Raw genomic sequence first — 60,948 nt, 5'->3', positions numbered from 1 at the left:
CAAGAAACCGATGGTCACTCTGAAAGAGCTCCAGAGTTCCTCTGTGGAGATGGGAGAACCTTCCAGAAGGACAACCATCTCTGCAGCACTCCACCAATCAGGCCTTTATGGTAGAGTGGCCAAACGAGACCACTCCTCAGTAAAAAAGCATATGACAGCCCGATTGGAGTTTACCAAAGGGCACCTAAAGGACTCTCAGACCATGAGAAACAAGATTCTCTGTTTGATGAAACCAAGATTGAATGCTTTGGCCTGAATGCCAAGCGTCACATCTGGAGGAAACCTTGCACCATCCCTACGGTGAATCATTGTGGTGGAAGCATCATGCTGCGGGGATGTTTTTCCGCGGCAGGGACTTGATGAAAACCTGCTCCAGAGCGCTCAGGACCTCAGACTGGGGCAAAGGTTTGCCTTCCAACAGGGCAACAACCCTAAGCACACAGCCAAGACAACACAGGAGTATCTTTGTGACACGTGTCTGAATGTCCTTCAGTGGCCCAGCCAGAGCCTGGACTTGAACCCATTCAAACATCTCTGAAAGACCTGAAAATAGCTGTGCAGCGACGCTCCCCATCCAACTTGACAGAGCTTGAGAGGATCTACAGAGAAGAATGGGAGAAACTCCCCAAATACAGTTGTGCCAAGCTTGTAGCGTCATACCCAAGAAAACTCGAGGTTGTAATCGCTGTCAAAGGTGCTTCAACAAAGTACTGAGCAAAGGGTCTGAATGCTTATGTAAATGTGATATTTCAGTTTAAATTTTTTAATACATTTGCAAAATGTCTAAAAAACTGTTTTTGCTTTGTCATTATGGGGTATTGTGTGTAGATTGATGAAGGGGGGGGGGGGAACAATGTAATCAATTTTATAATAAGGCTGTATTGTACATTTGTTTAATAGAAAAAGTTAAGGGGTCTGAATACTTTCAAAATGCACTGTATTGTATTAAATTCTGAGTTTCCATCCCGATATTACACTTTATATACATCACAGAAGTCTGAAATATAACAAAACATAGAAACACCGGATTTTCAGGGATAAAAAAAAAGAAACGTTTATTAATTATGAAAATATTAACATTCCACACCGCCACTAGGTCATTTGACTGCAGGAAATGTACACTCTTTGCCCCAGCTCCACTGCTCAGAGTACCTGCAACAGTGGATGGGTTAGGCCGGGTCAGGTGCCTCATCCCCTCCCTCTCTCTTGCTGAGTGTTATTGGTGATTACTGTTGATTCTGTTACTCCCACAACTTCTCCCCCTTTAGTGGTGAAATTCTGTATATAATGCAGCCTCAACGGAGGCAGGCACAGTGCCTGACGAGTCAGAAGTTTATTGAAGAAACAGAATGAGGAAACTGGGTTTGGCCATGCTAGTTCTGCTGCTGCTGACATCAGTGCAAGATATTGTACACTTGAAGAGTCCAGTTAATAGAGTGGCATCACTCACAATACAAAAACTCAACATTCATTTCATTGTACAGTTTGACACAGAGGTTCAGGGCTGGACGTGTGGCTAGTGAGGGACTTGCCTCAAATATTGCTATGCCCAGGAGTACATGGTTGGTTACCATGGCTGCCCACGCAGATTACGGTACTATAGTATGCAAACCTGTATCATGATACAAACCTGTATCAAGCATATTTCTAAAATACTTTCAAAAACGGTGTTTGATTTAGGAGTTTGCACTTTTGGGACTACTCCATTGGTTCAATTGTACCAGTTGAGCCAAATCAAGCACACCTCAAGTATTTCACAAATATTATTCCAGGTCTGGAATAATGCCGGAAAATGGATAAAGAATCATATTAAAGGATTGAAAAATCAAGTATAGCATGTGACTCAAACCACTCACTATTACTGTGCAGATGCTGTGCTTTGTGATTCTAACCTGACATGATCCATGACTGCAGGAGATCAACATCAACAATCTGGAGCCAATCTGTGACCTTTTCAAACCCCAAAAATATGCTACCTTTTTTTGGTTAACAGAATGCATTTGGGAACTAGAACTATTAACCTGTACTTTACCCACTATGAAGATCCCATTTCATATAGAAATAGTGCATTAATGCTTCCTAACAAGGGACTAGTCTCTGTTGAGGCAAGCACACATTCACTATGAACATATAATGATTCTCTGCCTAGTATTGGCTTTAATTGGATTATAGAAGTCAAAGCAGCTCTAGTTGTATGGTTGTCACGCCATGCCGGGCATTGTGGAGTTCCAGGACAATAACAATTTACTTACCCAGATTCTGTGTGTTAGCCCTATGCGTACGATTAAAATAACTTTCAAGTTTGTTATTCATAGATATTACTCGTGTGAAGAAAATGCTTGAAGCTTTTTCCTTGTGAACTCTTATACTTGTGACAATACATTTGATTAATGGTATTTAGTTCATCACCTGACTGTATTAGTTTCAATAAAATACTGTTTCCTGTTCATACAATTTGTTTCGTAGTGTGAATGTAAGACAATTTCATTGTAATCGAATACTCCAAGTTGCAGTGGTGTGGAAATACAAACGCATGACGCAGCTGTTGAGCATGAATTGTCAAGGAAAACACTGCTGCCACACTTGTCGGGCTCTATGTGCTTTTGAACTTGGTAGTGTAACAGTACAGTAACACTGCATTATTTTCGTGAAAAGAGTGAGCACAACATTGAGTAGCTTTCTCACAATATTGAGTAGCTTTTTTTATAAATATAAACACAGAATATATTGGTTTTCCGATCTTCAGTGCAAAAAATACGCAGCTGGGTGTTATGCTGAGAATAAGACAATTATTCAAAGCCAGGCAGTTATGAATCAGAAAAAGGGGGTCTAGTCAGACCTGGTTTTAAATAGTATTTGAAATCATTTCACATACTTTAGCTGGCTTCATTGAGCTTGTCTGTTGCAATGGACCCAATTTAAATCTCCCAAAAGTGCAAACACCGCCAACCTGGCATTCCAGGCAGGTTAAAGCAAACGCTCAAAGCATTATAAATATTTTGAATAGTATTTGAACCCAGGTATGGAGGCCTGAATAAAGAATGAACATAATTGGCTCCTGTTCTACATGGCCTGAATGAAAAACAACACATTCTGGTATGGGAGAGGTTAAAGGAATTTGTGGATTGCCATTAGTAAATATAGGAGTTGTGGGAGTTAACGGAATCAACAATAATATAGCTGCCCGCTGCATTGTCTGGGTTATCTCTCCATATCTCAGCTATTCAGTCAGCACAGCGTGACACTACTACACTGGAGTAAACCTCCACAAATCTGTTTACATGGGTCTTGTCTCTGACATCACAGCTATTTCTGAAATGAAAACATTACTAGCTGTCAAATCCTTGCGCCCTCCGTCCTTGTTTTCCTCAAATCCTCTCAAAGCTCATTGGAGGAGGAGGTCCGAGGGAGGAACATCGGTTCCTATCCTCCAATGCGCTGTATAAGGAATTGAGGAAATGAGTATGGAGGAAGCAAGGATTTGACAGCTAGTAATGTTTTCAGACACAGCCCACAATAACATCTCAGGAAAATCCCCCTGTGATATTTTTTAGGGTGCATGACCGTACAGAACTCTTAATACTGTACCAATTTAGAGAGATGATGTAATGATTATCCTTCGATTATGTAACATATAAATAAGCAGCAGCCACTTGTATTCAAATCAAATCAAGCTTTATTTATATAGCAAATTTCAGACATTAATCAAATAAAATAAAATGTTATTTGTCACATGCGCCAAATACAACCTTACAGTGAAATGCTTACTTTACAAGCCCTTAACCATCAATGCAGTTTTAGAAAAAAAAATCAAAAATAATAATAATTAAAGAGCAGCAGTAAAATAACAATAGCAAGGCTATATACAGGGGGCACCGGTACAGAGTCAATGTGCGGGGGCACCAGTTAGGTGACGTAATAGAGGTACTAAACTCAGCAAAAAAAGAAACGTCCTCTCACTGTCAACTGCATTTATTTTCAGCAAACTTAACATGTGTAAATATTTGTATGAACATAACAAGATTCAACAACTGAGACATAAACTGAACAAGTTCCACAGACATGTGACTAACAGAAATTGAATAATGTGTCCCTGAACAAAGGGGGGGTCAAAATCAAAAGTAACAGTCAATATCTGGTGTGGCCACCAGCTGCATTAAGTACTGCAGTGCATCTCCTCCTCATGGACTGCACCAGATTTGCCAGTTCTTGCTGTGAGATGTTACCCCACTCTTCCACCAAGGCACCTGCAAGTTCCCGGACACTTCTGGGGGGAATGGCCCTAGCCATCACCCTCCGATCCAACAGGTCCCAGACGTGCTCAATGGGATTGAGATCCGAGATCCGCTGGCCATGGCAGAACACTGACATTCCTGTCTTGCAGGAAATCATGCACAGAACGAGCAGTATGGCTGGTGGCATTGTCATGCTGGAGAGTCATGTCAGGATGAGCCTGCAGGAAGGGTACCACATGAGGGAGGAGGATGTCTTCCCTGCAACGCACAACGTTGAGATTGCCTGCAATGACAACAAGCTCAGTCCGATGATGCTGTGACACACTGCCCCAGACCATGACGGACCCTCCAACTCCAAATCGATTCTGCTCCAGAGTACAGGCCTCGGTGTAACGTTCAAACCTTCGATGATAAACGTGAATCCGACCATCACCCCTGGTGAGACAAAACCGTGACCGTCGGTGAAGAGCACTTTTTGCCAGTCCTGTCTGGTCCAGTGACGGTGGGTTTGTGCCCATAGGCGATGTTGTTGCCGGTGATGTTTGGTGAGGACCTGCCTTACAACAGGCCTACAAGCCTCTCTCAGCCTATTGCGGACAGTCTGAGCACTAATGGAGGGATTGTGTGTTCCTGGTGTAACTCGGGCAGTTGTTGTTGCCAACTGTGATGTTCGGATGTACCGATCCTGTGCAGGTGTTGTTACACGTGGTCTGCCACTGCGAGGACGATCAGCTGTCCGTCCTGTCTCCCCGTAGCGTCTCACAGTACGGACATTGCAATTTATTGCCCTGGCCACATCTGCAGTCCTCATGCCTCCGTGCAGCATGCCTAAGGCATGTTCACGCAGATGAGCAGGGACCCTGGGCACCTTTCTTTTGGTGTTTTTCAGAGTCAGTAGAAAGGCCTCTTTAATGTCCTAAGTTGTCATAACTGTGAACTTAATTGCCTACCGTCTGTAAGCTGTTAGTGTCTTAACGACCGTTCCACAGGTGCATGTTCATTAATTCCTTATGGTTCATTGAACAAGCATGGGAAACAGTGTTTAAACCCTTTACAATGAAGATCTGTGAAGTTATTTGGATTTTTACGAATTATCTTTGAAAGACAGGGTCCTGAAAAAGGAATGTTTGTTTTTTTGCTGAGTTTATAGACAACACAATGCGCTTCACAGGAAGAACCAAATAAACAATTAAAATAAAAACTGAAACATTTTCTACACAATCAACATAAGAGTATAAAAAACTGAAACACTAAAAAAGCACCCTAAGGAAAAGCAAAGCTAAAAAGTTGTTTTTTAAGATCCCTTTTAAATATGTCCACAGTTTCGGCCCCCCTCAGGTTCTATGGCAGGCTATTCCAGAGGCAGGGGGCATAGTAACTAAAAGCTGCCTCTCCATGCCTCTTGGTCCTAGGCTTTGGGATAGTTAAAAGGCCAGTGCCAGAGGACCTGAGGGACCTACTGGGTACATAACTTAAAAGCATGTCTGACATGTATTGGGGTGCTCAATAGTAGATTGTTTTTTGACAACCAATAGAAGAATCTTAAAATGAATTACAAAACTCACAGGCAGCCAATGCAGAGACTTTAAAACCGGTGTAATGTGTGCTCTCCGTCTGGTCTTGGTCAGTACCCGATGGCTTTCTTGAGTAGGCAACACAGAAGAGCATTACAGTAGTCAAGCCTGCTTGTAATAAATGCATGGATGAGTCTCTCTGTATCCGGTAAAAAAGCTATTTTGGTCACATTCCTAATGTGGGATTCTAAATTTAGTTCAGAATCTAAACTTACACCCAGGTTTTTTACCTAGTGTTTTATCTTTATTGCCCGCGATTTTAAATGTGCGGCCATATTATCGCTCTGTACTTTGGCTCCAATAATAAGTACCTCGGTCTTGTCTTGATTTAGCTAGAGGAAGTTGTGAGCCGTCCAAGTATTTCAATTACTAATACAGACTAATCATTTATCTAAAATCATTTGGTGACACAGACATTTAAAGTTGTGTTTTGTCTGCGTAGCAGTGAAAATCAATGTTGGGCTTTCTGATAACGCTGCCAAGGGGTAACATGTACGGAACAAAAATATAAACGCAACATGTAAAGTATAGGACCCATGTTTCATGAGCTGTAATTAGAGATCCCAGAAATGTTAAATATGCACAATAAGCACATTTCTTTCAAATTTTGTGCACAAATTTGTTTACATCCCTGTTAGTGAGCATTTCTCCTTTACCAAGATAATCAATCCACCTGACAGGTGTGGCATATCAAGAAGCTGATTAAACGGCATGATCATTACACAGGTGCACCTTGTGCTGGGGACACTAAAAGGCCACTCTACTTTTCCCACATTTTGTTGTGTTACAGCCGGAATGGTATGGGCAGGCATAAGACAACAAACACAATTGCATTTTATCAATGGAAATTTGAATGCACAGAGATACCGTGACGAGATCCTTAGGCTCATTGTCGTGCCAGTAATCTGCCACCTTCACCTCATGTTTCAGCATGAAACATCCCCATGTTGCAAGGATCTGTACACAATTCCTGGAAGCTGAAAATATTCCACTTCTTCCATGGCCTGCATAATCACCATTCATGTCACCCATTGAGCAGGTTTGGGATGCTCTAGATCGACATGTACGACAGCGTGTTCCAGTTCCCACCAATACCCAGCAACTTCGCACAGCCATTGAAGAGGAGTGGGACAACTTTCCACAGGCCACAATCAACAGCCTGATCAACTCTATGCGAAGGACGTGTTACGCTGCATGAGGCAAATTTTTGTCACACCTTGTGCTGGGTACTTTCCTCTATCATGCGGTCTGTGTGTATCTAACCTAACAAGTTAATTGCCTTGCCACATTTTTTTGCAGTATTACTTAATTGCCTTGCTGCAAACAGGATGCATGTTTTGGAATATAATTTTTTCAGTACAGGCTTCATTCTTTTCACTCAGTCAATTAGATTAGTATTGTGGAGGAGTAACTACAATGTTGTTGATCCATCCTCAGTTTTCTCCTATCACAACCATTAAACTCTGTAACTGTTTTAAAGTCACAATTAGCTTCATGGTGAAATCCGTGAGCGGTGTCCTTCGTGCAGGAGTTAGGAAGGACACCTGTATCTTTGTAGTGACTGGGTGTATTGATACACCATTCAGAGTAAATAATAACTTCACCATGCTCAAAGGGATATTCAATGTTTGTTTTTCTACCGATCTACCAATAGGTGCCATTCTTTGTGAAGCATTGGAAAACCTCCCTGGTCTTTGTGGTTGAAATGAACTGCTCGACAGAGGGACCTTAGAGGTAGTCATTCAGAAATCATGTTAAACACGATTATTGCACACAGTGAGTCCATACAACTTATGTGACTTGTTAAGCAAATGTTTACTCCTGAACTTATTTAGGCTTGTTATATATAAACAAAGGGTTTGAATACTTACTGACTCTCAAAACAGTTCAGCTTTTATTAATTTGTAAACATTTCTAAAAACATAATTCCACTTCGACATTGTGGGGTATTGTGTGTAAGCCAGTGATACAACTGAATGTAATCAATGTTAAATTCAGACTGTAACAACAAAATGTGGAAGTAAATGGGTGTGAATACTTTCTGAAGGCACTGTATGTCATGTGAATTACTCGTGAGTGAAATCATTGTCAAACCCGCAAGAGATAGGCCTACTGTTGCATGTAGGTCAAGGTCATTTATGGGTTGATCACATAGAAATAAAACATTCTTTCAACAACTCCAAAGAAACTTCCTGTCTGTGGCACAGGAACCACTGACTTCCTGCCTTTTTATCAAGACACCTGCTGGTAACTCATAACTGGTTAAAACAGCTCATTAGGTCTCCTAAATATCTGTCGACTAGGTGGGACTCGACTTAAGGCTTCATGCATAGCTTTCATTTTTACCCATAAGAGTAAATCATCTCTACTCTCAGCACTTACAAGCAATTTTCTACTCTGCGACAAGCCCAGATCAGCACTCCTATTCATTGAAACACAGAACAAAAAAAGTAGACAATGTAAAAATGCCTTCTAACTTTATTTGAAACTTAAATGAACAGGTACGTACAATAAGGTTGCTAAAGCCAAAAACCTACAGACAAAAATGGCAAAGTCGCTGTAGCACTCACTTTTTAAAGTCATACTACAGAGAAATTAACTATCCAGGAATATCATCCAACCATCACAATATAAATTAAGTCTCTAAAATGGTCATGCACTCGAGTGAGGATAACTAATCAATATAATTTTCAATCCGTTGACAAAAACATGTACATCAAAACAATTAACCCTGCTTTAAAGCGGAGAGCCGCAAAAGGTGAAACAGCGCTACTGGTCACCCCCAGGCCTTTGATTGTTTTTCAAAAGGAGATGAGCATCCAGCAACATAATGAAAAATGTAATTGCAGTACACACTCTGCTGTGCTATCACACATGCAGTGATGTGCAATATCCGGAGAAAAAAAAATACATTGTTCGAAGTAATGTCTTTGTTGTAATATCGCAAAAGGACGTGGCAGTTCCACCTAAACGGATTCCAACAAACCATGTACTGAAGAGAGGCATGGTGGCGACACTACGAAATGTATGGATACAGTCCCTCCAGATCGTTTCTTTTGCCCTTTAAAGCCTTATGGTAACAAAATCCATTAAAAAAAATACATGCATGTAGAATTGCAAAGCTTTTAAAAGGACAGTAGTTGAATAAGGCTTTCGGGACAATTTAACAATTTCCAACAAAAATGATCCGGTCATTCACTGCACGCATTACGTAAGGCTTTGTCCTAAAGCATAAAATGTGAGGAAGAAAAGTCAAAGAAGACCAATCTCTTAATTTTTAACAGCCATTCAAGTGGGAAGATGCCATTTTTTTGCACCACTCAAGTTTTGTTAAGTTGTCCTAAGGGTCCTCAAAGCAATGTCTAGATGAAACTTGTATCAAGGTAAACATAGGGGGGGGAGATTTTTTATGACATCCCTCAAATTTATTGGACAATTATTACAATACACAACAAATGCTGGCGTGCAGACTTTTATAACAACCAATAACTAATCCAAATGCACCCAGGATTGTACAATACCAGTGTGCTCTACTGCAGTTCATGCCAGTGTGGTGCAGCATTGTAAAGGTCTGATCATTATTATTTTGTCTTCTTTTCAGTGGCCAAACTATTATGGAGTTTCGACACACACTTTTCAAACTGGTCCATGACCAGCGTTCCGTTCCCGTCAAAGAAAGCCCCCACAGACTTTGTGATCTCTTGCTCCCGTGTGTGTTTGGACTTTCCATCTGTGAAGGACACTCTTAGTGTGTACTGGTCATCAAACCTGCAGAGAGTAGAAGTCACATCACCACACACTGTTAACACTTGAAAGTTAAAACAAGCAAACAAATTTGCTAGGCAGGACTTTTCAATATCAAGATAAATTAAAAACATTACCAGGCATCATCTCTCAGAAAATGTGATAGAACCAACAACAAAAAATGCACAAAAGGTAAACCATCCCCCCCAAAAAAGTACCTTTTCAGACTAGATGAAAGCTGCCAGGTGTGGTCAAGGTCCATGCCTGCGGGATCTTTCTGGACAGAAACGAGGAAGATGTTCTTTTCTTGGTAGGAGGTGTATAAGGTTAGAAAGCCCATCATTATGAAATACGTAAGGATCCGTTAGGGAAAACATGGATATATAAATTCCAGAATCCAATAACGGACATTTTGGGAAGGACAATTAAGTTACTAACATGCTGACCAGACCGTGCACATGTCCACGTGTGATATTGCACACATGTTCATTTTGTCCACCCACATTTGGGACAGGTTGAAAAGCATTAAACATTATGGCAATTTAGCTAGCTAGCTTGCTGTTGCTAGCTAATTTGTCCTGGGATATAAACATTGGGTTGTTATTTTACCTGAAATGCACAATTAATCCACAGATTAAAGGGTACAAGTTTGTTTCTGGTTCTCTCTCCTCCTTCAGGCGTCTTCTTCGGAATTTATATGGTGGTTGGCAACCAACTGCATAGTGGCAGTGGTGCATTACCACTACCAACTGGACTGGAGTGTGGACCACACGTGAGCGGTGTGGTCAGCATTAAGCCGTGATAATGTACATTTGGGTAATAATAACCCATCAAAAACATGTTATCATCAGTCTGTAAATGTCAAAATGCACAAGTGGATATAAAATAAATAAACTGTAGAGGCCCTTAAAGCAATATCCACAGTTGGATGAATTGTTTTATAAAAGCAATAAGGCGTGTTAGGATTGCATTACACCAATGGAATGTAGAAATTAAATGACATAGAATAAAGTTACCATGCACAACGATGGCACAGTTTGACATCATTTAGCACAATCAACACTGCCATCATTCCTCCACACACTTCCCACAATTAATATTTGCTAACTTTAGTTGGATCATGTAGATGGGGCGTATTGTACAGTGAGTGGTAAGTGTGACGAGGAATCATGGCGGTGGTCGTAGTAGTAAATTACCTCAAACTGTAGGCACTCATGCCATCTTTATGCATGTCTTCTATTGTGACAAAGCAGTAGTTTCATAATTTTTTTCCCTTAAAAGGATATGATATGACACAGATTGCCAGGACTGGCTTGGAGTCAGGGAATGGATGAAGGAAGTCCCAAATTAAAGCTACGATGGCGAAGAGGCAGGAGATTGTGCAAATGAGGAGACGTCCATCTACGAGATTGAAGTTCTCGGCATAACCATACTTCTCCAAGAGCACCTGATGAATGTTGGAAGAATATGATCATAACAGATGTAAAATGTCAAAACCATACAAGAGACTGGAAATCAGCTAATTTCTGTGTACATTTCCCCCCTCATTGTACTATATGCAAACCTTCTTCGCTGCATCATCAAGAGAATTCTTGACAGCCGCACCATCCCATTTGTCAATCTTCACAGGTTTCTCATCAATCCTCCACTGAAAACAAATGACAACGGTCAATAGTATGAGCAACACAGTTCTTGACAGTTAGTTTCCTCCTCCTGCAACAAACTCCTATTGCAGGGGCATGTTAAATGACAATTACACCTTGTTCACACTGCAGGCCTTAATGCTCAAAATCAGTTTTGTTTTTCTAATCTATTTTGGACTGACTGTACAAACATCAAGTTTACAAGTGACCAAATCAGATGTGTGTGTGTGTGTGTTTGTTAACACAGCAGTCATTTGCTGACAAGGCTATGCTAGTTGTCATAGTAATGAGGGGTGTGTGTGTGCGTGCGCATTGGTGTAGGCTGATTGGTGGTGGTGTTTGTGCTTCCTATCACTCAGGAAGTTATGTAGCATGCTAAGGTGACAATGCCTGCCATGGACTTTTCCCATTTGCTTTGAATGTTCAAAATCATAGGTTAACAACACTTAAAGCCAAAGGATGGATATAAGATGATCCAACTTTCAAAACGAGTCCTAGCTTAGGTAGCTGTTTTGCTTTCTAGCACATTCACTATATTTGTTTGTAAACAATTAACTAGCTTGTTAGCTACCACATGTTCTTGACAAATAACAGTCTAAAAACCACTTGAGGGCAAATATAGACAAGTCACATGGCCAGGAATCAGGTCAGATTCCATGTGCCTTGTGGCTGTTCAGACTGCATGAAAACTAAAAGATTTGAATCGGACATGCAAATCAATAGATTGAGTCACTTCAAACTAATGATGCACTGATTTTTAGCCGATACCGATAACTAATATTTTCCATGCAAAAAAACAAAAACAATACTTAAAATTTTAGCACCCTTTTTGCATTCTAGTACAGTTAAATAGTTAACACACACACACGTCTAAGGCACTGCATCTCAGTGCAAGAGGCATCACTACAGTCCCTGGTTCGATACCAGGCTGTATCACATCCGGCCGTGATTGGGAGTCCTATAGGACGGCGCACAATTGGCCCAGCGTCGTCCGGGTTTGGCCAGGGTAGGCCGTCATTATAAATAAGAATTTGTTAACTGACTTGCCTAGCTAAATAAAAGGTTACAGACAACAAAACGTTATTTAGTTGGAATTTACATATGTCCTTATTACCAGTAAAACATAATCAAAACCAATTTATTTTACTTATTTGCTGTGCTGTTTTGTTGTTCATTTGTTCAGTCGTTTCATTCTCAACCAGGATTTCTATGGAACGCCGTTTGGGTCTTTGCTAGGGAACGCCTCTTTGCGTGTAAAAAAAATATACTCTTTAACGTGTCAAATAACACTATCTGACGTGTCAATCAAGACCTGAATATGACAGCACGACACATACTAATTTAAAAAGCTAGCTAGCTCATGGATGCAAACAATGTTCTTCCCACAAAACGACAATCTGTTTCAGTAGCTATAGTTAGCTAACTATATAGCTAGATGTCATCCTCTAAAATAATCAAAAAACTGTCTTATAAATTAGGGTTAACGGTGTTCGGACCCTCTATGTGAAGCTATCCACAATAAGGATTAGCCACAACAGTGGACTTTGTAGTTAGCCTTCAAAATAAAAATGGCATAATTCTACTATTTGTATTATTTTGCATCACTGTCAATGGCATACTTTTATTTTGAAGGTAAACCACAAATTCCACTATTGTGCCTAATCCTTATTGTGGCTAGCTTCACAACACATAACCCGGTCCGGTCGAGCATCACTAGCCAGATAAATCCAACTGGCTGCTTATAACATTAGCTTTGGGCAATAGGGTTAAGTAGCTGGCTAGCTATTTATTTTCATGAACTGAAGTTCAATTTCAATAGGCGAACAACAAGTGGAAACCTAGCTAATACTTACAAGGATTCCTAAATCATTGCTAAGAATAATGAAAATGACTGCAGTTTCTACTGGTTATTGTTTTCAGGCTGGTTGTATTGGTGTTAGCTAGCTTTAACTTGGTACCTAGCTACGCCAGAAGTTGCGGTCGAACAAATTATGCTTTATTACCAACACATCGTTCATGGCCGGTGTTTGCAGACTTTTTTGTACAGCTTTGACAGTGCTACTGTATATTTTTTGACACGCAAAGACCCAAACGGCGTTCCATAGTATGTATGCCATGAAGCTAATAGCAGTGACGCTATAACTGTGTAAGTCCGGTAGGGAAACATCTGAAAAATAGCGCACTTGGTAGTGTAGCTCGACCAGTCGGCGAAAGCCAACATCACCCACGACAGAATGGTTGATTGTCAAGGGCAATGAACTCCATTACCTTGGCTTTAATAGATTTTGCAAAGTTTCAGCGAGACAACTCAATCAAATGACTGCTCAACTTTACTGCTTGATCCACGCAGCAGACATTGTGGGCTAAGTTAGGAATGCTGTGTTGCACGTGTAGTGCAAAATTTTACGTGGCGTCATTAGGTCATGTACAGTGGCTTGCGAAAGTAAATCTTTTGGTATTCACCCCCCTTGGCATTTTTACTATTTTGTTGCCTTACAACCTGGAATTGAAATAGATTTTTTGGGGGGGGGGTTGTAATCATTTGAGCGTGCATAACTATTCACCCCCCCAAAGTCAATACTTTGTAGAGCCACCTTTTGAAGCAATTACAGCTGCAATTCTCGAGAGGTGTTGGGTTTGCGCCAGACAGTTTTCCTTGATTGCCAAAAAGCTCCATTTTAGTCTTATCTGACCAGAGTACCTTCTTCCATATGTTTGGGGAGTCTCCCACATGCCTGTTGGCAAACACCAAACGTGTTTGCTTTTTTTTTTGGTCACGCTTCCATAAAACCCAGCTCTGTGGAGTGTACAGCTTAAAGTGGTCCTATGGACAGATACTCCAATCTCCGCTGTGGAGCTTTGCAGCTCCTTCAGGGTCATCTTTGGTCTCTTTGTTGCCTCTGATTAATGCCGTTCTTGCCTGGTCCATGAGTTTTGGTGGACAACAGTCCCTTGGCAGGTTTGTTGTGGTGCCATATTCTTTCCATGTTTTAATAATGGATTTAATGGTGCTCTGTGGGAAGTTTCAGATTTTTTTTAAATAACCCAACCCTGATCGGTACTTCTCCACAACTTTGTCCCTGCCCTGTTTGGAGAGCTCCTTGGTCTTCATGGGGCCGCTTGCTTGGTGGTGTTGCAGACTCTGGGACCTTTCGGCACAGGTATATACACAAATACATACACACACAGATCATGTGAAACTTAAATAAAGTCTATTTGTGTGCAATCTAACTAATTGTGTGACTGACGGTAATTGGTTATATTAGGTATGCACGTCAGCTTTGACAACACATTCCGATATGTTCACCAAAAAACGTGCATCTCTACTTCAAACTGCCAATGTGAACACGGCTTTAGACCTTTACATATAGCCTAGCTACATTTTCACTGACACTCATTCATCCAGTCCTAAAATGCAAGTTTGATAATCACAACATATTTAGATAATCTCTCGGGTCATACATTATAAAATGCCTGGAAACCTGACGTTGAATTGCATTCTATGTCAGGCAGATATGAGCATTTAAAAACAGGAAAATTCTCACAACCTCTACAAGCTAGAATGTTGAATAAAATAATATTTAGGAATGTGAGAATATATCCAAAGGAAAGTATAATTACATCTACTTCTCATAGAACTGGTAGTGTGTTCAGATTTCCATCACCTGAAGCATGCGCAGAACCATATTCACGCGCGCGAATTCGCCAAGTATGCATGCGTCTCGTGCATGCATTTTTATCTTGAGCGCATGCTTCAGGTGATAAATCTTTCGGCAATACCAGTGCTTTCAAAAGTTTATGTAATTATACTTTCCTGTAGTGCTGAGCGATTAACCAATATATTTTTTGCCCCCCAGATATTAAACATCTGTTCAAAAACTTGAATTCCATTAGTGTGTGTTGTGTGTGAGCCCAATGGGCATTTTCTAGAGAGAAATTGAATCATTGATGAGAGAAATCATGTTAAGAACTAGGTTAATTACCCAAAAAAAGTGTTTCATATTCATCAAAGTAGCCACCTTTTGCCTTGATGGCAGCTTTGCACACTTGCCATTCTCAACCAGATTCACCTGGAATGCTTTTTGTGTATTTTATATATATATATGATTTTTGGCTTTGGAATTCCCCTTAATATTCTCAAATGTTTGTTTGTTTGACCTTAATATAGGGGGGGGGGTAACCGAACCGACCAAAAAAAAAAAAGGACTTATTGCTCAGCACTAATTTCCAGTGGATATATGGTCTCACATTCCTACCGCCAAAAGGACCAACTAGTAAAGTAGAATTCAATGCAATTGAACGTCGGGTTTCCAGGCAAAAAAAAAAGTAGTTAATACCAGGCTCCAATTGTTAAACAATTGCACTGTTACAATGAATGCAATCCAAGATAGTACGGTTAAATTGTTGCTTGCTGCAGTATAGAATTACTGGTTATCTAGTTCCTGTAGCTAGTCACTATAACTTTACATCTAGTGAAGTTTGTCAGCATATGCTACCTATAGTTTCCTAGCTAGCTATCCAGCGCGTAGTGTTAACATCTGGGAAGCCAACAACGAGGAATAATATTGGCCATTAGCATGCTAGCCATAGCTTATCCAAGTTAGCTAGCTGGTCAACAAGCTTCCCTCACTTCAAAGCAGATCTGCGTTCCTCTTGAAATTAGAACATACAAACAACGTTACCGCTACAGCCCACGTTATTTGGATAGCCAATTCCTTTACTTCCTTCAAGAAAGTAAAACTACCTTGCTAACTACCGTTAATGTTAGCTTAAACTCAAAATGAACGGTCTGTCTGTTACTAGTAGACATGCCTGTCGTGGCGTAATACAATATTGGCTAGGCGGTCAACTATTGAAAAATACCCAAGCATGACAGGTTTAATTTCCGATCTCTGTGTCTTATAAAATGAACAAAGTCGGTGTAGCATGAATTAGTGTAATATAATTCTTACTTTCTCAAGTAGACCATTCTTCCCATTTCTGGCTGCCATCTTTCCTTCCTGTACATTTGCTGTGGGTGACCTGGAACAATGTGATTGGCTAAAATCATATTTTTTGCAGCCAACCAAACTAACTAGGAACGACGTACGTTTACGGAAGCGATTTTGAGTGTTTTTATTGACCCCCAAAGAATGAGAAGTCAATGGTCGGATGCGATTATGAGGAACCGCGGGGCACCGGCATTGGCCCGTGACATGAACGGACAAAAGCGCTGAGGGAGGAGCACCCTTCGTAAACCGAACAGTAATCTGCGCAGCTCGGTCATGTTGTTAACAAGGCAGCATGGTGCATCAACCAAACAGACAAGATCTCATTTCCATAAAATATATCTTCACATTTAAAAAAAAATCAAAAGCAATCACATTTCCATGTGAATATACATAATCCTACACATTACTCCACGTGCTTAATTAAGTCACTTTTGTTATGAGGTGATTTCACCGTGGGCTTTGAAATGGGCATGCGTGCCAGATAAATCGAAGCCCCTCATTTTAGCTCGCCCAGCTCACATGTTCGTTAACAATCTGGGCAAGCCGCAAAGTCATAAACCCTGCCCACATCGACAATTTATCTTCTTAAAACCTGATTTGAACCCCAACCTTAAATTAAGACCAAAAATATCCTTTTAGTTTTCACGATGAAATTGAGGGGGGAATATAGATATTTCTCTGTCTAGTATGTATACAGAACAAAAATATAAATGCAACATGCAATAATTTCAAAGATTTTACTGAGTTACAGTTCATAGAAGGATTTGAAATGAATTAATTAGGCCCTAATCTATGGATTTCCCCAGTGGGTGGGCCTGGCTGCCAAGTGGGCGGGCCTATGCCCTCCAAGGCCCACCCATGGCTGCACCCCTGCCCAGTTATGTGAAATCCATAGATCAGGGCCTAATTAATTCATTTCAATTGACAGATTTCCTTATAGGTTCTGTAACTCAGTAAAATCTTTGAAATTGTTGCATTTATATTTTTGTTACAGATATGATAGCCAGCTACAGTTATCACCAGGCAATGCTAACTAGGTGCTGTCAGCATGACTAAACACTAAGTCAGCGCAGGCTTTAGCCTACACATAGAACTGAATTAGTTGACCATCTTGAGATGGCAAGTCAGTCATGAGCAGAGAAGTCCTCAACTTCAAAACTTTGTTAGCAAAACTAGCTTAGGTTAACTCGCTGTACTCAATACTGCCCTTGTTTGTTGTGATTGAATGGAAAAGACACACCCAAATCATCAAACCACAACTCTTGTTTGCCTTCAGTCATGCCCGATAGCATTCCTTAATGTGCATTGATGAAAAGCAATGCCAAATCAGGAAGTGCAGTCACCCTTTAAGTGTTTTCTATGGCATATACTTGTTAGTGTAGTAATGGCCCGGGGGTCCTAGGGTACCAATGTTTTTTTAACCTTTATTTAACTAGGCAAGTCAGTTAAGACCAAATTCTTATTTACAATGACGGTCTACCCCGGCCAAACCCTAACGACACTGGGCCAATTGTGCGCCGCCCTATGGGACTCCCAATCACGTCCTGTTGTGATACAGCCTGGAATTGAACCAGGGTCTGTAGTGATGCCTCTAGCACTGAGATGCAGTGCCTTAGATGTACTTGGAGGGAGTTGCTCTTAGGTGTTGTGCAATTAAGATTTGCAGAGCAATGCCTCCCCTGGTTTAGGTCATCATCCCCACCAAATACACAACTGTAGTGATTGATTGGAAACAACTTGTGTCAATTAAAACATGTCCTAGGGTTTTATACCTGCATCAAGGCTTGTAGACATTGCTGGAAATACTATTAAATGTAAAGTGCCAACAAAACAAAATGTACTAAAAAGCATGGCCCTAGTTATAGCTACAAGAAAATTAGCTTGAGGAAGAAAAATAGAAGCTTAAAGACAGTAAGATTTATTGAATTTAGCTAGAAACTGAAGTTCCAATGTTCAAATGAATGATTTGAAGATATAATAACTAATATTTATTTAAATTTTGGGGAATTTATGTATGACCTCCAATGAAAATCAATGACTAATATTATATTTTCAAACCTGTCATTGTGTTGAGTGGTCAAATCAATGTCTTGGAAAGACATTCAGCATTCAAACATTTCAATACCAGATACTGGAGAAAATAAACATACAGAATAACATACAGTTGAAGCCTGAAGTCATTCAAACTCATTTTTCAACCACTCTACAAATTTCTAAGTTGTTAACAAACTGTAGTTTTGGCAAGTCAGTTAGGACATCTACTTTGTGCATGACAAAATTAATTTTTCCAACATTTGTTTACAGATTATTTTACTGAATCACAATTCCAGTGGGTCAGAAGTTTAAATGCACAGTCAACTTAGTGTCTTTAAACAGCTTGGGAGAATCCAGAAAATGATGTCATGGCTTTAGAAGCTTCTGATTGACTCAAATTATGTTAATTAGCCTATTGGAGGTGTACCTGTGGATGTATTTCAAGGCCTACCTTCAAACTGAGTGCCTCTTTGCTTGACATCATGGGAAAATCAAAAGAAATCAGCCAAGACCTCAGAAAAAATATTTTATACCTCCACAAGTCAAGTTTATCCTTGGGAGCAATTTCCAAACGCCTGAAGGTACCACGTTCATCTGTACAAAAAAATAGTACGCAAGTATAAACACCCTGGGACCACGCAGCCGTCATACCACTCAGGAAGGAGATGCATTCTGTTTCCTAGAGATGAACGTACTTTGGTGCGCAAAGTAATCCCAGAACAATAGCAAAGGACCTTGTGAAGATGCTGGAGGAAACAGGTACAAGAGTAAAACGAGTCCTATATCGACATAACCTGAAAGGCCGCTCAGCAAGGAAGAAGCAGCTGCTTAATGCTCAAAACCGCCATAAAAAAGCCAGGCTACGGTTTGCAACTGCACATGGGGACAAAGATCGAACTTTTTGGAGAAATGTCCTCTGGTCTGATGAAACACAAATAGAACTGTTTGGCCATAATGACCATCATTATGTTTGGAGGAAAAAGGGGGAGACCTGCAAGCCGAAGAACACCATTCCAACCGTGGAGCGCGGGGGTGGCAGCATCATGTTGTGGGGGTGCTTTGCTGCAGGAGGGACTGGTGCACTTCACAAAATAAATGGCATCATGAGAAAGGAACATTTTGTGGATATATTGAAGCAACATCTCAAGACATCAGTCAGGAAGTTAAAGCTTGGTCGCAAATGGGTCTTCCAAATGGACAATGACCCAAGCATACTTCCAAAGTTGTGGCAAAATGTTTTAAGGACAACAAAGTCAAGGTATTGGAGTGGCCATCACAAAGCCCTGCCCTCAATCCTATAGAACGTTTGTGGGCAGAACTGAAAAAGCGTGTGCGAGCAAGGAGGCCTACAAACCTGATTCAGTTACACCAGCTCTGTCAGGAGGAATGGGCCAAAATTTACCCAATTTATTGTGGGAAGCTTGTGGAAGGCTACCCAAAACATTTGACCCATGTTAAATAATTTAAAGGCAATGCTACTAAATACACTCAATTAGTATGTCAACTTCTGACCCACTGGGAATGTGATGAAAGAAATAAAAGCTGAAATAAATCACTCTCTCTACTATTATTCTGACATTTCATATTCTTAAAATAAAGTGGTGCTCTAACTGACCTAAGACAGGGAATTTTTACTTGGATTAAATGTCAAGAATTGTGACAAACTGAGTTTAAATGTATTTGGCTAAGGTGTATATAAGAACTTCTGACTTCAACTGTATGTGCCAATCTCTTTACATACTTCAAGTGAAAGTTAAAACGAGATGAGCTTGAATGAAAAAGTCTTTCAGGTCTCAGTTGCGTTTGAATAGGTTGTGTTTCACAGTTCCTTCAGAATGTGAATGGACATGATCCGAACAAGTTGTTTCCTTCAAAGTACAGCGCTGTAGATTAATCATGTAGGCTATACAAGTGGTACATTCTGATTACTATAAAGAATCAATAACCTAATCTTTAAATCAGGAAAGTAAACAAAACTGCAGATGTATGACACAGTCACTTCCCCTCCAATACTAAAATATGCATCTGATTATTTAAACTGTATTTATAAAAAAGTATACAAGTATGTGTACCTAATGTGCATATTAATATTGCAATATCTTATACTTAAACATTTAAGTAGTAATGACATTAAAGCTAATATTTTGGCATATGCCATTGGAAAAATATACATCTTCAAGAAAACAAGAATCAAATAGAATATGGAAAGACATTTCTCAGATAAAATAATAGCCCTTTGAATAAGCGTCTCAAACAATATAGTAACTACAACTCAAAAATTTGAAAAATAACAATGCTGATGAACTATATTAATGTGGATTCTCCAATAGAAATATTGCATAAAACAGTTGTCCTAATTACCACCATACTATAACCTATAATTAATATAGATCAAAACTATAAGCTTTGGCAGTGCTACATCTTTGTAAAGTTGTACCATACACATGCAGAGCCATTTTAGTTTGTGGTAGTCAAGAAGGCATAAATCATTTGAGAAAAATGCAAAATCGATTGAGGTGCCAACGGACACTGTCTGTGTGCAAAATATTTTAGCTGAGCCAAGGATATAAACTGGGCAAGGTGTCACTGTAATGGAACTTACATTTTACGAGTGTTTTAACAATGCATCATTCCTAATGCACGAAGATGTTACAAGTGTTTCCCAAAACATCACAAAGGTGCTAAGTGCATCGTTGGTGCAGAAAGGAACATGTGGAACATGAAATAATCAATAGGATGTTACTCTTCTGGGTTAATGGGAATCTGAATGAAGGGTCTGAGAAAGTAATAGTGCTAGATCTTGTGTCCACATCCTTGGCTGAGCTAGAATCAGAATCATACATGACCCTGAACACAAAGATTTTCAATTGTCTGCACAGTATGAATCAACACAACCTCATGCCGTGAATCATTTCGTTTTTTCTCAGTGCATTAACTGCAGAAATATAGGATGTAGTGTTTATACATTTTGTCATGAGTAATTGCAAACGAGAAGAAAATAATCATGTTCAGCAAAATCATGTTCGTAGAAATTAAGTTAATCTTTAGAAGCACTGAATTTGGAACATGGTCAGTAAAAACAGTATAGTTCTTGTATGCAAGAAGTTGGCAAATTTTTATTATTTAAAAAAGCACAAGAATAGCCATTTAATAATTGCAATAAAAGTGCTCATTCCTTTTGGAAATTCTTCCTGATCTACGTGGATTGCATTCGATACTGTTTTCACTGCAGGACCGGAGAAAGTACTTGTCAAAACTGGTCTTTTGCTTGTCTACTTGTTGCTGTTCCCTGTCAAACTGTCTTTGAAGATTCAACGCTAGCTCTCTCTCCTCACTCTCTTGCTGTACCTGTTGAATGTACAGGTCAGCCTGTGCACAATCTATATTGAAACCATATTGGCTCTGGGATCTTGGCCTCTTGAGTCCAGACTCTGTCTCTTCCAGGTGTTTGGTCTTCTGCCTCCTCTTCTTACCCCTCCTTGAGGTAGGTTTGTTCTGGGCACAGTTTCTATTGTCCAAATATTTTCTCTGATCCTGTGAGTCCTTTGATTTAAGATTGCAACCCCTAACACTGTCATTTATATTGTGTGGGACTAAGGTTGGATTTTGATTAATTGAAGTTGGTCCACAATGTGATACAGGTATCACCACAGACTCCGAAGAAACCCCACACTCTGTTACAGTCTCCTCACTGTTTAAAGGTACAAACGGAGTATGAAACTTTGTGAATTGTTTTTGATGGAGGGCTGTCTCTCCAATGGTCTGGTAAAATATCAGTCTTTGTGTATTATGTATACTAGTTATTTCATTCTCTTGCCCAGAGGAATCAGTCTTGGCACACCTACCCAAGTGTTCTTCTCCCTTATTTGCTGCTAGAGCGCAGCTGCAGGGCTTGCCGTCCTTCTCTACAGGGCTTGGTTTGAAAACAAGGTCCACGTTTATGGGGCTGGTCAAGGTGCCCTTTGAGGTCACTTTGACAGACTGACGGTCCACCTCTATCTGCTTCCATTTCTGGAGGATAGTAGGGCTGGCTTCATAGCTGGTGGGCCTCTCCAGCCTGCGGAATAAGTTCCGTGGGGTGGACTTCACAATTGTGGGTTCCATCACTCGCCCGTCGGGTAGTCGCTTTGGTGGGGTGCACGGCGAGCACACTATTGGCTTGAAGTGATTCAGCTCCTCAGAGATACTGTCATTGCTCTCAGGGCTAACGGACCTCTCCTGTTTCGACTGGGGGACCATAAAAGGTGTTGATGAAGCCATGATGACGCCTCGCCAGCTATGCCTCTTGTCTTGGACAATTATGGGTGCCGAAAGAGATCGGCTGTTCTCAGAGGACAGAAGGATTCCTGCATTGTAGCTGAGAGCAATACTTGCCTGTACAGAGACAACAAACCAACAAAAAAAGGAAGAGCAATGTTTTAAAGGTCATGAAGTCAAAAATCATACTTTTCATGAAATTGGATGATTTTGATGAAACCAGATCAAAGTATGATGACCAAAGCACAAAAAAATTACAGTTGCTTCTACATTGATCAAGTTAGATCATAAAGTTACTGGTCCCATCCCCTGTCAAACACTTAGATTCAAGGAGGCAGGATCATTAAATGATAGGGTGACATCACCAATGTTCCCCCAAAATTTTTGGGGCACGGAGCAAATTACAGGCCTACATTTCATAACACTTTTTAAAAACATTTTAACATTATGAAGGGCTTGACATAAAGGTATGATTTTTTACTTAGTCTAACACCATGAGCCAAATAGGTGAGTGTAAATTGCATTGTGTTGTATGATGCAAGAAACCACTTCACAAAATAAAATGTATTATTATTACCATACAGAGAATTAGACACTGTAGGCTACCCCTCTGCCTATTGGCTTATTTGCATATTCAAGCCTGTCTCAAAATACAACACTGCCCCTTTTTAAAGACAGCTTAAAATGTTGCCTACACGTTTTGTGCTCTTGTCGGAAGCAGTAACTCCCCATTGCTGACCTACACCTGGGCTAGTAACTCGCTAACAATATCAATACATGTTAACATGCGCAGCTCTGATCTGAACAGCACATTCATTCACTTGCAGGTTATTGAAAGACCCCTCATGGGCTACCCGGGCGAATTGTACTGCACTGCGCTCTGGCTATGCCTGCAACAAAATCACAGACTCAATCTTAGGAAAGTTAGATTTGGTTTGTTGCATTGAAAAGGGACTGATAATGTTGATCTATATATTGCAAACTAATGGGGTGAACTCAGTGAAGTTCAATCTCTTTCCCCTCTGCGCGGCCTGGCATTTCTTCTGCCCTGCAGTCCTGTGCACACACACAGCTTAGAGGAAACATTGGACATCACCCTAACTATGAGATTATCTTACCTAATTTAAATAAGTACCGCCTTGTAACCAACAGCGGAGAAGGCAAGTTTGCGGAGGGGCGTGGTTTGCATACAGTGCCTTCAGAAAGTATTCTTACCCCTGGACTGAACTCAAAATGTCTTACCCATCTACACACTATACCCCATAATGACAAAGTGAACACGTTTTTAGAAATTTTTGCAAATTACAGCTGAGTCTTTCTGGGTAAGTCTAAGAGCTTTGCACACCTGGATTGTACAATATTTGCACATTCTTTTAAAATAATTCAAAATGGTTGTTGATCATTGCTAGACAGCCATTTAAGTCTTGCCATAGGTTTTCAAGCCTATTTAAGTAAAAATGTAACAAAGCCACTCAGGAACGTCTTGGTAAGCAACTCCAGTGTATTTGGCCTTGTGTTTTAGGTTATTGTAGTAAATTGTTGGAAAGCAGACAACCAGGTTTTCCTATAAGATTTTGTCTGTGCTTAGCTCTATTCCATTTCTTTTTATCCTAAAAAATGCCCTAGTCCTTGACGATGATAAGCATACCCGTAACATGATGCAGCCACCCCCATACTTGAAAATTATTGTTACGGATACAAGTGTTCTGTGTGTATCCTGTGTCTATTTCTTTTCTCTCCTTCTCCCCTACTCACAGGTGACAATAATCATTCCCCAATCAGTCGCTAATCGGAAGACACCTGCTCCTTTTCCCTTACCCAATCACAGTCCCTTTCCCTTGGTTTAAAACCCCTGTCAGTTGTTTTCTCCCCAGCTCAATCTCTTTGTAACATGCCTTCTGTCTGTAGATCGCTTATGTGTTTTGCATCTACATGTCACTTTGTCCCCACCTGTGAGTATTGTTTTGGTTATGGTGTTTGAGTGTTTGTTTGATGGTGGGAAAAGGGGGTAACCAGACAAGTCGCCCTTGGGCTACACTACCCGTAGTTAAACATTGTTAAAAACACTAGTTAGAACTGGGCGGACCACCCCCTGTATTTTTGGTTAGTTAGTTAGCTGTTAGTGAAGTAGGCTAGTCTAGCTTAGGGGTGTTTTTGAATTATTATTCTTTCATTCCTTGGGTCCCGCTCAGCCCCTTTTCCTGCTCCCCCCCATTTACCGTGTGTTTATAAATAAACATTTAGTGTTTGACGGTATTTAAGTTGTCTGTGTTATTTGTTCTCACTGTTACGTTTTCACTACTATAATTTGCATGAGTTGTGTTACGGGTCCCATTACCATCCCCCCTAGACTGTCGGGCCAAAGGGGTTCGTAACAATTATGAAGTGTTTTGGATTTGCCCCAAACATAATGCTTTGTATTCAGGACATAATGTTCATTTCTCTGCCACATTTTTAGCACTTTTACTTTAATGCCTTATTGCAAACAGGATGCATGTTTTGGAATACTTTTATTCTGTACAGGCTTACTTCTTTTCACTCTCATTTAGGTTAGTATTATGGAGTAACTACAATGTAACATCCCCACAGCATGATGCTGCCACAACCATGCTTCACCGTTGGGATGGTGCCAGGTCCCCCCGCCAGACATGACGCTTGGCATTCAAGCCGGAGCTCAATCTTGGTTTCATCAGACCAGAGAATCTTGTTTCTCATGGTCTGAGAGTCCTTTAGGTGCCTTTTGGCAAACTCCAAGTGGGCTGTCATGTGCCTTTTACTGAGGAGTGGCTTCCGTCTGGCCACTCTACCATAAAGGCCTGATTGGTGGAGTGCTGCAGAGATGGTTGTCCTTCTGGAAGGTTCTCTCATTTCCACAGAGGAACTCTGGAGCTCTTTCAGAGTGACCATTGGGTTCTTGGTCACCTCTCTGACCAAGGCCCTTCTCCCCTGATTACTCATTTTGGCTGGGCGGCAGGCTTGGAGGCCACACTGTTCTTTGGGACCTTCAATAATTCATATGTTTTGGTACACTTCCCCAGATCTGTGGCTCGACACAATCCTGTCTGGGAGCTCTACGGACAATTCCTTTGACCTCATAGCTTGGTTTTTGCTCTGACATGCACGGTCAACTGTGGGACCTTATAGAGACCGGTGTGTGCCTACCCAAATCATGTCCAATCAATAGAATTTACCACAGGTGGACTCCAAGTTGTAGAAACATCTCAATGACGATCAATGGAAACAGGATGAACCTGAGCTAAATTGCGAGTCTCATAGCAAAAGGTCTGAATACTTATGTAAATAAGTTATGGTTTTTTATTAACTTGCTACAATTTTTCGTTTTCTCACTATGGGGTGTTCTGTGCAGATTGATAAGGAAAAACATTAATACATTTTAGAATTAGGCAGTAACGTAACAAAATGTGGAAAAAGTTTAGATGTCTGAATACTTCCGTTATGCACTTTAGGCCAGTGACAATCTCAATTTAAATTCAGGCTAACACAAAATTTTGAAAAAGTTGAGTGTGAATACTTTCTGAAGGCACTGTAGCTAGATAGCTACTCTACTGGTGCCAAAATTTGACTGTAGGGTGTCAGCAAATATTACAAGTTTAAACTATTCATATATAGCAAAGATACTTAGGTCTCCCCTTTCATCTGGTGTTCGCTAGTTACTGGCAAGCTAGCTCTTCAGCCAGCATGGAACAAAGGGGTGGGATTCGTTCAAAACTGACGCAGTCATGTCAGCACATTGGTTTGTGCTGCTACGAACCGCATCAGAAAAGACATGCCAATTTCAATGTTGTTTGCATCAAAGTTTCTTGACGTAGGAGTATCAAAGAGCTGTCAGTCAAGACAAGCTCATGAATATAAACTCCCAGCCCACTCAGCTTCTTTTCAAACTTCCTGGTAGTAAGCCATGAGAGAGAAATTAGCCATGATAGAAAAGAATGTCTACAATTTTGAGCTTTTCTATTACCCAAAAATATGAGTAATACAGTATTTTAGTCACTCAAAAGGCTATTTTACATGGGAACCATAATGACTGTTTGGGACCTTTTTAAGCATTTATGAAATAAACAACTGACCATTTTAGGGAATAAAATCTTCCTTTAAAAGCCCAACTTTATACCTTGTCCAGTCCAGGAAGATGAGTAGACACCCTAATTTTTCGCCTTCCCTCCTCTGTATCGGTACAGCTCTGGCTTCTCTGCCCCACATTTGTCTGTAGACCACTGAAGGAAAAGTGGACTAAGTAAATAACTGAATATAAGTAGAAAAAACATTCAATGTAACATCAATCGTTCAATGGCTTTGAAAATGTGTGCAAAGAATCAATACTGCAGCATTAAGTAAATGTGAGCAACATGATTATTCAAGTTTACAAGCAGCCTTCAACGTAAAAAACAAAACAAACATTGATAATAGAAGCAAGGGGATTTCAGTACTCTCTTGTGAAGTCTGCCGAGGTCTTTGTTCTTCTAACAAATGCAGACACATTTCTGGTTCTCTTCCCAACGGGTTCTTCATTCTCCGAGTCTGACAGCAACCCAAAGAACTGGAAGAAAAGGCTGTATATCTCAGCATCATGTTTACACTTATTCATCAATGTGTTGGCATACCAATCGGAGCAATCTATTCAACAATCTATTCATATGATTGTTACAAGATAAAACTAACAGGATCTTGAGAGTTCCACATTCCTCTTTTCTGTTGTGGAGGACTTTCCTCCTCCCCTCTTTCTCTTCATTCATTGGTAACTGAAAAATAAAAATTCCTTCTTACTGATAGTAACTGAAACCTAGGGATCATTCACATGACCTGTGGTTGTTTAAAATCAATGTGTTGTGTGCCCATCTACAACAATGGAATTCGAGAATAGGAATAAGATGATATCAATGTATTAAAATGTTCTCTAATTTAACCTCTTGACGCTAGGTGTCAGATTTTTATTTTTTAAATAATGTTCAAGGTAAACGGACTGTTTCTCAGGTCCAGATCGTAGAATATGCATATAATTTACAGATTGGGATAGAAAACACTCAAATTTCCAAAACTGTCAAAATATTGTCTGAGTATAACAAAACTGATTCTGCAGGCGAAAACCTGAGGAAATCTAACCCGGAAGTGATTTTTATTTATTTATTTAATTAATCTGTTTCCTGGCCCGTCTTTCTTCCATTTAAAGGGGTATCAACCAGATTCCTTTTCCAATGGCTTCCTCAGGCTGTGACCAGGCTTTAGACATAGTTTCAGGCTTTTATTTTGAAAAATKAGYGAGATYTTTCAAAARTARYCAGGTGTCCTCWGWTTAGTTCCTGCGCKCGAGAGGGTAGCTCTCCATTTTCTTTTTCTCTCTTATTGARTAGGTTACGGTCCGGTTGAAATATTATCGATTATGTTTGTTAWAAACAACCTGAGGATTGATTATAAAAAACATTTGACATGTTTCTACGACCATTACGGATACTTTTTAGAATTTTCGTCGAACGGAACGAGGCTTTGGTTTTCTGAACATAACGCGCAACCCAAATGGCGTTTTTTGTTATAAAAGTAATATTTATCGAACATAAATAACATTTGTTGTGTAACTGGGAGTCTCGTGAGTGGAAACATCCAAAGATTATCAAAGGTAAGCAATTCATTTTATTGCTTTTCTGACTTTCATAACCATGCTAATTTGGGGCTAGCTGTTCTAGCATTGATTGATACACTCACAAAAGCTTGGATTTCTTTCTCTGTAAAGCATATTTTCAAAATCTGACACGATAGGTGGATTAACAACAAGCTAAGCTGTGTTTTGGTATATTTCACTTGTGATTGCATGATTATAAATATTTTTAGTAATATTTTGCGCCCTGCAATTCAGCGGTTGTTTAGGAAAATGATCCAGTAAAAGGGATCCGTAGCGCAGAGAAGTTAAGTCTCAAACGCATAGTTCTCTTTTTTCCCCCACCTTTATTTAACCAGGTAGGCTAGTTGATAACAAGTTCTCATTTACAATTGCGACCTGGCCAAGATAAAGCAAAGCAGTTCGACACATACAACAACAGAGTAAAACAAACATAGTCAATAATACAGTAGAAAAATAAGTCTATATACAATGTGAGCAAATGAGGTAAAGGCAAAAAAAGGCCACGGTGCCGAGGTAAATAGATTTGCAGTGGAAGAATGTGCAAAGTAGAAATAGAAATAATGGGGTGCAAAGGAGCAAAATAAATAAATAAATAAATACAGTAGGGGAAGAGGTAGTTGTTGGGCTAAATTATAGATGGGCTCTGTTCAGGTGCAGTAATCTGTGAGCTGCTCTGACAGCTGGTGCTTAAAGCTAGTGAGGGAGATAAGTGTTTCCAGTTTCAGAGATTGTTGTAGTTCGTTCCAGTCATTAGCAGCAGAGAACTGGAAGGAGAGGCGGCCAAAGGAGGAATTGGTTTTGGGGGTGACCAGAAAGATATACCTGCTGGAGAGCGTGCTACAGGTGGGTGCTGCTATGGTGACCAGCGAGCTGAGATAAGGGGGGACTTTACCTAGCAGGGTCTTGTAGATGACCTGGAGCCAGTGGGTTTGGCGACGAGTATGAAGCGAGGGCCAGCCAACGAGAGCGTACAGGTCGCAGTGGTGGGTATTATATGGGGCTTTGGTGACAAAACGGATGGCACTGTGATAGACTGCATCCAATTTATTGAGTGGGGTATTGGAGGCCATTTTGTAAATTACATCGCCGAAGTCGAGGATCGGTAGGATAGTCAGTTTTAGGAGGGTATGTTTGGCAGCATGAGTGAAGGGTTAGTTGCGAAATAGGGTTGCGAAATAGGAAGCCAATTCTAGATTTAACTTTGGATTGGAGATGTTTGATGTGAGTCTGAAGGGAGAGTTTACAGTCTAACCAGACACCTAGGTATTTGTAGTTGTCCACATATTTTAAGTCAGAACCGTCCAGAGTAGTGATAATGGATGGGCGGGCAGGTGCAGGCAGCGATCGGTTGAAGAGCATGCATTTAGTTTTACTTGTATTTAAGAGCAGTTGGAGGCCACGGAAGTAGAGTTGTATGGCATAGAAGCTCGTCTGGAGGGTGAACACAGTGTCCAAAGAAGGGCCAGAAGTATACAGAATGGTGTCGTCTGCGTAGAGGTGGATCAGAGAATCACAAGCAGCAAGACAGACATCATTGATGTATACAGATAAGAGTCGGCCCAAGAATTGAACCCTGTGGCACCCCCATAGAGACTGCCAGAGGCCCGGACAACAGGCCCTCCGATTTGACACACTGAACTCGATCAGAGAAGTAGTTGGTAAACCAGGCGAGGCAATCATTTGAGAAACCAAGGCTATCGAGTCTGCCGATGAGGATGTGGTGATTGACAGAGTCGAAAGCCTTGGCCAGGTCAATGAATACGGCTGGACAGTATTGTTTCTTATCGATGGCGGTTAAGATATCGTTTAGACCTTGAGCGTGGCTGAGGTGCACCCATGACCAGCTCTGAAACCAGATTGCATAGCGGAGAAGGTGCGGTGGGATTCGAAATGGTTGCAAATCTGTTGACTTGGCTTTCGAAGACCTTAGAAAGGCAGGGTAGAATAGATATTGGTCAGTAGCAGTTTGGGTCAAGAGTGTCCCCCCCTTTGAAGAGGGGGATGACCGCAGCTGCTTTCCAATCTTTGGGAATCTCGGACGACGCGAAAGAGAGGTTGAACAGGCTAGTAATAGCGGTTGCAACAATTGCGGCAGATAATTGTAGAAAGAAAGGGTCCAGATTGTCTAGCCCGGCTGATTTGTAGGGGTCCAGATTTTGCAGCTCTTTCAGAACATCAGCTGACTGGATTTGGGAGAGGGAGAAATGGGGAAGGCTTAGGCGAGTTGCTGGGGGGGTGCAGTGCTGTTGACCTGGGTAGGGGTAGCCAGGTGGAAAGCATAGCCAGCCGTAGAAAAACGCTTATTGAAATTCTCAATTATAGTGGATTTATCGGTGGTGACAGTTTCCTATCCTCAGTGCAGTGGGCAGCTGGGAGGAGGTGTTCTTATTCTCCATGGACTTTACAGTGTCCCAGAACTTTTTTGAGTTTGTGTTGCAGGAAGCAAATTTCTGCTTGAAAAAGCTAGCCTTTGCTTTTCTAACTGCCTGTGTATATTGGTTTCTAACTTCCCTGAAAAGTTGCATATCACGGGGGCTGTTCGATGCTAATGCAGAACGCCATAGGATGTTTGTGTTGGTTAAGGGCAGTCAGGTCTGGAGAGAACCAAGGGCTATATCTGTTCCTGGTTCTAAATGTCTTGAATGGGGCATGTTTATTTAAGATGGTGAGGAATGCATAAAAAAACATTAAAAAAACAGGCATCCTCTACTGACGGGATGAGGTCAATATCTTTCCAGGATACCCGGGCCAGGTCGTTTAGAAAGGCCTGCTCGCTGAAGTGTTTCAGGGAGCGTTTGACAGTGATGAGTGGAGGTCGTTTGACCGCTGACCCATTACGGATGCAGGCAATGATCGCTGAGATCTTGGTTGAAAACAGCAGAGGTGTATTTAGAGGGCAAGTTGGTTAGGATGATATCTATGAGGGTGCCCGTGTTTACGGCTTTGGGGTGGTACCTGGTAGGTTCATTGATCATTTGTGTGAGATTGAGAGCATCAAGCTTAGATTGTAGGATGGCTGGGGTGTTAAGCATGTCCCAGTTTAGGTCACCTAGCAGCACGAGCTCTGAAGATAGATGGGGGGCAATCAGTTCACATATGGTGTCCAGAGCATAGCTGGGGGCAGAGGGTGGTCTATAGCAGGCGACAACAGTGAGAGACTTGTTTTTAGAGAGGTGGATTTTTAAAAGTAGAAGTTCAAATTGTTTGGGTACAGACCTGGATAGTAGGACAGAACTCTGATTAGTAGATTGCAACACCGCCCCCTTTGGCCGTTCTATCTTGTCTGAAAATGTTGTAGTTAGGGATGGAGATTTCAGAGTTTTTGGTGGTCTTCCTAAGCCAGGATTCAGACACGGCTAGGACATCCGGGTTGGCAGTGTGTGCTAAATCAGTGAATAAAACAAACGTAGGGAGGAGGCTTCTAATGTTAATATGCATGAAACGAAGGCTATTACGGATACAGAAGTCATCAAAAGAGAGCACCTGGGGAATAGGAGTGGAGCTAGGCACTGCATGGGCCTGGATTCACCTCTACATCACCAGAGGAGGAGTAGGATAAGGGTACGGCTAAAAGCTATGAGAATTGGTCGTCTAGGACATCCAGAACAGAGAGTAAAAGGAGCAGGTTTCTGGGGGCGATAAAATAGCTTCAAGGTATAATGTACAGACAAAGGTATGGTAGGATGTGAATACAGTGGAGGTAAACCTAGGCATTGAGTGATGATGAGAGAGATATTGTCTCTAGAAACATCATTGAAACCAGGTGATGTCATCGCATGTGTGGGTGGTGGAACTGAAAGGTTGGATAAGGTTTAATGAGCAGGACTAGAGGCTCTACAGTGAAATAAGCCAATAAACACTAACCAGAACAGCAATGGACAAGGCATATTGACATTAAGGAGAGGCATGCTTAGCCGAGTGATCATAAGGGTCCAGTGAGTAGTGAGGTTGGTTGGGGTCACGGCGATTCAGACATCTAGCCGGGCCATGGGTAGCAAGTTGGCAGAAGATGGAGGTCTGTTTTTAGCCACCTCGTGCGTTTCCATCGGTAGATTAGTGGGGTTCCGTGTGGTAGAGGGGACCAATACAATTGGCAAAATAGTTCCAGTTATAGTGGCCCAAGAAAATTGTCGACCTATTCAGATAGCAGCCGATAAGACAGCTAACGATTAGATGGCTGCAGATGGGAGTTCAGGTTACGTCGCGACAGAGGGGCCAGTTGGATAACTCCCTCGGGCAGATAACGTCAGTAGTCCAGTCGTGAAGGCCCGGTGGGGCTCTGCATCGGCAGTAAAACGGGTCCGGATAGGAGATTGTAGCCGAGTGGCGGCTGATGGAACTCTTCAGCTGCCTAGCTCCGGAATAATTGATGTTTGCTCTGGGACCGACGTTAGCCAATAGTCACTCGGATAGCAGCTAGCTAGCTGCAAGATCCAGGTGTAAATGTCCAGAGCTTGCGGTAGAGATCCGGGGATATGGAGAGAAAATAGGTCCGGTATGCTCTGGTCTGAGTTGCGTTGTACAAAACTGCCGATAGCTTTTCGAGCTAAAGGATAGCTGATGACCGCCAACCGTGTTTAGCTGAATACTAACAGTGAACTGGCTAACTTTTGGCTAGTATCTGTTGTGGATTTCAGATTTGTAATTGGTGAGGCGGGTTGCAGGAGAGTGTTTTGAAGTTGAGTTTTTAGAAAAAAATATATAAAAAGATATGCAAAGAAAATATGTAAATATATATATACACACGGGACACGACGAGGACAAAGGACGTCTGACTGCTATGCCATCTTGGATACTATATACTTTTGATGGGTTTAGGGGCATTGTACAACAACACTTCTGTAAATAGCATGTTAAAAAGAAAATGTTAACAAGAAATAAGGCCTGGGGGTGTGGTATACGGCCAATATACAATGGCTAAGGGCTGTTAATACGCATGACTCAACGTGGAGAGCTAGGACACAGTCCTCAGCCATGGTATATTGGTTATTTATCACAACCCCCCCCTCCTATTATAAACAGGTTACCAACGTAATTGGAGCAGTAAAAATAAATGTTGTGTCATACACATGGTATGATATACCACATCTTTCTGCATCCAAGGCTCAAACCACCCAGTTAACAATAATCCATATTACAATATTACCTTTACTTGCTTTCCATACTCCAGTCGGATCTCTCCAGATTTGGATACCTGAGCAGGTGAGCTGAAAATCTCTGAGAAAAATAAAACATTTAAGTTATCAAAAATCACTCAAATTTTCTCAAAACAAGAGCTGGGTCAAAAAGGTTTGGGAACCATTGGATAGAACAGGTACTCACAAAATTCCGTAACATATTACATTGAAAAACACCCCAGCCCCAAGTCTGGGCAAGTCACTGCCAAAATTTCTATGCTTAGAATAGTATATCAGAAATGACTGGTCTTGTTCTCTCTCCAGCCTTGTACAATAGCCTATTGGTTCTATGGAATGACCATCCAAGGCGCGTACGGAAAAACGCATAGCCCCGAGTTGAATAGAATGTGTTACAATGTACGAGAAACCGTTCTAATTCCTAATTATATCATTGTAAAACAAAGTAACATAATTGTTAACCACTGTCAGTTGAAATGTTTGCCGCGATAAAATGTTTTTTATGCTGCGAATAAAAGCCAATATGCTTTCCTACATTGTGTTCGTGATCATAATGGCAGGTAGCCTTACAACGAAACAAATTAATAACACTGGACAAAATCCTCACGACATACACAAATGTATGTACCCTACAGAACAGCCTAAAACGGAATTGTCAAAAAAGCATACCTTCTCCACTAGTCTCACAGTCTCTCTGCTCCATTCTCCTCTTGCATCGTTGTGGATAACTCTTTCGAACAATTTCCCAAAGTTCGATGTTCACTAGGCTTTTCTCCCGGGACTGTTTACGGGCCCAGCTGGATACTCGCAGCCGGCAGAGGGGACAGCACAAACTGGTAAATTCCACAGTCCGCTTGAAACAGTGCAGACACACCGAGTGGCTACATGGCATAGTTACGGGCTCCAATAAAATCTCCGAACAAACCGGACACCTTGCCTCGTCCAGGGTTAGCAGCTGCGAATGTGTCCGAGTGTTCAGCATATCGGTGGGCCTGGCTTTGCATTTTTGCCCTAATCGACTAGTGGATCTGGCAGACCCTGTCGCCGCCATTTTCATTGGTCTCTCCCTACCAAAGATGGTGGATAAATGAAGATAAGTTACTCAGGCCGTTTACCATTGAAAACCATTGTCAGTTCCGATCTTCGTAAGGGGGTGGTTCCATAGATACCGGCGTAATATCAGCTGGGTCTGGTCTACTTAGTTCATTGATCCATGCACATACCGTTTGTGCTCAAAACAACAACAAAAAATCCCACTACCGCGATCAGGAACTTGTTAAGCAATTATTACAATAAAAAGAGGAAAGCATCACAATATGATGAGTAAAGTATTTTGCTTAACTATTTTGAACTGGAATAAATTATGCACTTACTAACAATGACCAACACAATTCCAGTCAAAATTGAAGATTGCAATAAATACTGTAGCCTACCATTACTATATCCAACCCAAATGTTACCACTATCACGTATTCAAACTTTTACCAGCGACCCTCAAAAGGGAGTAGCAAAAAAACGTGTGACCTCCGCGCATGCACGCGCGTCTGCAGATGCGAACATGCGCGCACAATTGCTGCCCAAATGTGTAGCCTGTCATTACCGCCATAAACCGTGATGCATTTTCAAAACGCAAGCTAGGCTACAGAAATAAACTGCCTTTTACACCTGCATTTGGAGCTGAAACTCATTCATGTTAGCAGCCAATATCAAGTAGGGATATAATCATGTCACTTCTCTGGAGTCCAGAGCAAGCAAAATCATGCAGACTACTTATAGCAGAGGTTGCAGGATTGGATGGAGAGGATGTTCTTAATGCCTGCATCGTGCCTGCCTGCAGAGTGCTAGTTCAAGTTTGCCAGAATATGTTACATCTTCATCGCATAATATTGAAGATAGTGCGATTTTACAGCTGCTCATCTTTAGGCATATAGCCAGTAGCCACCCAAACTAGGCCTATCTGAAATATGAAAATTGTCAATCAAATCGTCAGGTAGCCTATTTTTCTGGCTATAAATGAGTAGTAGATTTCTAAATGGTATTTTATTTTGATGATAACGTAGGCCTACTTGTTTTTGCCAGGCAAAACTGGAGGAAATTAAACAAGGTGCACGCCAATGGTGATGACTGGTCATTGGTCAACAATCAAAATGCGCTTTTTGGTTCTGAAACATAGATGAAAATGTTTTGTATACCACCACCGAAAAGGGCACTTTGGAGACAAAGGGGAGTTTGCGCTGCACAGGTAGAGCCCTATCTGTGCCTGATTGACTGTAATTTAACCCCCCCAAAATGAGGGAGTGGGGTGTCTCTCTTCCGTCTCTGTCCCTATCGCTATGTTTGAAAACAATCCCCCCCAGTCACTCAATGCATCAACGACAGCAGAGGAACACAAATTGGGTGTGCTTGATTTATTTTACCGGATTAGCGGAGTTCGCGCCTTGGAATAGCCTGCACGCACCAAGCCCCTAGGGCAGGGTTTCCCAAACTCGGCCCACAACTGCGTGGCCAAACACAACTCCAACATTATCATTAAGTTTGTTGACGACACAACAGTGGTAGGCCTAATCACCGACCACGATAAGACAGCCTACAGGGAGGTCAGAGACCTGGCAGTGTGGTGCCAGGACAACAACCTCTCCCTCAATGTGAGCAAGACAAAGGAGCTGATCGTGGACTATAGGAAAAGGTGGGCCGAACAGGCCCCCGTTAACATTGAACCGGCTATGGTGGAGTGGGTCGAAAATGTCAAGTTCCTTGGTGTCCACATCACCAACGAGCTATCATGGTCCAAACACACTAAGACAGTCGTGAAGAGGGCACCTTAATTTGCCTGTATTTACTCTCAGATACACCAGGGTAAGCCTACACAAAACACAACCCTTATTTTAAGTGTCTCTACTAAAATTCCCTATAGGAAAAATGTATGGTAGAAAAACGATTGGAACCATTTCCCTGTTTGACCACTAGGTTTTATAGGTATTATGACACCTCCAATGTGGGGCTCTATGGGCAGGCAATCTGACTGTAGGCTAGTGGCAATGCATTTACTGTGGGCACCAATAGTACAAATGCCTACTGTCCTGGACTTAGAGTTGACGCACGCCTAAAGTTATATTCACTGCTATAATATAAGCTATTTGTAAACCAACTTGGCCATAGTCTTTTTTCACTTATTTATTTTTCAAGAGTTTCCCATATTTTCCCCAAGACACCCCGCCATGGAAATTAATTAATGTTATGATCACTGTTGATTGGAAACTGCCAGTTTGCAAGTGACTTGAAAAACAAGTCACTTACCAGGAGACAGGCCAGTACATCAGGAGACGTGGAGGAGGCCGTAGGAGGGCAACAACCCAGCAGCAGGACCGCTACCTCCGCCTTTGTGCAAGGAGGAGCACTGCCAGAGCCCTGCAAAATTACCTCCAGCAGGCCACAAATGTGCATGTGTCAAGATATGGTCTCACAAGGGGTCTGAGGATCTCATCTCGGTACCTAATGGCAGTCAGGCTACCTCTGGCGAGCACATGGAGGGCTGTGCGGCCCCACAAAGAAATGCCACCCCACACCATGACTGACCCACCGCCAAACCGGTCATCCTGGAGGATGTTGCAGGCAGCAGAACGTTCTCCACGGCGTCTCCAGACTCTGTCACGTCTGTCACGTGCTCAGTGTGAACCTGCTTTAATCTGTGAAGAGCACAGGGCGCCAGTGGCAAATTTGCCAATCTTGGTGTTCTCTGGCAAATGCCAAACGTCTTGCACAGTGTTGGGCTGTAAGCACAACCCCCACCTGTGGACGTCGGGCCCTCATACCACCCTCATGGAGTCTGTTTCTGACCGTTTGAGCAGACACATGCACATTTGTGGCCTGCTGGAGTTCAATTTGTAGGGCTCTGGCAGTGCTCCTCCTTGCACAAAGGCGGAGGTAGCGATCCTGCTGCACCTCCATGCTCTGGACACTACGCTGACAGACACAGCAAACCTTCTTGCCACAGCTCGCATTGATGTGCCATCCTGGATGAGCTGCACTACCTGAGCCACTTGTGTGGTTTGTAGACTCCGTCTCATGCTACCACTAGAGTGAAAGCACCGCCAGCATTCAAAAGTGACCAAAACATCAGCCAGGAAGCATAGGAACTGAGACGTGGTCTGTGGTCACCACCTGCAGAACCACTCCTTTATTGGGGGTGTCTTGCTAATTGCCTATAATTTCCACCTTTTGTCTATTCCATTTGCACAACAGCATGTGAAATGTATTGTCAATCAGTGTTGCTTCCTAAGTGGACAGTTTGATTTCACAGAAGTGTGATTGACTTGGAGTTACATTGTGTTGTTTAAGTGTTCCCTTTATTTTTTTGAGCAGTGTATATCAGATTTGACCGTTCAGACAAATCACATGGCCAGGAATCACCTAAGGTGGTTTGAAATGGGGCTTGAAATATCTGATTCCATGTGCTTTTTGGCTGTTCAGACTGCAGGAAAAAGAACAGATTCGAATCAGATATGCAAATAAATAGGAGTTGAGTCACTTCCAACTGCCAATATGAACAAGGCTTTAGAGATCGGATTGCACTGTTGCCTCAGCTTCAGGCTTAGCTCAAGTTGTTCTCTACTCTGTACCCAACGACATCATACCCAATATTACTCAAAACCCAGCAACAATGTAATATCTTCCACAGAGTGTTTTAAAATGTCTAACCATTTAATTTCAAAACATATTGTATGTGTGATAATCATGTCAGGGAAGCTGGAATTGAAGCAAAGTTTTAGGTGCATGACAATAACATGTGAAAAAGAAGAACAGAGCCACACACCAGGAGGTCAGATGCAACAATTTAATAACCTAATAATATCAACAGTTCAACAGACAAGCTGTCTTCATCAGGGTATAATGACAAACACTGCGGGTCACCAGTTTATGTAGTGTCAAAGGACACACACAGGTGGTAATCATTGAAAAGTGAAAGACTAAAGTTACATACATGGGATGCTTTAGTGAATTTCAGAATGTCTGGAATAGAAAAGGCAGAAATAAAACAATTCAATAAGCATCCATGGCCGGGTGTGGCTTGATATCATTGGTTAATTTACAGATATAAATAGAACATATAAAAACATAAATGGAGAGCATACGATCATAGACACAATTTGGATACATAGGTCTACAAACATTTACAATGAATAGCAAAATCACAGACACAATTTGGATACATAGGCCTACAAACATTTACAATGAATAGCAAAATCACAATAATCACAAAAATGGCTTCAGATCAAAGTCTAAGTTGAGACCAAAGGGAGCAAGGGTCTTTAAATGAAAGATTTCGATGTTAAGGTAGACATGTTCAAGTTTTTTAGACACATCCGTTTAAGGGAATACTGTAGCTCCCCAAATCGTGATATTTCAACTAAACATGTAGGCTGCTCACCTGCACATACTCCAACTCCTTTTAGAAGTAAGAGTTATTTTGTACCTCCAGCCAATCACAATAAATATTGAGACATATTGCAGACTCGTTGAAAAAGATGTTGGTAATCTCCTTAAGAACAAACATGAGTACAAATCTTTCCATAATAACCTAAAGATGAATTACAATCCGATACGTCAGTCCTTACCCACCCTGCTGATAAGGGTGGGTTGGTGTACACATGGAGGACAGTTTATGTAAATTAATGTCATAGACAACTGCTTGACAACACCTTTTACAAGAAACTCAGAAGTGACCCCACTTCCCAATTTCAGAACACTATCTTTACTGTCCTAGATGGGTCTTTAAGTTCTGGTCAAATCACCTAAAAAAACACGACTTTTTGGCTATTCAACACCCTAAAATTGACACTTTCTATTGTTTGCCGAAATTACACAAGAATGTTACAAAACCTACAGGGTTTTTGTAGTGGGCGTTGGTACAGTAACGGCCCCTTTATCGACTTTTGTTGACTTTTTTATTAGACCACTCGCAGAACAGCTCCCCTCCTTTGTAAAGGACATCAGCAGTATGATCTCTATTATTGAATCTGTTGATCCTCTTGATGGGGGTCACCTTGGGGTCATGATAAGGGCTGCACCAAATTATTGATGTGTTATAATACTTGATTATGCTTATGTTGTATTAATAGAAGGGGAAGGGCTATAAGACCCTCCCCCACTACATTTATAGGGTCCTGGACCACATATTAGCAATATATGCATTAAAAGGTTTAATAGTGTTCCACGGTTCTTTTTTAGTCTCTGCCTCTTATAAGAAACGGTCTGAGCAGATGTGTGAGCCATTGCAGGGGTGAGTGCCAGGGGTAAGTGTCCACCCCGGTTGGAGGAGATTCTACACCATGGTGCCAGAGCTCCAAATTGAACAAGGTAAGCAGACACCTGTTTAATCTAAGTCTGTAATTAATTGGCATTCACTGGTGTGGTTTCCCTCTAACAAGTAAGTGGCACCTCACTCAACCCAAATATATACATAAACTTTGAATATGACATAGTCGAATTCTAGATTGGAAATATATGATAAATGGAATTGAGTGATTGATGATTTTGATGTGTTTTGGCGAAGTAATGCAGCGACCATTACTTAATAATAGTTTGTTTTTGGAGAGGTGATTCAGCGATAATCGTCTATTTTATTTTGGGAGGTAATTCAGCGACAATTACCCGAATACTAGTTGTTTTGCAGAGGTGATTCAGCGATAATCATCTATTTTATTTTGGGAGGTAATAAGTTGATTTGCAGAGGTAATAGTGACCTATGGGGAGGGTGGCCTGTTGATTAAGAAGTTGATTTGCAGAGGTAATTCTGACCTATGGGGAGATTACCTAAGGCTACCCTAACCTATGGGGAGGGTGGCCTGTTGATTAAGAGGTTGATTTGCAGAGGTAATACCGACCTATGGGGAGATTATCTAAGGCCACCCTGACCTATGGGGAGGATGGCCTGTTGATTAAGAAGTTGATTTGCAGAGGTAATTCTGTGAAAATGACCTTAGTCACCCTGACCTATGGGGCAGGGGGGGGGGGTGGCTTGTTAAATAATTTTGGAGAGGTAATTGTCACGTTCCTGACCTATTTTATGTTATTTTTATAGGTTTAGTTGGTCAGGGCGTGAGTTGGGGTGGGCATTGTATGTTGTGTGTGTTTTGTTTTGTCTATGGGTGTTGTAGGTGTATGGGGTAGAGAAGAGTGAGGTTTTCTAGTTATGTCTATGGCTGCCTGGATTGGGTCTCAATCAGAGACAGCTGTCATTCATTTGTCTCTGATTGGGAGCCATATTTAAGGTAGCCATAGGCAGTAGGCTTTTGTGGGTAGTTGTCTTGTTGAACGTTTGTTGCTTGTATGTGCACTTACGTTATCTAGCTTCACGGTCTTTTGTTAGTTTGTGTTTAGTGTTTGTTTTTGTGTTTTCTCTCTCTTCTCTAATAAAGAAGATGTATTTTGCACACGCTGCGCCTTGGTCGAATCACTACTCCTCCTCTTCGTATGAAGAGGAGGAGGAACACCGTGACAGTAATTCTGTGAAAATTACCTATACCACCCTGACCTATGGGGAGGATGGTTTGTTGAATAATATTTGATGTTGGAGAGGTAATTCTGAAAACATTACCTAGTAATGAGTTGAGTTGTTTATGAATATTGTGTTGTATATTTCATTTGTTTGTTTGTCTGTGGATTATGGCGGTTTTATTGGGTAATGGTCCAAAGGTGGAATAAAAAGTTAGGAGTAGGACAGAAGTTATTTGAATAAAAGGTTGAACATATTTGTTAGTGACACTTTCCTACCATACGACAGTATAGGAAATGTACAACCCTTAGTAAACCAGTAAGTTATTACAAGGCAGTTGTATTCTGTAAAAATGTGTATTTGTAAAGTTGTATTCATAGAAAATTACTTTGTGACGCTATCACCAGGGGCACTGGTGAATATAATATTACTGTTACTCTATACCCTTAAGATATAATATTAGGAATTGAAGTCTAGCATGCGGTTGATTCTGTGAGGCCCGTGTGTGAAATATATTTGAGTTTGGTAGAACCATTTACTATAGCCTGGATTAAGTGAGATTAGAATTAGGATTACAGTATCACCCACTGTTGTTTAACACACACTGAAAGGAGATAGAGAACAATTTATATAGGCATATTCATACATATTACACCCACTGTAGGATAACCCTATAGAAATTGGAAAACACATGACATGCAGACTATCTAAATAAAAAGCCAGAGCACCATGGCACAGTCAAACCAGAATGAGGAGATAGGAGCAATGAAGCCTGTCACGCCTGTTGAATATATGCAAAATAAGTTTCCCGTTGTGGAATTTACATCAATTTTTAAGAAATGGCATGTCTGGACAGAGATGGCAGGAGAAAACAGATATCCACTGGATGGTTCATTCAACAAGACTAGGTTGGATTTAGTCAAGGAGATAATTCAGACAAGAAAAATTGACAAAAAGAAGGAGAAGAAGAAAAGGACAGATCTTCATGAACAAGGCTATCTTGACAACTAAAGCTGGAGAGAACAATAGAGTGCGGGAGGAAAGAAATTAGTCAGGACAGAGGCAGAACAGGAATACTTCCCGCCGCCGTATGAGACTCAACCCAGAGGACCCCAGAGGTGACTATACACAGATCGACCCTCTCATACCACTGACAGAAGAAAATGGAGAAGCAACCACAATTATCTTCGAGGGGACTCTGATGGAGGTGGATGACACAACAGCAGCAACAAGCGGCATGAGAACAATAGAATTGGATGAAAAAAGGAGGCACAGTTCCTGTGGAGAATCCCTTGCCACCCCAACTCACTCCACAAAAAGAGAACAGACTGGAAGACCCTAGACATATGGACGCCCGAAGAAAAAAAGACTGTACTTTTTTTTGCCTCTTTAGTAGTCAATGTGCCACCATCCATGGTTGACCTATTCAGAGAGCAGGAAGGAAGGGAAGTCAGAAAGAGAGAAGAAGAAAGACTGGGGGAGAGAAAGAAGAGTATCTCAGACACTGGTTCAGAAACTGGGAGAAAATAAAGACTGATGAGAACTCAAGAAAAGGAGGACTAGTCACTGCACTGAAGAAGGCCCAGCTTGCACAGATCGAGAAAGGAAGTGGTGGTTTTACTCACAATATGATGGCTGCTCAAGTTGTTTCTACAGGCTCACCACAACCACAGTCTGCAGCTCCCCCACAGTCACATCCGGCACCCGTGAACCTGGTGCCTAGGGGGTATGTGCCTTTCCCTATTCAGCCTTATGGTGACACACAAACATGGACTGGAAGAGGAGGTGGGCCCGCCAGAGCCCCTCGTGACTGGAACAACACTCAATGCTGGACCTGTGGCAAGTTGGGGCATTTGAGTTTGCAGTGTGGGGGAAATGGAAGAGGAAGAGGTTACAACAGGGGCAGAAGAAACTTTGGACCTGGCAGAGGAAGAGGAAACTTTGCTAAGGCACATCATGGAGTGTACTACCCACCACGGCAACAGTATGCTCCTCAACCACAATACCACTCGCCCGGAGCTGGAAATGCTCCCCCGGGGCAACCTATGCCCTATGGACAATGAGGACAAGTTAATGACAGAGGACAGCCATGGCCAATGGGAAATCAGAACACCAACAGTTCTTATTTCCCTCAGAATCAACAATGAAGGTGCCCGACTCCCCTGCTCCAGTGTCCCCAGTACGAATTCAATGATGGAAGAGAAGAGCCAATGGTTACTCTTAATGTTAATGGACATGACCTACCATTTCTAATAGACACTGGCGCTCACTGTTCCTGTTTAGGCTAACCTGGACAAGCTCAGGCTTCCCTGAGCAAATGATCAGTAACAGTAACAGGGGCATCGGGACAGCCCAGGAATGTATACTAGAGAAAGACTTGTTTGATGAACCTCTGCTTGACTCTGACATGGTGCTGTTTGTTGATCTGCTTATATAGATCAAAACACAGGGAAGAAACATGTTGCTTTTTCTGAGGAAGATATTGCAGGAGAAATAAAAATTGTACAGCCCTTACCAGAACATTTATCAACGCAACAGGCAGAATTGTTAGCTCTGAAAACAGCTTGTGAATTAGGGGCATGAAAGGCACTTACTGTTTATTAAGACTCAGCATGTGCTATTGGGGATGGTTTGTTATGGTGTGGGGTTTGGAGAGCAAGAAGGTTTACTAATACCACAGGCACACCTATTAAAAACAGACCTTATGTTGATTGAAACTATGCGAAAACCTAACAATTTGGCTATTGTTAAGGTTGAGGCACACACGGGCAGGAGTGATTATGCTGGTATTGGTAACAGCATAGCTGATGAGGAGGCCAAATTGGCTGCTTCCCGTTGTAACACACATGCATTCTATTTTTAGTTGTTTGTGTCATCTGAAACTACTGATCTTGAGAAACAGCAGCAGGCTGATATTCTCAACCACCAAGTGTGGAGGGAGAGAGGATGTTCTCTCTGTCCTAGGTCTGGCTTATGGCTACATCTTTTGTCTGGCATGCCCTGTTTACCATCAACTATGATCTCTACTATTTGCCGATTAGCAAATGCAGACAATGGCACCCATCTCATAGGAGATGTGGTTGCTAAAGTGGCCAAAATGATGGGTGTTGACCAGAAGTTTGTGTCCATCTATCACCCGCGGAGTAACGGGATTACAGAGAGGGCTAATCAAAATATCAAAGGGGGGCTTGCAAAAGCCCGTCATTCCACAAAAATGAGCTGGGTGGAATGCTTGCCCCTTGTCCTCATGAAAATGCGCAGCAGCCTTAACAAAGTTATTGGTTGTACACCTTACGAGATGTTAACAGGACGACCCATGAACACACCAGGTGTTTGACCTATGACTGACCGACAGATAGACATAACTGAGGCACAGTGTAATCACATTGAGTACATGAAAGAACTAACCTCTATTGTCAGGTCTCTCCACTCTGCCCACAGGAAAGCAAACAAGGTTCCCCCAGGTGAAGACCCTGATGAGCTTCCCATAAACGTTGGAGACTGGGTGAAAATCAGAGTCCGCAAGCTAAAATGGAACCAACCACGATGGGTCCATTCCAGGTAACCATGGTGACACCAACAGCCCTGCGAGTGGCGGAGAGGTCCGGCTGGCATCATCTCTTCCACTGCAAGCACCTCCCAGAGTGGAAGCCATGGATGAGCAACTGGAGGGAGGGAGAGCAAGGCCCCGAGAACATCTGAAGAAGAAGGTCCGAGCCAGATGGTCCGAAGAAGGTCCGAAGAAGAAGAAGGTCCGATCCAAAGGACAGTAGCAGAGGGCCCAGACCAAAAGGCCGGAAAGAAAGATGAAGAAGAAGGCTCTAGCTAACGAGCAGAAGAAGGAGACATCATTTCACACGCAGGTTCTATAACTAGGAAATAGAGACTACACCGGGTCTGGTGGTTTGTTTTCCCCATCATCCTTTCCATGGGTCTCCTTGTGGGCGTAACCACGGGACCCCCTGGGAGATCTGAGGAAAACAACAAATGGATACAAATGGTGAGAACAATTGTAAATCAGACGAAGAGGCCAGGAAACCACTGAGCTGTTCGGGAGTCAGGCTGAGCCTATGAGAAGGACGGATTTTGAATGTGGGTTTTTATACTTTATGCAGAGAGGTAATGAGAAACAACCTACTAGGCAAAGGGAGACCACAGGACTGTTCTTTGGGAGAAGAACTGAGAGGTTACCCGGGGATTATGGGACACATGTATTTTGGGGTGGTCACAAGAAGGGAGCAAACTTACCTAATGTGGTAGAAGGAAGCAGGCAGATCCCTCTATGGCCTAGAACTTGTCTCGGGAGAGGTGAGTCAGTCTTCACGGTAAGAACTACCCATTCTGTACGGTGTAATTATCCCAGCAGGTACCCGTGGATAGAATTGTTAGGAAATGGAAGCTTGAGCATCAATCCCATACTGACCTCCCTAAGCCCGAAATCAACCCCCTGCCCTGTGTCTTTGTAATGATGGGAAGGAAGATATAGGAGATACTAGAGCTTGCCGTGTATATATGGGTCAACTGAGAGAAGAGTATAGTGATAGGAGAAACTATGCTAAAGGAGATTTTAGTGTGTTAGACTTATAGCAACAGGTGACAGGTGTAAACCTCTCCAGGATAGAGGAAGGCATGGGAGCACCTTTTAGATGGATGTCGGTATGCAGTGACAAGGGGTACCTCACTTTACCTCCTGGATGGGGGTGGGGTGTTGTTATTTGGGGAGAACAGAAATGTTTAAGAATTCCGGTCACCGACCTTTTCAATGTGACAGGTCAAACCAACTCTGGGGAACTGAAGCACGCCAAACAACTCATCCCAGACAACCAGGAAGCCTATGGTCATGTCCTACTCTCGGGTGAGATTTTTGGTATGTCAGTCATACGCTCCTGGGGTGTGGCTGTCCTGGGAAAGTGGGTGAAAAATTGAACCAACTCTTTACAGGCCCATATGAATTTAACGATCCGAGGATTTAGCCAGGAGGACACTAACGTACTAGGTATTGTTGATCCTGACAATTGTGTTCTGCTCCTCCCTGACTCCTCTGAGAATATGACTGCGATAATTGATAAGATTGCTGATCTTAGTAAAACTCTCTCAAAATCAGAAAAATCTGTCTTTGACAAAATTGGTGACTGGTTTAATGCTAAATTTGGAAATGTAATGGGGAAAGTTATGTTAACTTTGTTTTCATTGTTTACTCCTATACTTGTAGGAGGTTTGGTGATGTTGGCTGCTGTTTATATTTGTAAGAAAATCCCTGTAACTGCTCTTGAACATGCTGGAGTGATGGTGTTGGTGGAAGCTGATACAAATCGTGCTGAAGGTGAGACTGGTGCATTTCTGGTTTCTTTTAATCCCATTGTCTATCCAACTCGTGAGGTTCTTCCCAGGACTCAGGAGGAATGGGAATATAGACAGACTCACCCCACCCCACCAGCATTCCAGGAACCTCAGGAGTTGTTTCTCCCTTTAGCAGGCCATCCCTGGGATCAAATGGATCCGGGAGATTTGCCAAATCTGTTTGATTTCAGAGGAGAATATTATGATTGAAACTGTGAGACTAATTAGTCTCAAAGGGGGGAATGGTGGGGGTCACCTTGGGGTCGTGATAGGAGCTGCACCAAATGATTGATGTATTCATGCTTATGTTGTATTAATAGAAGGGGGAGGGCTATAAGACCCTCCCCCATTACATTTATAGGGTCCTGGACCACAGATTAGCAATATATGCATAATAAGGTGTCACGGCTGTCTTCGTCCTCCTCATCTGAGGAGTAAGAAATGTCGGACCAATACGCAGCGTGGTAAGTGTTCGTCATTTTAATGGAAAACCGAACACTACAAAAACAACTAAGTGACAACCGTGAAGCTAATGAACAATCGTGCTGACACAAACACTACACTTAGACAATCACCCACAAACCACAATGACAAAACAGGCTACCTAAATATGGTTCCCAATCAGAGACAACGAAAAACACCTGCCTCTGATTGAGAACCATATCAGGCCAAACACATAGAAATAGACAAACCAGACATACAACATAGAATGCCCACTCAGATCACACCCTGACCAAACAAAACATAAAACATACAAAGCAAACTATGGTCAGGGGGTGACATAAGGTTTAATACAGTTTCACAGTTCTTTTCTAGTCTGTGCCTCTTATAAGAAATGGTCTGAGCAGATGTGTGAGCCATTGCAGTCAAAACAGGGTGTCTGTGAGAAAGCTCCTCAAGGCTAAAAGAGATACATAGACACAGACCCCCGCAGGGGAGTAAATAGATAAGAGACAAGTCAGACATACCACTGTAAGCCACACGTGAATGGAAAATTACTGCTGAGCCCTTAGAAAACACTGTACTTGTAACGGCTGTCGTCTTCCTCCTCCTCGGACGAGGAGAGGCGAGAAGGATCAGACCAATATGCGGAGTGATTTGCGTTCATGATGATTTATTATAACGAAACAATCCAGAACACTTACAAATACAAAAACAACAAACGTGACAAAACCGAAAACAGTCCCGTGTGGCACGAACACTAACGCGAGATACAACCACCCACAAACACACACGTGAACCCCGGCTGCCTAAGTATGATTCTCAATCAGGGACAACGATTTACAGCTGCCTCTGATTGAGAATCATACCCGGCCGAACACAAACAACCCGACATAGAAAAAGAACACATAGACAACCCACCCCAACTCACGCCCTGACCAACTAAATACATACAAGAAAAAGGAAAAACAGGTCAGGAACGTGACAGTACTATTGTTTTCTCCTGCAAGTTTTTAGAACTGTATATGCATGGGCTTGGTCTCATGAGTAGAAGGTGTTGACATAGGCAGTTACATCACTAGAGGTCGACTGCAACTATATTAAAGCAACTTTAACCTTTTTTATTTTGCGGAACTTACTCTGAAACATACGTGATGTGCTTCCGTTGTCAACTTCTGTCTGCAATTGCATTAATAAAGGTTTGATTGATTTACTTAAAGAAGATATTGTCTGACTGCTGATTTCACCAATAAGCCAATGATTGACAAGGAACAAGGAACCTACCCCGACACTCTCCCTGAGAATACTTTGTTAGTTACTTTTGATGTTTAGTCGTTAAACACGAATGTTCCACGCGAGGGCGGTAGTGAAAACATGGAACATTTTCTTCTGCAACGTGACCCTAATGAACTACCTTCCAGTGCATGCATTATAACATTGGCTGAAATAGTACTCACACACAACTATTTCATGTTTCTAAATTATTTTCTTTCAGACGAAGAGTACTGCTATGGGATCCCCTATGGCTCCTAACTATGCTAATTTGTATGTGGGTTACATGGAGAAACAGTCAATATCCAATCCTCTCAACAACAAAAAATATTGTCTAACAATATTATTTGGAAACAGTACATGATGATATTTTTGTTGTATGAAGGGGTGATGCAAAACATCTCCAGGCATTCCATTATTTTCTTAAATCTTGTTCTTAGCACCTGAGATTTACTATGCAATCTGACACACATCAAAAGTGTGCTGCAAACATCGTGCTGCTACCATGTTGTGTTGCTACCATGTTGTTCTGTTGTGTTGCTACCATGCTGTGTTGTCATGTGTTGCTGCCTTGCTATGTTGTGGTCTTAGGTCTCTCTTTATTTAGTGTTGTGTTGTCTCTCTTGTTGTGATGTGTGTTTTGTCCTATATTTATATATATATTTTTTTAATTTTATGTATCCCAGGCCCTGTCCCCGCAGGAGGCCTTTTGGTAGGCCGTCATTGTAAATAAGAATTTGTTCTTAACTGACTTGCCTAGTTAAATAAAGGTTAAATAAAATAAACAAATTTAAGAAATCTGTTTCCTTGATCTTCTGATTTTGTGTGAGGATAATGTTCTATATATTGATCTTTAAAGGAAACCTACTGATCGTAACAGTTTGTTGGGGGCTGATGGCTGTCACCTGCTTCCCTTGAGAAACAGTTTGACCTACAGCCAATTCTGTCGAATCAAAATAATTTAGACAGAAATATGGCTGAGACGCAAATACAATTCAAGGAGAGGGGGTAAAAAAATTGTCAAAATAATTCTGCCATTGAGAAAATCCAAAACAAATCGAGACATGAGCTCTTTCAAGGACAGTCTCGCAAAAATAAGCATTATTGCGTTCTTACTACCCACTATTCAAAGTGCGCTGAACAAATTATGGGAATCGTTCACAAACATTGGCACATTCTAAGATCCGATGACAGTATCGGTCTTGTGTTTGTGCAGTCGCAAATACCATCAAGTGCTATGATGAAACTGGCTCTCATAAGGACCGCCACAGGAAAGGAAGACCCAGAGATCAATTGGTAAACAGAACCCAATCGAAGGTGTTATCACGTGCTCCACTAAGACAGTTATTTACATTATAACTTGTCCTTGTGGGTAAAACAGAGCGTAAATTAAAAGTACGAATCTCTAAGCATCGTAGCACCATTAGTTGCAAAAACTCGACGTACACAAATATACATACACAAATCCTTTAGAACTCCAAATGGTAGTTCTGCTGACAGGCAGACAGCACGGCAGACCCCGCTGTGGTTTGAGCATGCAGTTGCCTCATTTACATCACCTGTCATTTAAAAACAGCTCGTTTTTTGTTTGCCTTTGTATAATTTTAAGTATCTTCATTTGATTAAATTACCTTTCACACTTTCATGAAATGTAGGTACAGTATTATAAATAGGTTCTTAGAGCAATTACGTATTTATCACCAGAGAAAATGTATCTGCTGAGCAACTATAAATAGTGTCACAGTTTACAGTTTTGTAACGGTTCAAATACATGCAAATTATCTGTGGTAAAACTAAACAGCAAAATATCACTGAAAAACTTTACAGCTAGATGAATCAATCATCATTTCAGTAATTCTGATCTTGTCTGCTTCACAAGGGGGTCGTTTTCAAGACTTACATGCAATGGCCAAGAAAGTGAGGAGCACCAAGAGCATTGTGCAGAGATATTTCATGATGATTTGCTCATATTGACTGTTCTTTAGAATAGTTGCAATGCGACAGTTTCTCAGGTTTAGCCTATTCTTTGCAACCAGTCCCAGTTAACTTAATAAGACTAGTACTCATGAGTCAGAGCTTGTGCTTTTAATAAAACTGACCTGAAACATAGGGACCAGTGGATAGTACATGTTGGAATTGAATAGTATCATGTGTACTTACATTAGCCTATTCCTAGACCTGCCCTTCTTACTCTTGTCTGAATAATGTTACAGAGCTACTAGTGAAAGAAAAAATTGGTTCCACTCGATGTAAGATTTATGTCTCCCCACTAAATTTAAACACTCAAGGAACCTATCAGGGCTGCATGACAATAATCTAATTTGACTCCCTCATGCCATTCCTTTCATCTGCGCTGATTTAAAAATACTGGATAGGTGAAAGCAATGTGGTTTGGGCCCTTATCCTACCTGACATATGCTTTTACCAGTCCTGTTTTTTCAGGTCGGTGTAGATGGAGGGAAATTTACAAGAATGTAGATACCACCTCTACCCCCAATGCCCAGGCCTGGTTCAAGTACTTATGAAATCAATGTATAATTCTCTCCATATCCTGGATCTAACAAGACAGATGGGTGAAAGCAAGGGGTTCCATTAACTTTCGCAAATCTACTATAGGCCTAACAGACTACCGTAGGGAAAGGGGGAATTTGTATTTTCAAAGTATTCAGAGAGGGCTCCATAGACATTTTCTCTCTGATGTTGTTCGAACAGTGAAATCCTAGAGGGCAGTAATGTGACCCTCATTGCCTTAAATTGCACAATGCTCTGCTACTGTGTGAACACCCGCCAGCCAGTCTACACCATTAGAATCAGACATTCACTATACCCATTAGAAGAGGAGCAAAGACTCAAACTCCTTGGTGCTGAATTCTTTCGTAGCAACCGTGGCGGGCTCATAACTATCCATGGCCCAGGGGAGTTGGTGTCCTACCTGATAATCAACTTGGGCTGCTTCAAGAAAAGTGTGAAATGGTATGTATTTGAGCTGGAGAGGACTGTCATCAACCTTTTCAGGAAGTATGCGGTAAAAGCCTCCACCTCCCCAGACACTGGGGTCTGGGTTGGAAACAACAAGATATGTGCCATTGGTATGTTAACCTTTGATTTAAATAACAATTTTTTTGCTATGTTTAGAACAAAAGGGCTACAATGTGTCATGCTTGATATCACAGTCAAATGTTTCCTCTTTCAGGAATCCATTGTGGGAGATACATAACATCTCATGGATTGGCACTGAACTGCAACACAGATATGGGCTGGTTTGAAAACATTGTGCCATGTGGGATTGTTGGCAAAGGTGTCACCTCCCTCAGTCAAGAACTGGGATGAGATGTCTATATTGAAGAAACCATCCCACGACTGCTGTAAACTTTCAGTGATCAGTTTGACTGCACACTGCTTCATGGATAATATTCTAATAACAATTAAACAATGCACGGTAAATAAAACATGTATATTTTGACAATCATCATGTTGTTTTCTCTCCCTCTCCCGGGCATATCTGTCAGCTAAGAAACTACGTTTCCCACATTGCGCTATGAGGGCGTGAGCCCGCTGTTTTGGTGGTCCAAATGTAGCCCCGCGACTGAAGGCTACTAGTTGGTTGTCACTAGTTACCACAACTACAAAGTCAAAATTATGTCTAAACCCCGCCTATTTAAAAAAAAATATATATCTTCTTTAAATTATTTAAAAAATATATCCATAACCACCCTGCTAACCTTATGCCAAACCCTAACCATAAATTAAGACCAAAAAAATATATATATTTTTGATGCATTTTTACGACATATCCAATTTTGACTTTGTGGCTGTGGTAACTAGTCCCAACCTCAGTCTACTAACTAGTTTAACATAATAAAGCCAACTTGAGTGCCAAGATAGGACAAGCCTGGTAAGGATGGGTCAGTATGTTGCTACGCTTGATAACTAGTTATAACTAGCTAGCGTGCTGTTTTCAAGGGTGATCACGCCATCCAGATGTCCACTGCAGATGATAACATGGTACTACTACTAGTAGCTAGCTGGCTCGGACGCTCAACAACACCACTCTGCGCGTCAAGCTAACGTTAGCTAGCTAGCGTCCTAACGGTTTGTTAGACAATACATTTATTTTCTTATCTTCTGTTAGCTAGCTATATCTGTTTGCTGAGTTTCGGTAGCCAAAGCAAACACTCACACACAGACAACGTCAAGACCGATACGATAGCGAGGGACGTTATGTCCTGCCTGGCCTATTGCTAGCTTGTGAGTTTGCTAGTTTTGTAAACTAACGTTGGTTAACGTTAGCTACGTAGTTAGCTAGCTTGATGTTTTGCTGCACAATATCATACTATGGAGAACAACGGAGACCTGGACCTAAATTACCATGCAACTGGGGACGTGCGACTTGATAAGGCTATTTACCAATGGATAACGTGGGATAAGGTCAGTGAGTCAACTGTCAGTGTCATCATCATAGTTAACGAACACTTTTTATTGACGATGTAATTTACTGATTTGGCTTGTCACTTGCCTGGTATGTCAGGTGCAAATGCCTTGTCCTTCAGATCGGTGGTCTTCTGAAATGTGTGTGTGTGTGTGTGTGTGTGTGTGTCTTTTAATAGTGGCAGGTAGCCTAGCGGCTAAGAGCGTTGGGCCAGTATCTGTTTGGTTGCTGGTTCAAATCCCCATGCCGACTAGGTGAAAAATCTGTCTGTGCCTTTGAACAAGGCACCTAACCCTTAGTCGCTCTGCAGAAATTACTAAAATGTAAAACATGTTATGGAGGGCAAGACCTATCCTGGTGCCAGATATATTTGTGCTAACATTCCACTCCTTGTCATTATGCCAAACAGTTTGGCATATGACAAGGTGTGGAATATTAGCACAAACAAGTCTAGTTTCCAGGCAACAATTTTACCAATTTTTCTTATTCCTAATCGCAAAGTACAGAGCCCGGCTCATGCAGCCTCTACTCCACCCCCAACGCTTGCACTGGAGCCCTAGTTTAGAAAGGCCGTAAAAGCAATGGATATGGCTGACCCCCACTCTCTAAATGTCAGACTTCATAACCTTACTTGGACTGTCAGATCCATTAAGGAGCTGTAAAGGCCCAGATCTATGTCTGTCTAGATTTAAGACGATATTCTGATATTCTGAGGATATTTAAATTCTGATTGAACAGACAAGATTAGGCTACTTTTAGCAACAGCAAGATTATCATTTTGTTCAGTTCCAGTGTAGCTCAACCATAATGTTGAAGCAGTTGGTATTGTGTATATTTGACTCAATCTGCAAGCAAGTCAGTTTTAAATTAAGTGGTGTGCAACTGTGTTGAGTAATGATGTCAGTAAGAGAGTGCTGAATGTGAAGCTAATATATATTTTTGGATGTTCTTTCCCATTCAGAATCCACAGACCAGAGCTCAGATAGAGGCCCTTTTGCTGGATGGGCAAGTGGAGGAGCTGAGGCGTAGGCTCTGCTCCAGGATGGCGTTTGGGACGGCAGGGCTGAGGGCAGCCATGGGTGCAGGCTTTGCCCTCATTAATGATCTGACCATCATCCAGTCCACACAGGTTAATAATAGTTTCCTTCTATGAGCAAACTATTCTGGCACAGGTTATGTTAAAGGTATAGACTCACTCAGCTATATGACATCATCGTGTACAGCGGAACAACTTCCTGTTTACAGATCTCAACAACAGCAAAATTGGCTCAGTTCTTCGGTGGCAGTAACTCATCAACCTTGAGTTTATACCTTGTCAGACTATACATACACTCCAGCACAATACTATGCACCTTTTCAATTTGTTTATTAACTGCCAATAACCTCATTGAAGTAGAAGACTACCAAGTAGAAATGTACTTTTAAAATGGAGATAGCCCACAATGGCGCTTTGTATCATTGAGGAGATTCAATTAATCTTGGGTAGGTGTGTTTTGCACTGGGTGAAAGTTGATTGTATTCCTTTTTGAACCGGGCTGCCTACTGGGCATGAGCAGGGTGCCCCGGTCAAAGTCCACGGCGAAGTTGGCTCAAAACGAAAGTGACGTAATTAAGCACGCGGAGTAATAACTACCATTGTGTTTTTCACATGCAAAAGTGATTGCTTTTGATGAAAACGCTTGATCTGCTTTCCCAATGAAAACTAGTTTGAAATTTAAATATATATTTTATGGAAAAGATATGTTGTATGTTTCTGGACGATGCACCATGCTGCCTTGTTGACAACATGACCGAGCGGCGCAGATTATTGTTTAATTTGAGAAGGGCGCTCCTCCCTCACCGCTTTTGCCCGTTCACGTCACGGGCCATGGACCGGTATCAGCATAATCCAATCCGGCCCTTGCAAAAATAGGTGTTCTCTCTTTTCCATCTTTATGGAAATAGCCTATAGTGGCAGCCTTGACAGACTTGAAGGTTGTTGTTGCAGTTGTCTGTAAGCAGGTAGGCACCCCGCTGTGTATGATGTCATATTGATGATTTTACCTTTTAATTAAGTACAATGCTGTCCAGTGAGTCGGCATAATATATCAATCACAGATTATTGTAAAACCACTATATCAATGTTTTAAAATAAAAGTGTTAGGCATATCAGTGGTTTCTATATATTGGTATCAGCAATTTTAAGGTCAACCATTAATGAGATCAATGACTTTAGCATTGCAATATGGTGGTGGAGTCTCTACCTCCCAGTAGTTTTTAGATGTATAGTTAAGGTTTATTTTGAATTGTACACATTTGGGGCAAAAAGCTGAATTGTAACATGCATAGGCCTATGTAATTAAATAAAATAAAATAAAATATGAATGTAGTATACAATATTACATTTAAGCAGTGTCAAAGGCATTGGGCTGTTGTAGTATATACACTGAGTATACAAACATTAAAAACACCTGCTCTTTCCATGACAGACTGACCAGGTGAAAGCTATGATCCTTTATTGATGTCACTTGTTAAATCTACTTCAGTCAGTGTAGATAAGGGGAGGAGACGGGTTAAAGAAGGATTTTTAAACCTTAAGGCATGGAGTTTGTATGTATGTTTGCCATTGAGGGTGAATAGGCAATTACAAATTGAGGCTGTTCTCAGGGCGAAAACAATATTAATGTTTGGTATAATCAGTGTATATATACAGTATATACATTGAGTGTAAAAACCCCATTAAGGACACCTTCCTAATATTCAGTTGCACCCCCTTTTGCACTCAGAACAGCCTCAATACATTGAGGCATGGACTATACAAGGTGTCGAAAGCGTTCCACAGGGATGCTGGCCCATGTTGCTTCCCACAGTTGTCAAGTTGGCTGGATTTCCTTTGGGTGTTGGATCATTATTGATACACATGGGAAACTGTTGAGTGTGAAAAACACAGCAGCGTTGCTGTTTTGGACACAAACAGGTGCACCTGGCACCTACTATCATACCCCGTTCAAAGGCACTTAAATATTTTGTCTTGCCCATTCACCCTCTGAGAATGGCACACCCTACACAATCCATGTCTCAAGGCTTAAAAATCCTTCTTTAACCTGTCTCCTCCCCTACATCTACACTGATTTTGAAGTGAATTTAACAGGTGAAATCAATAATGGATCATAGCTTTCACCTGGTCAGTTTGTCATGGAAAGAGCAGGTGTTCTTGATGTTTTTTTACACTCTTTGTGTACAGTTGAAGTCGGAAGTTTACATACACCTAAGCCAAATACATTTAAACTCAGTTTTTCACAATCCCTGACATTTAATCCTAGTAAACATTCCCTGTCTTGGGTCAGTTAGGGTCACCACTTTTTATTTTTTAAGAATGTGAAATGTCAGAATAATAGTAGAGAAAATGATTTATTTCAGATTTTATTTCTTTCATCACATTCTCAGTGGGTCAGAAGTTTACATACACTCAATTAGTATTTGGTAGCATTGCCTTTTAAATTGTTTAACTTGGGTCAAACGTTCGGGTAGCCTTCCACAAGCTTCCCACTGAGTCAGGTTTGTAGGCCTCCTTGCTCGCACACACTTTTTCAGTTCTGCCCACATTCTATAGGATTGAGGTCAGGGCTTTGTGATGGCCACTCCAATACCTTGACTTTGTTGTCCTTAAGCCATTTTCCCACAACTTTGGAAGTATGCTTGGGGTCATTGTCCATTTGGAAGATCCATTTGTGACCAAGCTTTAACTTCCTGACTGATGTCTTGAGATGATGCTTCAATATATCCACATAATTTTCCTGCCTCATGATGCCATCTATTTTGTGAAGTGCACCAGTCCCTCCTGCAGCAAAGCACCCCCACAACATGATGCTGCCACCCCGTGCTTCACGGTTGGGATGGTGTTCTTCGGCTTGCAAGCATTCCCCTTTTTCCTCCAAACATAACGATGGGCGTTATGGCCAAACAGTTCTATTTTTGTTTTATCAGACCAGAGGACATTTCTCCAAAAAGTACGATCTTTGTCCCCATGTGCAGTTGCAAACCGTAGTCTGGTTTTTTTCTGGCTGTTTTGAGCAGTGGCTTCTTCCTTGCAGAGCGGCCTTTCAGGTTCTGTTGATATAGGACTCGTTTTACTGTGGATATTGATACTTTTGTACCTGTTTCCTCCAGCATCTTCACAGGGTCCTTTGATGTTCTGGGATTGATTTGCACTTTTCGCGCCAAAGTGCGTTCATCTCTAGGAGACAGAACGCGTCTTCTTCCTGAGCGGTATGACGGCTGCGTGGTCCCATGGTGTTTATACTTGCATACTATTGTTTGTACAGATGAACGTGGTACCTTCAGGCATTTGGAAATTGCTCCCAAGGCTGAACCAGACTTTTGGAGGTCTACAATTTGTAGAGTGGTTGTGGAGTGGTTGAAAAACAAGTTTTAATGACTCCAACCTAAGTGTATGTAAACTTCTGACTTCAACAGTATGTACAGTGTTTCCCCTAGGACTTTTTTCAGTAGTGTTGGAAGGTATAACGAAACGTTGATACTTTTTCAATACTAGAACATGAAAACGGTTCAGTCCTAGAATTTTTGTTACTTTCAGTAGTTCTGTTAAATCTGTCTCACTGATCAGCGCAGCCAAAGTCTTCTATAGCGTTACTCATTGCTAGCCTGAACTGGGAGTCTGGGCTGCATAATTTTAGCTTCCCACTCATGCTGCACAGAAGTTAACACACTTGAATAATGCGACATGGCATGTAGAAATGTTAAAACTGTTAATTACCGTTCGCGAAACAATGTCCATACAGGCTAGAACACTTTACAATGCAAGAAGATACCAGTAGCTTCCAGCTTTGTAGGTTAACTTTCCTTGTTTGCTTACAGATGAAGCTAACATCAATTCAAAACCCTAGTACTTTGTTTGTGATTATGTGCCATAATGCAAAATATGCGTTCCAAGCTGTTTGCCACTAAAAACATTTCATTCACTTATTCAGTCTCCATCAGCCAAAGATTATCTATTTGCCTGAGCAAACTGACTGACTGACTGTGTGTGTGTGTGTGTGTTTTGTGAATAGGGCTCCCGACTGGTTGCACCCATCTTGCCTCATGAATGATGTCATTACTTGTTAAAGAGACAGCACGTACTTTTATGCAAATCTTGTTGATCAGTACAGCAAAATTAGGCCCAAATGGAAGGGAAATGGATTGTTTGTTATCTGTAGCCCCATGAAATCAACCAGAACAAGCTCAATAACTCAGTGCATGCATACAATCCTATTGAATACGCATTCACCAGTATTGTTAATAGGTCTAGGCTAAATCTTGATTTACCCAGTTTATCAATAGAGATTTACCATTCAAATAAATTATTGGTAAAAAACTAAGTCATATTGATTGTATCATTGTATAATTGATTCATTAATGCATAAATGGCTGTCTCTGAAAAATGTCCGTAAAAGTTTTGGAATAAAATTATATTGAACTCAAAAGATGCCCAACGATTGACCAGAGCAGTAGCGAAGTATCTGTCTGGATCAAGTGCCATTCTGTGACTTTGGCTAATATACATTTATTTTGTTTTGCTGGGGTATCATTTTGATATTGAGTATCGTGATGTTATCGAGTATAGTTATACCAAACCTGGTATCGGTATTGAAGTCAAAATTCTGGTATCGTAACAAACTGACTGTGTCTCATGGAGCACAGCACACATAGTCTAACAACCCACCTACCTACCAGAGTTTACCTTACCTCCTTTTCAAAGTGAAAACATGAAGGTTAATAGAAAATAAGAGTTTTAAAGAGCTATAGACATGGCCTCATCATTCCAATCTTTTCCCACTCCTCCTCACTGCAGGGTATGTACAAATACCTGGCCAGGTCTTTCCCCGACTTCAGTAGCCGTGGCATAGTGGTTGGATACGACACGCGAGCGCAGGAGGCCAGTGGTTGCAACAGTGAACGGTACTATACTATACCTCCTCCTTTCTCCTCTGCAGATCATACCACCACTTGCAAACATGTATAACTGGCTACATATTAGATAGTCTGATTTCATGTAAATGGATAAAAACTGGCTGTAAATATCAGTGGGCCTTTTAGTTATCTAATAAATAACTCCTAATGTAATGATGATTGTGGCTTTGGGTTGCTCTGTCGACAGTGCAGTGTGTTATTAAGTGTGATAAAGTGTATTAAGAGGTCACATTCCTGCCTGAAGTTGTGTGATGGCAAAATAGTTGTGAATACAGATGGGCTGAGTGAGAACATTTATTGCATTATTGGCCTACTGTTAACTGCACAAATTTCTAGAGCCAAAATAATAACAGTAAATAGATGTGTAGGCTATTTCCCAGTTGACACGCGGGGAACCACAAACTAGAGTTTTAGAATATTAGAGAGTTTGGAGCGGCAGGTAGCCTAGAGGTTAGAGAGGTGGTAACTATATAATAGGTTAAAATGTTTCAATGCCCATAGCATTATGAAGGAAATGGAACAATAGTACAGCTGCTTTACTAAAATATGACTACTCTAGAATGAGTGACCTAAAGCAACTTTAACTCTTTGGCTTTGTTCACACATTATATCAGTGACCACAACACTAGTACAGTACTCAACCCAAAAAACAATAAAGATGTGTTGCTTACTTCTATGACTATAAAAAAAATAATCTTGGGATTGAAAATTGGTCAATTCTCCATGAAAAAATATTATTGCTGTCCAACTACTACGATTTGAAGCTAGATCTACTCAGGGTGTTCTTAAGATAGCCAGCTTCAGTTAGCTTCACATTCCAGATCAGGCTTCATCCGTACTATGACGGTGGATATGGCCACGTCCACCTGCCGCTAACTCTAGCAGGCTTGTAACTGTGCATGCATGTCGCACGTGGCTAGTGAAACATCAAACTTTTCATTTGGACAATGCTGAAACACCAATCCATGGGCGAGTCAGTACCACATTTTCATTTGTGCCGAAAGCAAAGTTATCTTTCAAATTCAGCAGGTTATGGTGTGAAATAGACATGTTGAAGTGCCATATTTATTTTATTACTTATCATAATGCCATCTTTGGTGTGCTTATCAATGCACAAGCACCTTTTTCCCACTATTATCGATACAATCATTTTATTAAGTCATACAAGTTTTAATGTGCGTGAAGTTTCAAATGCATTCTGTCATTACTAAACGTGTAATGTGATAGGTATTTTAACACGACTATTTTTGAACACACAAAAAAACATTTGATTTAACAAAATATTTCATCAGTCATCTTCCTCAATTGAAGGGGATGATGACGCAATCTTTGCGAGAGGGAGGGAATCTGATTTCATTGGTCCTCAAACTCGCGGCTCAGACACTTCATTCGGGATGAATGGAGTTAGCCCTGAGTTAGTCTGCCCGGGGAGCAGGTTAGTTCTGAAAGATTAATTGTCACCGAAATTGACCTGTCTAAAAGGTGAGCAACTTTTGTGGTACGGGTTATCCCGAGTTGAACTCAGAGTTGTCCAAAGTTACCTCGCTAACTCCTCAAACTACACACAGTACACAGTATAGGGCTCTGGTGTGGATGTGTGTCTGTTTCTTGGGGGGGGGTTAAAGCAAAAAAAAAAAAAAAATTCTGTGATCTGAAAATGACAATGGACTATTTAGTATTATTCTTCTAAAGAAATAGTATGATCTTTTTTTTTTATTCCACAGACTTGCCCGGTTGACTGCAGCTGTGATGCTTTGTAAAGATATTCCTGTGTTTCTTTTCTCCACATATGTCCCAACTCCCTTTGTGGTAAGATCAAATATATTGATTTTAACTATTTAATTCAAATTAAAGCCTGGTCACTTTATCCCTCCTTGGACATAAATCACTTGTTTCTTGGTTGCTTACCAATTTGTTTCCTATATACTGGTGATGTCATATACGAAGGGCCAGGTGATTTACCTGGCCATGTGACCAGACCAGGAAGAAGTCTATGCCTTAGTTATAATGGTTTTTAATGGCCAGATTGTGTCTTCAGGAAAAACCTCTGGACGTACTTATATGGCTATACAGCTGGTAAAGTCAAAGTCTCAGCGCTTTCAGATTAGGCTAAGAATTACATTAATTTAGTTCCCAAGGCCTTACTGTTTCGTGATCTCTCCTAGCCATATGCTGTAAAGAGGCTGGGCGCTGCAGCTGGTGTGATGGTCACTGCCTCTCACAACCCAAAAGAGGACAATGGATACAAGGTATTAGACTTCTGCTTTTCATCTTACCAGGGTCACTTGAGTCAAGGCATGAAGCGTACAGCGTCTGGAATCCTTGTTGAACTAAAAGCTTTTAACACTGCATCTTGTCGGGGACTGTATGCTATTTATCATACAAGAAAAAGAAAATATGCCTTTTTATTTCTGCTGTTGTATTACTAGCTAATGATATCCTAAGGCAGGGTGAACAAACTCTGTCTTTGTGGCCCCACCTGGGTGCACGTTTAGTTTTTTTCCATAGCACTACGCAGTTGATTCAAATAATTAAAGCTTGATAGTGGTAGGGCAAAAAACTAAACGTGTACCCAGGGGGGCCCCCAGGACCGAGTTTGGGATCCCTGTCCTAAGGGGAGGTTGAATTAGGTATGCCATACAATGTTAAGATATTAAGCTGTGCATTAGCATTTGGTACAGTGTCTTGCTTTTCCTTTGAAGGTTTACTGGCACAATGGAGCCCAGATCTCATCTCCTAATGACAAGGAGATCCTGAAGTGCATTGAAGAG

At 41.4% G+C, this 60,948-nt stretch overlaps 3 protein-coding genes and 1 pseudogene across 5 annotated transcripts in view; 2 read left to right on the top strand and 2 right to left on the bottom strand.

Moving 5' to 3' along the window:
* Nucleotides 1–8,269: 8,269 nt before the first annotated feature.
* Nucleotides 8,270–16,342, bottom strand: LOC111960626 (signal peptidase complex subunit 2). 2 transcript variants are annotated; one of them, XM_070438508.1, is made up of 5 exons: nt 16,149–16,342; nt 11,118–11,198; nt 10,841–11,000; nt 9,772–9,907; nt 8,270–9,577 (listed from the first exon to the last, which is right to left on the bottom strand). In XM_070438508.1, the coding sequence occupies exons 1-5, from the start codon at nt 16,185–16,187 to the stop codon at nt 9,391–9,393; spliced, it is 603 nt and encodes a 200-aa protein (XP_070294609.1). In that variant the 5' UTR covers nt 16,188–16,342; the 3' UTR covers nt 8,270–9,390. The 2 variants fall into 2 exon arrangements, with proteins under 2 accessions (XP_070294609.1, XP_070294607.1); XM_070438506.1 differs by having other exon boundaries at nt 11,118–11,201; nt 16,149–16,338.
* Nucleotides 16,343–21,324: 4,982 nt separating this feature from the next.
* On the bottom strand, nt 21,325–34,753 carry LOC111960625 (E3 ubiquitin-protein ligase RNF169). 2 transcript variants are annotated; one of them, XM_023982701.2, is made up of 5 exons: nt 33,918–34,753; nt 33,260–33,330; nt 26,927–27,036; nt 26,611–26,713; nt 21,325–22,595 (listed from the first exon to the last, which is right to left on the bottom strand). In XM_023982701.2, exons 1-5 carry the CDS (start codon nt 34,303–34,305, stop codon nt 21,369–21,371), a joined length of 1,899 nt encoding a protein of 632 aa, XP_023838469.1. In that variant the 5' UTR covers nt 34,306–34,753; the 3' UTR covers nt 21,325–21,368. The 2 variants fall into 2 exon arrangements, with proteins under 2 accessions (XP_023838469.1, XP_070294604.1); XM_070438503.1 differs by lacking the exons at nt 26,611–26,713; nt 26,927–27,036.
* Nucleotides 34,754–50,556: 15,803 nt separating this feature from the next.
* LOC111957392 (octanoyl-[acyl-carrier-protein]:protein N-octanoyltransferase LIPT2, mitochondrial-like) lies at nt 50,557–51,265 on the top strand (annotated as a pseudogene).
* Nucleotides 51,266–51,946: 681 nt separating this feature from the next.
* Nucleotides 51,947–60,948, top strand: part of pgm2l1 (phosphoglucomutase 2-like 1) — a 26,676-nt gene continuing 17,674 nt past the window's right edge. Inside the window, exons 1-6 of the mRNA XM_023982700.2 lie at nt 51,947–52,224; nt 53,187–53,354; nt 58,059–58,165; nt 59,902–59,986; nt 60,343–60,426; nt 60,880–60,948. The exon at nt 60,880–60,948 is cut by the window's right edge and continues 125 nt beyond it. Coding sequence (XP_023838468.1) covers nt 52,132–52,224; nt 53,187–53,354; nt 58,059–58,165; nt 59,902–59,986; nt 60,343–60,426; nt 60,880–60,948 — 606 coding nt within the window. The 5' untranslated portion in view covers nt 51,947–52,131. The remainder of the gene's footprint in view (nt 52,225–53,186; nt 53,355–58,058; nt 58,166–59,901; nt 59,987–60,342; nt 60,427–60,879) is intronic.

Source organism: Salvelinus sp. IW2-2015, linkage group LG4p (genome assembly GCF_002910315.2).
Source record: "Salvelinus sp. IW2-2015 linkage group LG4p, ASM291031v2, whole genome shotgun sequence".
Taxonomy (NCBI): Eukaryota; Metazoa; Chordata; class Actinopteri; order Salmoniformes; family Salmonidae; genus Salvelinus; species Salvelinus sp. IW2-2015.
This window is presented reverse-complemented; position numbering and strand designations above follow the sequence as displayed.

Coding starts and splice junctions, on each gene's coding strand:
- LOC111960626 (XM_070438506.1), bottom strand. CDS start 16,187: ATGGCAGCCAGAAATGGGAAGAATGGTCTACTTGAGAAA. Junction 9,908..10,840: donor CCTGGCAATCTGTGTCATAT/CATATCCTTTTA, acceptor AACGGATCCTTA/CGTATTTCATAATGATGGGC. Junction 9,578..9,771: donor CTTTCATCTAGTCTGAAAAG/GTACTTTTTTGG, acceptor TACTCTCTGCAG/GTTTGATGACCAGTACACAC.
- LOC111960625 (XM_023982701.2), bottom strand. CDS start 34,305: ATGAAAATGGCGGCGACAGGGTCTGCCAGATCCACTAGTCGATTAGGG. Junction 33,331..33,917: donor CTGTGAGACTAGTGGAGAAG/GTATGCTTTTTT, acceptor TATTTTTCTCAG/AGATTTTCAGCTCACCTGCT. Junction 26,714..26,926: donor TCGGCAGACTTCACAAGAGA/GTACTGAAATCC, acceptor CTTTTCCTTCAG/TGGTCTACAGACAAATGTGG.